At 42.0% G+C, this 62,871-nt stretch overlaps 4 protein-coding genes across 4 annotated transcripts; 3 read left to right on the forward strand and 1 right to left on the reverse strand.

Annotated features, from left to right (window-relative positions):
* Nucleotides 1-668: 668 nt before the first annotated feature.
* ccdc50a (coiled-coil domain containing 50a) lies at nt 669-18,390 on the reverse strand. Its single transcript, XM_070960887.1, has 11 exons — nt 18,091-18,390; nt 14,568-14,630; nt 11,824-11,953; nt 9,889-9,979; nt 9,041-9,143; nt 4,121-4,272; nt 3,239-3,283; nt 2,719-2,880; nt 2,488-2,570; nt 2,265-2,374; nt 669-1,385 (listed from the first exon to the last, which is right to left on the reverse strand). Exons 1-11 carry the CDS (start codon nt 18,143-18,145, stop codon nt 1,366-1,368), a joined length of 1,014 nt encoding a protein of 337 aa, XP_070816988.1. The 5' UTR covers nt 18,146-18,390; the 3' UTR covers nt 669-1,365.
* A 2,214-nt stretch (nt 18,391-20,604) lies between these two features.
* Nucleotides 20,605-22,285, forward strand: uts2d (urotensin 2 domain containing). The gene is made up of 5 exons (XM_070960029.1): nt 20,605-20,919; nt 21,123-21,227; nt 21,316-21,353; nt 21,605-21,695; nt 21,828-22,285. The coding sequence occupies exons 1-5, from the start codon at nt 20,820-20,822 to the stop codon at nt 21,851-21,853; spliced, it is 360 nt and encodes a 119-aa protein (XP_070816130.1). The 5' UTR covers nt 20,605-20,819; the 3' UTR covers nt 21,854-22,285.
* Nucleotides 22,286-25,606: 3,321 nt separating this feature from the next.
* On the forward strand, nt 25,607-41,608 carry LOC139330084 (slit homolog 2 protein). The gene is made up of 3 exons (XM_070960814.1): nt 25,607-25,680; nt 25,983-27,966; nt 38,984-41,608. Exons 1-3 carry the CDS (start codon nt 25,662-25,664, stop codon nt 41,367-41,369), a joined length of 4,389 nt encoding a protein of 1,462 aa, XP_070816915.1. The 5' UTR covers nt 25,607-25,661; the 3' UTR covers nt 41,370-41,608.
* lrrc15 (leucine rich repeat containing 15) lies at nt 32,240-37,641 on the forward strand. The gene is made up of 2 exons (XM_070961166.1): nt 32,240-32,486; nt 35,285-37,641. The coding sequence occupies exons 1-2, from the start codon at nt 32,467-32,469 to the stop codon at nt 37,002-37,004; spliced, it is 1,740 nt and encodes a 579-aa protein (XP_070817267.1). The 5' UTR covers nt 32,240-32,466; the 3' UTR covers nt 37,005-37,641.
* Nucleotides 41,609-62,871: the final 21,263 nt, after the last annotated feature.

The following is a 62,871-nucleotide window of genomic DNA, read 5'->3' on the forward strand; positions in this document are numbered from 1 at the left end:
TATAATATAAGGCTCCCTTTCTGAACAAGGATAACTGGTGGGACATGAGATAAAGGGACTGAAGAGAAAATCCTGTATTTTCCACGATGGGGAACATGATTTGGTAGCACAAGTGGGGAAAAAAATAAGTGGATATTTACATTTAAATAAAACAAAGAACAAATATTCAACGTCCGCGCTGTAAGCACAAGCATGAACACAGACAAGCAATGTACATGCATTTCCTTTTGGTACTGGATCTTTTATGGGCCAGTTTTGGTTTGAAGATGACAAGCCGATATGAAAGAGTGGTGAAAAAGTGATAATATTGTATAGTAGTACATGAGCTAACACCTATTTTGTTCATTCACAAAGAGATTATTGGCTTTTTGTGGCTTTAGCCCTTTCTGACGATAAAGAGGGAGACGTAATTTGATATAGAGCTGAAATGCATGTACACAGTTGTACACTTTCAGTAAGCATGCACATAGAAACAGTGAGTCTTACACAGAATAGCACCCATCCACTTTAAGGGTGATGGGGATAAAAAAGTGCCCCTCACAAGCAGAAAAAGACACAGTCTACAGCCGATTAAAAGTCCATGGATCATCACAAAGCTTCACCTCCTCTGCACTGGAACACGGTGGTAAACACGTCAGAGCCAAAACTACCAGCATCTTGATAAAGGCTTATTTTTTTTAGTTTGAATACAGCAACAGAAAGGTATGCCCCCGGAGTCACACGCTGCGCGGCACATGGGTCGGGCCTGCGCAGCCTCGTTGCACAGCATGACAGGAGAACAGAACTGCAGCATGGGCGTACAAAGCAGCTGCCATGTTGGTAATATCTAAGACACTGTAGCAGCCATGTTGGAGCAGACAGGCACATCCCATGAAGAGTTATGAGGAAATCTGAGATTGCATGGTCGTATCCAGCGGAGGCCTTGAGCCCTTGTGACGGCACGGTCCACGGATGGGACGAACATCAGCACATGATGACCACAGCAGGTGAGGAGGCGCTTCCTCCATTTCAACAGCTAAGAATCGGGGGAGTTTATGTCGCAAGGCTGATATTTTGGCTTGTCTTGATGTCGTGTCAGTTAAAAGAAATAATCATTTTCAATCACAATTTACAAATTAAAAAAAAAAAAAAGGGAAAAGATGAGTGTGGCTCCAGCACTCACAGATCCACTTCCTTTTACTCCGGGCCCAACTTAGGAGGGTATTTTAAAAAAGGAATCCCATTGCCAACTCAATCGATTGTCCCAAGGCTTTTGGTCAACAGAGTGCGAATGGTTGAAAACAAAAAGATAAATTAAAAAAGAAAAAAAAAAAAAGCGGACGAAGGAGGACTGTCAGCATGTCTGCACATGGTGGAGATCCTGAGTCATCGCTTGTAATAGGCACCTGGAGAAGACGGAAGAGACACAGATCCATCAGCAGCTTCATACTTCACACTGCAATTTAACTCGTATCGTACTCGGGGTGTTTGTGCACTGCTCGTTTCAGACATCAGCTGTTCCTCTTCGAGATCAGGAACATATTTCTGTTGATTGTGAGAACTAATCTGTGTGTGACACATGCGCTGCTTATGCTTCAGTGAAATACATCACGTCTCAGAGTGCGGCTCCCTTTGGGGTCAAGGTTAGGACTATAAACCCAGAAACTCCTGTGACTTTTCTTGAGGAAAATCTACTCAATAAAAACAGAAAATGTAAAAGTGTTCATTAACTGAATATGGACTGATCCCAGAGGTGTTTGTTTAAGCAGTGTTGGGGTTATTTACAGCAGAGTGGAAACAATTAATCTGCAACTATTTTGATAGTAGATTCGTAGTAAAAGTGTTTCGGTCACTTTCCAAAGAAAAAGGTGAAACATTTTCATTCTCAAATGTGAGGACTTGCTCGCTTTCTTTGTCATATATGATCGTTAAAGAAATAGCTTTGACTTTTGGGCTGATGGTCAGAATCCCTCTGAAATCAAGCAGCTGGATTCACAAGATCACGTGAGGTGAGAATCCATGTTTACAGGCTTCAAGTTCTGTACTTGCGGTTGAAACACAGCAATTTGGGCTAATCAGCACCCTATAAGGAGCTACTGGCAGCTACGCGTGTGGTTCAGGTTTAGTCCAAAATAATAAACATCAGATAAACTAAAGAAATAGTGATGATGTTGATATGCAATTCATTGTAGAAAAAACAAAAACACCAGTGTGGTCCTTAAACACAGGCTCCATACTTACTAGGATTAAGTAAATACAACCACTCTGTCACATGGATTTCATACCTTTGTAAGCAGCCTCAGGTCTGGTGGGAGCACGGGGGGGGACAGGGTGGTCCGAGTAGCCGTAGCCAGAGTTCACATTCTCATAGTCGTGTGCACGAGGCTGAGGGGGCCTGACGGAGACAGGGAAAGAAAAACTGAAAAATTGATGGGATTCCTGAGGTTTCCATGTCTTGACTGACGGTTAATATTTGGCCTAAAGAAGCGATCTTGCAGAATCTTGTACCTGGCAGGCCTGCTGTGGTTCTTCTGCCTCTGGTATTCTTGCTCATCTCGTGTTCTGGGCCGGACGACTTCCTCCGAATTTAACTGGAAACCAACAAAAATTACGGTTCCTAAAATTATGGTTGCTCTACCGCAGTGGAAATACACTTTCATATAAAATAAAGTCACAAGCTGCAAAAATATTTCACCTCAAAGCACATATTTTAAAATGAGCATGGTTATGGAAAATTACCCTGTAGTCTTTCTCCTGCCGCCTCCGTTCCATCGCCATCCTCTCCATGGCCAACCTCTCCCTCTCTCGCTCCTTCTCTTTCTCCCGTTCTCTCTCATTGTCCCGCTCCCGAATCTTCTTGTACTCCTTCTTCTCTTGTTCCATCATCAGCCGGGCGATTTCCTGCCACAGCGACACATCAGACACATTCACATCAACGCCTCCAAAATCCTCCATATCCTTTGATCTGTGGGCGATACGTCTATCATGTTTCATGTCAGTACATGTATAGCATCTGAAAACACCCTGTTCACAGCCATATGTGTGTCTAAAAGTGCATTAAATAACAATGATGTCACTTGCACAGTAGTAGATTACATCTTCTTACATAATCTTGGGCCAGAAAGTGTGGTTTAGACATGGCTTCATACACTCAGGGTTATATGGCAATAAAGCCCATTCAATTGACTGAGCTCAGGAAATGAAAGGATATAAAGAGCACAGACAGCAGAAGAAGTTTCCAGACTTCATGCCCACTCACCTCATCCTGCGCCACTTGGGCTGCACGCACATGCATCTTGCTTGCCTGAAACCAGAAAACAAAAAGTCACATTTTCCCCAGAGTGGAACACATTGTTCCACATTATATAACATAGGAAACGACTGAGATTGAGGCCTTTCGCTATGTTTTTTATGACACTTTGAGTCATTTACAGCAGAGACTTTAGAGTATACTGCTTGAACACATCGTGCTACTCAGTGCCTCTTTGTTCAGAACTCCCTCCAGATATTGAAGCTGTTATCATACCAACACTAAATTAGACTCCAAACATATCGTTGCTTAATCCAAGACATGCATGTTTTTTCTTTGATAAAATAAAACCTCCCGCGACCCCAAAAGGGATAAGCGGCATAGAAAATGGATGGATGGATGGAAAATAAAGCCTCTCATGTGACTACTCCCAAAAACCTTTATTCTACAGAAAGCTGAATAACTCATTCCAGTGGTGTATGTAGTTGTTATGCTGAGCCCATTATTTTGAAATCAGTTTTATAAGCTCCATATCTGACTTTGTTTATCTGGGTTTAACTGGGTGTTAGCGCTCAGCTCTTGCTCTTTGTAGCCTTCAGCATTACCACGTTTAAGTGCTTGAGGTTGGTCTTGAGCTGTCAGTATTTATGACCAGGTATTAATGTTGGCATTTTTAACATGCCTAGTTGGACATTTTGGGATTTCTTAGCAGAACTTAGCAACAAAGGACGAGTTGTTAAGTGTATAAAACTGATGTACCATAAAGTGTCTTCAATGTAAATATCCTGTTCCTTCTTGTTCGGTTGCTTGGTTTTAATCACGCTCATAAAACTGTTAAAGCTGTAAAAAAACAGTAAATAAAATCGAATTTTCTCTGTTGTCCTTTCTCACTTTGATCTCCTCATCTTGCAGCTTCCTGGCCACTTCCATGTCCTTCAGCTCCTGATCGCGGAGATCAAGCTTCGTCAAGCCCCTGGTGGCCTCGCTCAGTCCGTACTCGGTTTCTGCTACGACTGCTCCGCTCCCTCGGTGCACAATACGACCTGCGGATGTCGGCACATTATAGTAACGACAGATTAGGATTAACAGCCATTTTCATGATTGAATTACCTGTTTATTTTTTTTAATCAGGTGTTTAATCTTACATGAGAAAATTATGAAAAAGAAATCACAGTTTCACAGCAATTTTGGCATTTTTCTTGATAAATGACAAAATTACTGATTAAAATAATCAAATCTTTTTCTGACTGATCGACTAATCGTAGTCTTAAGGCACCTAAAAGGGCTGCAGTGCATCTCCACTGGTGTTAATCACTGTTTTGTTGATCACCTTTGAGATAAAACAACCAGCTTAACCGCCTTGAAGCCCTTTGTGAATGCCAAAAATTTGACTTATCAAAAATCCACGGAGCTATTCTACTACACAATCACAGCACACGTTTCAGTCTGAGCAGTGTTATCATTTGCTCAATGCGACAACTCAGCGGAACATGCAAGAATGAGTGATTCCCACAGCACAGCAGCGACAAATTCAACCATGTCAAACCCTCAAAATCACATCGGTCACCAGGAACTGTCAGATCACTGCCGTCCTCGTAAGAGAGATTAGTTCATTAGTGATTGCAATATTAGATCAACCCACCACCAGAGACTTCCAGGGCAAATAAAAAAGAGAAAGCTTCAGCACACCACACAAACAACCCTGCAGAGCCCAGAGGGGGGGCTCAGGGTGGTACCTGTCTCTTCGTTGGGGTGACCCTCCCCATGTTGGGTGTCCCTGAACTCTCTGGTGCACCCTCTCTCTTCGACGCTCCTGAGCTCGTCAAACACCTCTTCGGGGCCGGAGTGGACGCGCTGCCGGCCCCTCGCCCTCCTGTCCCTCTCACCACCATCCCCTTCCTCCTCCCAGGAACCCCTGCCCTCCCTCAGCCACTCCCTGCTGTACCCTGGCTCCTCTTCAAGTCCCCTGTCCCTGCTCCTGGTTCTGGCTCGTTGTCTGTCTATGTGTCGCTGCAAGTCTCTCTCTCTGTATCTGTCCCAGCTCTGTCCCCTGTCTCTGGATCGTTCCCTGTCTCTTCCTTCTGTTCTTCCCCTCCTGAGGTCCTGCTCCCTGTCTCTCCTCTGGTCTTTGCCCATACGCCTCTCCCATTCCAGGTCTCTGCCCCTGTCTCGGTCACGTTGTCGGTCCCTGGGCTTGTCTCTCTCTATGTATCTCTGTGGTGGAGGTGGTCTGGCTGGTCTCTCCTTCCTCCTCACTACTCTCTCTGTGTCTTCCCCCCCTGGGCCCCTGGCTCTCCCTGTCTCTGTGGGCTCATAATCTGGGTACCTGTCCCCATGCTTGCCTCTGGAGGGCAGCAGGTGCTCTGGGTACGGGTCTGCGTGTCTGCTTCGCCCTCCTTCTGCCACTAGGTAGTGCTCAGGGTATCTGGAGCGGCTGTGGGGTGCTGCTGGGTCCTGTCTTGGGTACCTGCTCCTTTTGGGCTCTGTTGAGCTATAGTCTGGGGAGTAATCACGATGTGAGCTCACAGGAGCATGTGCATTGTATCTGCCTGGGGAAGCTGACTTGTGCCGGGTGTGTCTGTCCAAGTCAAGGGGTCTTCTTGCAGCTGAACAGCACAGAGATGGAGTGAGGGTGGTAGGAGCCCAGTATGGAGAGAATGATGAAGATGATGGTTGATGAGAACATGAAAAATAATAGACAGGAGTTATATAAGCTAAGATGGTTAGTAAGCACTGAGCACCTGTGAGGAGAAAGTTGGGGCAAAAGACAAACATGCAGCAGGTGTACAGAATGGAGGTATTAGCTGTACCCAAAATGTCCAGAGATGTGGTTAGTACCATGGGAAAATGAACATAAAGCTGGAACAGTAGCAACAAGTGTTTGGAGTCTTCATAAAGGTGGTAGCATTGTCGCAGAATAGTCTTTAAAAATGGAAAAGCTCCAAACACTTCAGACTACTGATTGAGACATAAACAAATAATATGTGCTGTAACACCCTTAAACACTGTGTTGTTTGACAGACATACATCGTGTCAGCAGAGCAAACGCTGCATCATAACCACAGCACGACTGACTTAAAGGGAAAAAACTGAACCTGAGACTGAGAACGACTTGTTCTTCCTTAAGAGAGCCGTCCTGCTGGGAGTTGGCCTGAGACTGACAACAGTTTGAATGAAAACAAATGAGTTGAAAAGCATGTTGAGGAAGCACACAGCGGAGGCCAGAGATCTGTGCCCTGAGAGTCAGCTCAGTGGAATTCACTTATCTAACCGGCTGCTTTGTTGACTTTCAAGAAAAAAAAAAGAGGCAGGTGAAAAGGCTGGTACCTGCTCAGAGTGACTGGGCTTAGCTTACACTTTCACCCCATCTCACTTTTAAATACGCTTTCTCTCTTCCTCACAGTTATTTCCACAGTCATGCATCCATCAAGCAGAGACAGGCTCTGCCCCCATCGCTGCTTTGTGTGCACCTGTAGCAGCCAGCAGCAGCTCATTTCCTGTGAGAGCGGCTGATTACATCACCTGATAAAATATCCAAGATGGATATCCACATACAAGCACAGGATGGTCTCACACCTAAACACGCGTGTGGACGGCTACAATCTGTAACCTGCATGAATGTGCCGTGACGTCAGTCCCTCGCAGAGCAAACAAAGGTGTTGAATCTTTGTTCAGAACATTCAATCTGCCGCAGTTTTGTACACACACACACACACACACACACACACACACACACACACACACACACACACACACACACACACACACACACAGAGCAGGGACATTATCAGTGACTATATAACTAACTTGCAAGGTAATACTGCAATCGCGTTGAGGCTGGGAGTGGCAGAAATATTGGAGCACAGGTTGTCAAACATATTGATCAAAGATCTGCATGGATTGTTATTCAAGGTCAGCGGTCTGGAATGATTGGTGATAACAAAATAACATCAATGAATTAACATCACATCTCTAGTGACTGGTCCAGCACAAAACAGAGGCAGACAAGGCGCAGACAGTTTCATTTATTTCTGACTATTATTGCTTAATAATTTCATTGTCTCACAAAATGAATGTTCTGTTTAGAAGTGAGCCTGGTAACTGAGCATAACTGACCAATGAGTCCTTATCTCAACTAAAAACTCCTCTTCTGGGACTCAATACAACAGTTGGCCAATGAAAATAAACCAAGTGATGCCTCTTGCATCTAACAGACAAGCTTTGTGATTCTCTGTGACTATCCGTAAAGCAGGTGAACTGCGAGTCACAAACTTTTTGGGTTGGCAAGCTGATCGACCATCACGCTCACAACAGACTGGACCTTTTCCACTGGGCAGTAATGTTACAAGCACACATTTTCTGAATTCATTAATATTCTACGGGCTGGATGTGATCTGCGAGCCGCCACTTGACAACAGGAGCTGGGTCTTGACTGACTTGCCTTTTGGTCTGGATGCGGACCAAGGTCCAGACTTTGAGAAGCCCTGTTCTAGTATCAAGACGGCAGTTATCAAGGATGTACTCTAGTGTCATTCCAAGTCATGTGCGACATCTTTAGAAAGAGGTAATACACCAGGACAGCTGGTGATCCAGGCAGGGTAGACGGACAGCTGGAGACACTTGCTCAGACGTGTTTATGTCAACAAACCAGACAGTGCAGCGTCTAAACCCTGCCTCTACAGCAGCTACTCATCCATGTTTCACTTAAACAGACATCCAGAGAGCCTCAAGTATTGGAATACCTTATTTTACTCCATCTAAGGATGATGTGAGTGCAGCAGCATATGCTAAATGTCCACCTCTGGAAGAGGACAAAATCCAAACCTAACATGGCCAAGGGTTCCGGCAGGAGAACTGGGAGTCCATCTGCCAGATTAGACTCAGCAGGCTGAGAAGGCCGCAGAGACAAGAGCTGAGCTTTTATCAGTCAGGAGGGACTCGCCTATGGCTCAAGAACTAGAACTGCTCTCAGACCTCGCCACACTGCTGTCTGATAGCTGATACATTTAAGCGGCAGAGACAATCTGGTGGCCTTTTATTACAAAAGCCCTGTGTTTAAACCTACATTTCTCAACGTGGAGATGACTCAGGAAGACGGATCAGGCCTCATCTTGAGGTGAACGGCCTACACAGGTAACTTGACAAGGGGCAAGACTTTACAAACAAGTCGAAGAGGATGATTCAAATGAGCCTCTGTTTCTGCTTCAGTCGAAAATGAACAGACCTCCTGTGGGATGAATCATGCAGTGGGGTGGTGTGCATGAAAAGACTTGAAACAGACTCCAATACGTCACACTGAGATGCTCACCAGTATTTTATAGAAGCATAACAAATACAGATTTGTGGACAAAGGTGTTCTAGGTGGGTATGTGGCATCGGTTCGTAAATCTGCATTTTTTTAGCCAAAAACTCCAGATTTATTTAATATCTGAGGGAGAATCTGATATCAAAGCATATTTCAGCTGCGTCTTAAAGCTGGAGCACTGTTAAACCCATTTACGGCCGTGTTTGCGCTTGAATTGGAGCGAAATTACAATTACGCCCCTGTATGAACATGTAAGCCTCCCTTCAAGGTTAATTATGAGCTCATGAATGCATTCCAAAATCTCTGCCTCGTGTCAGCAGCATCAAAAGCACACCCTCACACATCCAGCTGGAAAGAAAACCCAAGTCCACGGAAGAAGGAGCATATCTTCACATGTCCTCACACACACACACAAGCTCACACAAGCAACAAACACATACGAGGAAAGAGGTACACACACACCCAAACAGCCACGCATTGACATGAATCAGCGGAGCTCTCCCCACCTCCGTGATCCTCAAAGTACTCCTCCTCAAAGTTTGCTTCCAGCTGCTTCTGTCTCCTCCTTTCCTCTTTCATCTCCTTCTCCTGCAGCTTACGAGCAATGGCCTGCAAACAAACAAGCACGCAAACGGTAAACACGCCGCCCCGCATGAGTATGAAAAAGTCTGCGTTTGGGCCGCTCTGTAACAAATATGTCACTGTCTTTTGAGATGCAGTGTTTTTCTTCTGTCAGTCAGTGCGCTTTCAAATGGATCAGATTGCAGTGGTGAGATGCATCATTCCCTGATGTTTCAAACAAGTAAGCACGTGCTGTGGAGCCCCAACATAAACATTCATTGAACTAGGGAGCAATGAGACCCATCAACCCCTCGGTCGAAAGAGAAAAATATTCAGTGGTATATGAGACACTCCTGAAAGATTTACTGACAAGTCACCCTTTAGGGCAATACATGCAATACCGGATTATGAAGGATGGACATAAACTGAACCATAGCCCTCGTTGTAGGGAGAAACAGATACTAATCTCTGAAATTATTACCAACAATATCAAGGGGAAACATCTGCAAAAATATCCTGATAATGTGGCCTGAGAACGTCCTTAAATTCTGCTCTTTATGTGGAGCATAAACATTGTGATTGAGAAAGATTCATCATGGCTGTCATTCCATCATTACAATGGGGAGGCGCAAGCAAGGTGATAATTCAAGTGGAATGACCCACCCTGTACATTTTATCGATACTAGAAGCCAAGCCATTGATGGGTGGATGTAACCAGCATTGTGCTTGAATGGGCAGAAGTGTGTGTGTGTGTGTGTGTGTGTGTGTGTGTGTGTGTGTGTGTGTTTCTCACCGCATCCTTCTCTTCCTGCTGTCGCTGTTGTTCTGCCTGTCGGACCAGTTGATCCTGTATTTCCTGGGCGATCTCATTATCTTGGCGCTCACTGAGATGCCCATAGATGTGTTCATGTTGACAAGGGGAGAGGATTTGGAGAACATTAAAACATTAATAGCAGATACACAACTGTCTAGACTAGATTAATACAGCAGATTGAGACTTTCATGGCGGACAGACTTTCACAAAAACACTCCAACACCACCAAGCTTCCCAGTTATTATCATGAAAATATACATTCACAGTGTATTATCTATGAAGAAATGACCCAACGGCTGCACAACAGTTGAAATAATCATGCTACACCAGGGAAACGTGATCAGCGGTGAAGCTGTCATCTAACATGTGAGAGGAGTGTGTACGCTTCAGGCAGGAGCAGGAACGTCTTTGCCTGGTGTGATGTTGATCTCAACAGCTCGCTTTGGCTGACTCTTAGCAACATGATTTTGACAACAACACCATCTGCCTGGAGGGCTGCTATGCACAGACCTTTTCTCTGTTCTGTGTGTGGACTTACATGAGTGTATAACGCTTTACTTAAAAGGCACAGTAACAGCTTAACCACACTGAGCTGCACCTGTGTTTGGCCTGTGAAGCCAACAGCTCTGGAGGACTTAAGCTGGCAAAGATAAACAGACATAGAAGAAACAAGTGATGCAATGTCTGAGGCTGGCATTGGCCAGTGCAGGGTGGATGGCAGTGTGGGCTCCCAGCACGACAAGCAGCATTGGCCTGCCTGCATAGATGGTGGAGCATCTGGTCTCTCCCTGGGGGTGCAATCCCACTACTGGAGCTTTTAATGTCTGTGTGGGTTTGAAAACGTGATCTAAGCTGTGAGTCAGCAACTTTATTTCAATAATTGCAAAGCAGAGATGGGGGGGGGGGGTTCTGTTGCAGCTCCTCGTCAGAACCGAAGCGGAGGCAACAGAACACTGAGCTATGTTTAGGAGCCATCAATGTGGGGAAGCTGCATAGCTGTGGATGTGCAGCTGGAGCTGACCCAAACCCCTCAGAAATATAATGATATATCAAGGCTATGGAGACACCACACAGAGACCACAAGAACTGTGATGGGTCTGTTTGTGTCTTCTCCTACATATTTGCGATGCTAGTTGTTGTGAAGACGACATCTATCAAGCTGGAGACAGGCTTCATCATCTTCTCTTTTTGAGTCAAGCTAGACAGATTTATATTTTGCGATCCAGCAAAGCCTTTGCTGGTGCTAATCTTCCCCCCACAGGAACAGTTGCTCTTTATCACGAGCTACATGTAGGAATGTAAGTCAGTGAGATCTTCTGCCTACTGAAAGTAGTCACCTTGTCCTCTTCAGTAATCAGAAAAAAAGAGGCTTTAGTGAGTAACTGGCAAAGCCAAACCTTGTCATCACTGCTCTCTATGACAAACTCAATGAAAGAGAATTTTAAGCTTATTTATGGTAATAAATCCAAGACATGACCTATTTACGACATTACAGGGTTAAACCTACACGGGACGATGAATTCATTTGGAGTCATCTGTGTCGGGAGTGCTGGATCACCTTGCCGGTGAATCTGTCTCAGGTACAGGGTTTGGGAGTAATTAGACTAATCTAAAACAGATGCAGATCAACACGTACACAGACTATTGCTGCAACGTATTCTGAGGACTTCCTGAGGCGTTTGAGGGGCAACAAGCAATTAACTTCAGAAAACAGACGAAATAAAAGCGGAACACATTCAGAATTCTGCACAAATTCAAATATAAAATTACAACCACGTAACTGTTCGTGTGTATGATTTCATTGTCCATTTCTCTCAGTGGAATAGTGTGTGTGTGTGTGTGTGTGTGTGTGTGTGTGTGTGTGTGTGTGTGTGTGTGTGTGTGTGCGTGTGTGTGTGTGCGTGATACACCTACAGCTCAGTGTGCTGTTTCTTGCTCTGGACCTTGGCCCTCAGATCCTCCTCCTCCTGCAGCTTCTTGGCCACCTGCAGGTCCTTCTGCACCAGACGGCTCTTATTGACGTTGGACGCCAAGTGGCTCTCAACTGTAGACACAAACATACAAGCACTGCTTTTAAAGCTGCATACAAACACACCGCAGCGCGCCAGTTGGCCGGACCGCACCTGTGATGAGGAACTGGGTGAATGATGAGCAGCAGAGCACTGGGAATTTATTGACAGATCCACACTTTCTTGATGTTCTTCCTCTCTGAGGAGCTGTAGTTTTGTTTAGATGGTCTGCAGAGAACAAGATTAACGCTGGGGGACGCAGACGCGTCAGTCTCTGGTAATAAACAGAGAGCGCTCTTAGTCACTGAGAAATGAATGTTCACAGCTGAGGTGCCGTTCCAAGGTTGTGTGATGGCACGCTGTGGGCCATAACAGATGATAAATCCTGCTTGCTGACGTACTCCTGCCACTTGGTAAGCATGGAGAGCATCACTCACTCCCTCAGCTCTGTTTCACCTGGCTATCGATCTGTTGCCAGCTTTCGTGTGAAAAGGACCAAATTACGTTTGGCAATTTACCCGCGACAAGCTCCATAAAATTTCTGCTTTCTGATTGGTGGGATTGAAATAGGAAACAGTGAGTCACAGCTGTGGCAACTTGATAAAAAGTCAAGGGGTCGACATTGATTTTTTTGGGATGACGCTGATCAAAGATGTTTGAAGGCAAAACTGATGTCACAGCCCAAAATACGGCCGTCATTTATCCACTGCCATTTTTCATTGATTCATCTTTCAAGGGAGAAAAAAAAAACAAGCAAAAACAAAGCCACGAGTGGACGTTCATTCATTCAAAAAACTCAACTCAAGTCAACTCAGAAAAAGGGGAGTTAGGGTGACAAAGCTGGACCTCAGACACATCAGCGCAGAGCCGTGCTGAAACAGAGGAACACGATCCAGGAACACAGACGCCAAGTGCTGACACAACCACAAAGAAATGTTTTCCATGCAACATTTGGATGCTTCAGTGTTCTGCACGCTCAACATTTTGAATGGAAATAAAAGCCAGCTGTAACTTCCCATTAAAACTGAAGGCGAACGTGCTAAAAGGCCCCTTTTGCGATGGCCATCTGTTGTTGTGACCGAGAGAAAAAAAAAAAAAAACTGTCAGGATACGTCAGCCAGCGTTCTCCTCAGTGACCTCCAGGGTCAAGGGTCAAACAAACATTTTGCCTGCTCAAACCAGATCTGTTAAGCGTGGCAACAAAGGGAGACGAGCTGTGGTTATGGATCACTGAGGCTTTTAAAGGTTTACTGACAACACAAGGACAGACCAGCCAAAAACAAATGAACGACAGCTAAGACGGAGCCTAATCTGTACTGACAGCATGGCTGGGTGACATCTGGCCTTCGCTCTCACAGAGCTCGTTGCATACTTCACCCTTTTATGGTGATATAGTGACATATTTAAGGAAATGGGAAAACAAACTGTTGTCCAAAGAAGTCAAAGTGGTTGTCTATCTAAATTTGTACATTTACCCATCCCTTCAAAACAAAAGCTCACCAGACAAATCTGAACAGTAACCAGCTGATTTCCTGCCTTCCTCTCGAAGCCGTCTCCTCTTTCTGTTCCTGTCATGTCTTTATGAATGAGAGCAGGTGAAGGATAAGAGGAGCTGTGGTGGCTATAAGCCATTAGTCATTTTTGCCTGATGAAAGGAACGCCTTGTTATGTCTGGATCTGTGTTTGTCAGTGCTTCTTGGCAGAACATGTCCTTTCAACCCAACTCAGCAGGAGATGGCTTAGCCTCCAGTGAGGGGCCAGAAGTTCCTGACAGTGTGTCTATTGGAAACACTCCAGCAAAAGAGAAAGCTGGGAGATTTAAATCATTCATCTAAAAAGATGCCGGCTAATTACCTACATGTGCTCACATGAAAGCACCAGCTAATCTAATGAGGAGAGCAGGGACAAACACAGCTAACGAAAAACGCACTACACACACAAAACGATCCTTTGTGACCCATGTGCACAAACAGACAATCGCAGCTCACAGTGTGTTCCATATAAAAGCCCTTGTTGAGCTGACTGTGCCGTCTAACTTCAGATCCAGATTCAGATCCGGGCCTCTCTGCGCTACAGCTGCAGCGCACACAAATTAATGTGATCCGGTCCAATCACATGCGCCAGGCCACTGTCATCTGCCACAGCCCTACCCTGATACAGTATCACTGTGGCATCCTGCACCATTCACACTGTTAACTGTGTGGCTGAAGCAAGGTTTTATGTGGGCTTAATCAGGCTGCAGCCACTGACGCTGCAGTTTGCCCTGCTGGACTTGACAAATTTTCCAGAAGGGAAAAGACGAGCGTGGCGGACTGCTACGCTCTGAAAACATCTTTCATAGTTTGTTCTTTTGCAAAGCAAGCATTAAGTGACCTATTATAGGAATGCAGCAGGGCAGCTTGACGAAGTGAAGTAACGGGTCGGATGCAGAAAACATTACAACGACGAATGACGGAAGTGTTTAAGCAGACCTACAGTATCTGTATAAACAGGAGCTATAAAAGGCGGCTGAGCTTTTCTCTGGGCCACATCATTTACATGAAAATTAGAAAAGCAGAAGACGTCCTCTGTCAGGCAGAGATGTCTTATCTCTTATGGTGCAATCATGGGGGAACAAATGAAGAACATGGCTAATTTGTTATTTCTTACTTTCTTGTTCCTGGAGGTTGTAGGCCAGGCAGTGGTCCTCCAGCACAGCAAAGTCTCGGCACACTGGAAAGAAAAAAAAAAGACTGAAATTGAAAACAAGCACTGATGCAGCCTTCTGTGAAAAAACCCAACTTGGTTTCAACCACTACATGCATACTTGAGGAAATTGAGATGTTCGATCTGAATCTGCCAGTCACTGTTTCATATGTTTAACATCCGGCCCATCTGCCTGCACTCACGCTTAAAAAGAAAAATGATTTCAAAAGTGACCCACAATGGAGGGCAGCAGGCCAGGCTGAATGGGTTAGCTAGAACACACAAGTAGAGGACCCAAAACATGTCAATGCGGAGATTTAATTTGGGACTTAAGTTCATGGTCAGTGGTTGTTTACAGCAGACGATGCACTGACAGCTATGTTTAAAAGAACAGTTTTCAGGGTGATCTATGGATTTGCTTTGTGAGCCAGATGACTACTGGAAGATATTGAGGCAAAAATCAAAAGATCTGTTTAACGCTTCAAGACAAGGTCATTAACATGATATGAGACTTTTAAAAACTGCACATCTATATTAGTCACAGATGAGAAACTGGGCTAAACAAGTGTTTCTCAGTCTGATAAAGAGTTTGGCCATCTGGCATGTGGTTTGGTTATTTTCTGTCTGTAAAGACACGAAGTGAAACTGAGAATGAGGAACCATCACACGTCCTCACTCTGTAAAAGCCTAAATAGAGAAGCCCTAAATAAAGAATGATTTCTGGAGGAGCTTTTGAGCTTTTTCTTAAGTAATTTAACGGTTTAAGACGGGAGAAGCAGGTTTATTGCTGTCAAACTGCTGCTTTAAATCCCTGAACCGGCTGACAAAATGTGACGAGCAGACAAGTAAAGCACATCTGTGTCCATCAGAAAGGCAGGGACAGATAAATGTATTCACATTCATTTTAATCTGGTGATATATCCTAAATGCTGGTGTTTTTATTCAGACAAAGAATGAGTTATCTTCAAATTCTAAGCTAAAATATTACAGACAGTATGAGACCATTACGATGAAAATTTGTAGCCTGCAAGACTTTCCTGGAAAAATTTATATTCTACTATTGGTTTTCCATCGTCTGTGTACGTCTTAACAACAAATCTAAACGACAGCGGACTTTCCATTTATGGTTTCAATATTACAGATACTGTCAAAATGAGTGAACATTCATCCTGGAAACAATTCTGCAAACTGATGTGGGAGGGGCGCTGTCCTCATTAAAACCCGATATCATCACCACACATGCGTCTGATCTGCTGTAAAATGAGTCAAATAGCTTTTCTTCTTCTGAATATTTGGGATCCACCGCTCTTCAAACGCTGACAGTTTCCTGTGCAGGAAACAGTAGAAGCTAAGGAGACATTTAAGACCGTTCTCACAGCCTCAGCCAATTATGGGTGTGGAGCGCATAGCATTGGATGTACTGTATGTACCTTATAGCGCCTACTTCCACGGTTCAGTCAACATGGATTGAACTGTTTTGCATGTATCGTGAAGTAGTAAACCACAGTCGGAAACTTTTCCTCAGCTGCAAAACTTCTGTAAACATCGCTGCATCAAATATAGAAGAATAAAATAAAGCCATGATTTCATCCTGGTGTGCACCACTCTGCTCAGTGGCTAAGTTCAGCCACGACCAAATTAAGCAATGACCTAACTCTTTAACCTACCCTTGTTTTCATAGAAGGGTCAGACATATCAATCACATTCAATGATATCAATCCTTTCTTTGACTCTAATCTTGTATTTAAAGCTTCCCGCCTCACAGCTTTCATTACAGAGCCCGGTCACACTCGATAACCTCACTGCCAGGCTCCCAGCCCTTCACCCGCTGTCACAAAGATTACTTCATCCAACATGAAGTATTAATAAGCAGCAACTGTCTACAGCTATGTGTTACTAGAGATAGCTCTGAGAAAACAAATTTGGGACTCGAACAAAACAGTGAGGAGAGGTCCCAATTGTCTGGGTGTATTAGATGGGACGTGACTGGATGAAGGGTTGGGTTTAAAGTTGAACAGATGTTGTGAAGAGGAGGGCAAGACCTCCACAACATCCCACCCATGGCCTCAGAGCAGTGTGGGATTTGATTAACAAAGACCATTTTTCAACCATATGTTAAATCCTCTTAGCCAAGAAACATGAGATTAATTCTGTCTTGAAAAGCTGTATACTCTGAGCATTTTAGACTAACGATTTTTTTCCCTTAAAAAGCTCGTAACAGCTCAGATTCTGCAAAAAACAGAGTCTAACTGGGTCTAGTTTTCAAAACAACACCAAGCAACAAGTGACAGAAGGATTACAGCCGCAAGCTACGATTTAATCCACCGCTTGATCGCTTTGAGCTCGGCGCCAGAATGCACAAAGACCACAAGAGTCAAGTGTTTGTGCTTCATGTGCAGTGCAGAACACAAGCTCGGTTCATCTGTTAGAGCACAGCGCAACCAGACAGCTCAATATTTACTACTGTCCTAACACACACGGGATGAAATTGAAACTTTTCCAGCAGCTCTCTCAGTCTTTCCCTCTGCAGACGAGCCAAGCAGTGGGAATGAATGAGCACTCCTTCTCTCTCTGACCAGAATAACAAGCATCCTGCTGAGCAGCTGCTTCACACTAACAGGATGGCTCCTTCCCACCAGCACAGCATCCCATCCGGAACGTGCTTCAGTGTAAAAGCCTCACTCTGCACCAGCCCTCCACCTTCACATGAGTAACAGCAGTAGACAAAGTTTGGGGTTTAAGAGTTATGTGGGAGGGGGCTGGTGTTGCCTCGTTTTTGTTTCTTTTTGGGGGGGGGGGGGGGGTGACAAAGTCTTAGTCTATAATGTTTCAAAGCAGTGACAAACTTTACAGCCAAAAGCAAAAAGTTACCGGATATGTCAGATATGAAATTCAAACAGAAGAGGCGAGAGGACACTCAGTCCACTGTCCATGCTTTCATCACAAAAACAAATCCATCAAGTCCTCAGAGCTCTGCCTGAACTCCAGACCTTAAAATAGGTAAATGTGATCGACTATAAATCGACAAGTTCCTTGACTCTTACACTTTATTTGCCCACACCGGTGTCGTGCCGGATGTAGCACATCCATTACAGTGAATATCCCTTTGCCCACGAAGCATTCACCATAATCCACAGTGAGAAACATGAGGGAGACACCTCTTCTCCTCCCGCTAAAATAATGTTTCTCCTTCTAATCTTGAATGGAAACATATCTGGACCGGGACAAAAAATCTGACACGACAACTCCACCCACGCTAAGAAGTCTAATCAGCGCTGGCTACCTGTCTCCAGCCTTAAGTCTACAGTGCTAGCATCAATAGCAAGCTGTGCTAACAAACATAACAACCATAGTGTATGAGACTCATAACAAACACCTGTGTTCACTCAGTTAACATTAGCCTCGCTAGTGTCACCTAGCTGGATACGTGTGATGCTAACAGCTAGCTTGCTTCAAATTTAGCCGGCAAATATGTTGTGGACGTTACCCTCTTTCACTCCAGGTAGTTTATTCTTGTCGATGCTAACGTTACATTCAGCCATGTTGTCACCGATAATAAGTAAAAAAAAAAAAAAAAAAAAAAAACGTTGACGTTGAATTTACACTTCCGCGTTTCTTCCGAAGGTTAACTTAACCGCAGGCTGATTGATCGCCTTTACTCATAAACCCGATTGATGGTTCAGGTGCTGGACGGCCCTTTTGATTAGTTTCGGTTGCCACCCTCCCTCGATAATGTTACGTCGCTTCTGTAATTGCTTGGCAGATGAAGCTAGCGTGTCACGGTTTCTACGAGTGAAGCGTCCCTCCCTCACTGAGCCTTCCCACGAACAGCCCGACAAGTCACATCACGGTAACACACAATATCCGCTTACACGTTTCAAAATTGGAGTCGCGGAATAGTTCTCGCTTATTTGGTCACGAATACTTAATGTTACAAAGTAATTAACATAAAAAAACAAAGAAAAACATATGATCTATTATTGTATTACTTATTAAGATTAACGATGTGGGTATTATGAGATAAAATGTTGCTAAATTCTAATCTGTGCACAGATCACAAATCACAAGAATACAGCCAAGCAAGTTTTTCTGACAAATGACAAGACATAGTGTAATAAGTGAGTTATTGACTCTTATCAATTTGCATTTATCTGAGCGTTGATGACACAAAAATGCACATAATGCTGTGGATTAAAGAAATCAGGATTTGTGTGTGTGTGTGTGTGTGTGTGTGTGTGTGTGTGTGTGTGTGTGTGTGTGTGTGTGTGTGTGTGTGTGTGTTTAGTATTCAGAGCATCCAAAATAACCTAAATGTACAATGGTAGCTCCCAACTCTTACAACAGCTGCAGTGACACTTAGTACACTACCATAAAATCCAAGGATGCTCAAAACATTATAGAGGACCATCAGTAGCCATGCCGACTTTCTCTCTAATTTTGAAGAGTGAATTATCCACTTCCGGTATAATTCTAGTCAAATGTGATTGACTTGACGCAGCTCCCTCTACAACGATCAGTGACTGTAGACATCTGCAGCTGCAGATGCAAGGAGTAACACGAAGCCAAAGGGAATACATCTCCCTGGGCCAAGTCTATGTCCATGTGAATACTGATGCCTCCAGACACTGCACGCGGACGATATGCAGGTTAAAATCTCAACAAAGACAAAGTGGACTGACTATACATTTGTTTGTTTCAATGAAGGTGACACATTTAGAAGTGGCCATGTGATACAAGCTTTGCTCGGGCTCTCTCTTTCTCATTTACACAAACAAATACACACACGTGTCACGTGATCTGACAGTTGCTAGTATTCACATTATGTTAATGTATTGCTCCCTCTAGTGTTCAGAATTTTAACTTGCATGTGACTGCCACACCTGCGGCCCGTTTCCGCGTAATTATACTTACTGAATGCATCCATCAGTTATAATGACCTTGTCCATTTACTGGCCAGTCAGTGACAACATTGATAGACATCTATGGCCTGTGTCCACACTCATGACTGAATTAGTCTTATTGCTTATTCTCCAGTGACCTGACCTCGTGCATTAGTGATGCAGTGGGCTGGTTGGCAGCAGAAACAGGATTGACGACTGCATGGCTTTGGCTAACACATCACAAACATGTCTTACACTTATATAAATGGAGAGCAGGTTCAATTGTTTGCAATCTTTGAACTGCGTTGCTGTATCACTAAGAGAAAAAGTAAGACCTTGCTGCATTGTTGATATAAAGAATAATAATATTTGTGACAGAATTGTTTCAGGTGCCTCATCAACACATTTAGTTTTGTTTCATAGGACTAAAACTAGAAATTGGTGATTCAATCCCTTCAACAGGCTCTCTCCGAACTCTTTCAGGTTAGTAGTTTGGTAGCTGTATTCTTCATCAAGTCCTTAAGCTGCTGTGCATTCAAAAAGCTGAATGACTAAAGTGATGAAAGTCATGAAAGGTTCCTGGCCGCGAGACAGTAGACGTCAACAGGCTCCTAAGTCAAGTCTGACGGGATGCAATGTGGCCCTTTTACAAGACCCTCAGCAGCCAAATTCAATAGGTGCCAGCAGTTCATTTCCCTAAAACTGCACAAATGCTATGGCTGCTCGTCTGGCAGAGGTACAGTATGAGATGTGATTTCCTTGATGCACAAAATAGACCACAGTGACTTAAGAGGTGTTGGGTAGTTGACTTGGCCGCTTTGATGGATGTTCCTTCAGCTCTAAATCAGTCCCGAAGCCAAGATTGAGGAGCTCATCTCCGGCTATGATGCACTTAGAGACTGAATCAATTTACTTCCCCAGACCAACACACTCCCATGCACCTATTTAAAGAAGCAATTAATGTAAAAGAAAAAGACCTGCAAGTGCCAAGAACATCTGATTCTGGTCTGTCATAAGCAACAGGCTGATTGATAACTTCCTCTCTCTGTTTGATTTGCCCATGTCAGAGTGATGTAGGGTTACTGGCCTCGCCTACAATGTCAGATCACCGTATATCACTCAGACGCTCCGCGGTCCACGTGAAAAGGTGGCCTATTGACGAAACCCACAATGACTAGCTATTGATTTAGTACGCAGGGGGCTGACTGGCCCCTCCTCCCAGCTCCTGAAAGGATAAATATATTGATGGGATGGACTCAAGCCAGTGGATTGCTTGCCTTGCTTCAGGAAGGGCTCAAATTGTGCAGCATTAGTTTGGGACCATACAATAAGTACTATGGATCGTGTCACAGTTGTGAACTACTGCTTAGGACTCCTGGGTTTGTTACTGCTGCAGGGAGTGCTAAATGTGGAGGGCAGGAGCATATTTAACCCGGGTAAGTGTGCAAAAAAATTTATTGTTTTAGGTCTTTATATGATGAAAATGCTGCTGAGGATGCTGTATGTAACCACTGGATCCTTTAAGCTGGTGCTGTTGCTGTTTTAATGGCCAAAATGCAACAGGTTAAGAGGTGACGCCTAACTATGAATTGGGGTGCATGTGACTTAAAGTTGCTTTTCATTTGCTTTGTGTATGCAGGAAACCATGTGTTTAATCCAAAAGAAGACATAGACCCCCAGAGCAAGATTCTAGCACTGTTACTACACAAGAGCTTAGTTCCTATTGAAAAGGACGATCCTCTAGGTGAGAGATAAGAATAAAATAGTGAAACTAATATAAATAACACAAAACGTATTCTTGCTGTGATAATGACTGGTTTTTCTATCTACAGGTGTTGAGCTGGCCAACAAATTAGCTGAATTAGAGGAGGTAAGGACAGATTCACCTTGAAGCAGCTTTGGTGAAAATGTGGTTTAGGCAGAAAAGATGATTTAGAACAGTGTTGTAAATCAAATGTAGGCATCTTGTTTCGATTTCTCAAAAAATGTGGATCAATTCTCCATAGGCAGGAGGCTCTGAATGAGTAGCCGTTCCACTAACTCCTGAATAGATGGTGTATCAATACTGAGATGACAGCTACATGTCTTGTTGTGTTTAATCACTCTGATCTCTGCTTGTAGCTGCGGGCGCTCAGGGAGGACCTGGAGCTGGAGAGGGAGATCGCAGCCAATTTGGCAGAAGGCAAACCCATGACTAGGAAGCGGGGTGAACGTGAGTTAATTCAGTATCTTGATTAATACGCATCATAGAAACTGGTTAATGTTTTTAGTTAATTATATCATTTTCAGTATCAGTATTCTACCTGTAAGGTCTCATTCAATTCTTTTCTCCTTTCCTCTGCAGCTTGCTTCTGGAAGTATTGTGTCTGACACGGATGCAAGAGGAGGAGAACCACTGTGAAAACTTGCTGCAAAGCCCAACATAGCCTTAAGACTCAAAACACCAGTAATATAATCATATTGTATTAATCCTAGCAATAGAGAGTTGTACCATAATCCAAGTCGTCAATAAACATTTTATTTCCACTGCACCGAGGTGCTCTCATGAGAAATCTAAACACTGTGGCTGCTCATCTTTGATCTGTAAATAATCAGCTGCTCACTGGAAATACTTGAGGGTCAGATATGACAAAATGTACTTGACTGCGAAGACACGCTCTTATTTTGCAGGGATTTTATTTAACATACTGCTTGTTTATGTCGCTCTCTTGTGGCAGCATTTGGCACAACAACTTTTTTTGTAGACAAGCGTCACATCTGTCACTGCTGTTCATTTTACGAAATAAAATTATGTTAATCTGTATTTTTTGTTTTACTTGATACCTGAATGGACTTTTTTTTAGAGGAGTGAAAAAAAAAGAATTGCTTTTACATCAAGAAAAGAGACAAAATATCACTGACCAACATATCAATCCTCTTAACCCTCACACCTACTTTTATTCTGTATCTACTTCAGATATGAAACATTTTAAACAGTGGATATTAGTTTCTCAGTGAAGGCATGTGGCACATGCTGCACATCTGTGGTGATGGGTGAATGACTGTACAGTGAACTTCTTTTGACTGGATCTTTTGCAGGAGGGTGACAAAGCTGAGTCACAGGCTTAGTCTAAATAATGGGAAAGTTGTTGTGAAAAGATCTGAATCACACAGAGCACGACGAACGCGGGAGGATTTGGGGAAACCAGACTGAATGTGACGCTGACCTGCACTGACAGCAGCATCACAGAAAGTGTTGACTTGTGCTTTGAGCCAGTGAGTCGTGATGTTTTCAGAGATTAGCAATGCACTCGCATGCAAAAGTAACCACATGCACGTGACAGGTACACATACACAAACACGGGCATTATGGTATAACCCCTTACATAAATATTCATACTATATTACATTTATAAGATGTTCTTCTGTGAAAGGAGGCACAGCAATTTGATCAGTGAGTGCTTCAAGAGTTAACAAATTTTCCTTTTATGAATTTCAATTACTGAAAATAAAGACACAAAAAACCAATTCCATAGTACAATTGACTGCTCTCAGTAATTCATTACATGTATGCATATATCAATAATTTTCTTTTCTGTCATTGTCTTGCTTTTCTGTGTTTTGGCACTTTATCTGCTATGATGTTACAAGATACTGCAATAGCCAGAAAGATGTACATGAAAAAATACTGATTCAAACTGATTTGCTTGTAAAATTCCATTTCATGTACTTATTACTGGGTTTTATTTAAGAACAAGTCACTGTTTTGAATACAGGTTATGCTTTTATATCCCAGTTGTAGTACATCAGTTCAGTCACTCTTTGTGTGGCTCTGCATCAACTCTTGGAGGACTTTGAAGAGAGAGACAAGAAAAATGTTACGAGAAAACCTTAATTTGCAATTTACTATCCTGAAAAATCAAGGCCACACCAAAATTAAAGGTTCCATATTGTTGTTGATTAAGAGAGTAAGAGAATCGTACTTTTTATTATCACATCACACATCATGTTGCACACTACATGCTTCACGCCATGCTTCCTGTGAAATTAATTCCTCCGCATTTGACCCATCCTGGTTGTCCTTCCTCCGCGGCAAACCAGGAAGAGTGGGCTGCCAGCCGACAGCGGTGCCCGGGGACCCACCTCTCTTCATCACCATTGCCCAGGTGGTGTTCTTCTTGCGTTTTTAGTGGGGGTATTTTTATGGAGGATACCCCAGGTGAGCATGGGGAGAACATGCAAACTCCACACAGAAAGGCCCCTTTCCTCGAGCAGCAGGCACTGAAGGCATGGTGGAGGACACGCCACCAGCGCCCACAGCGGGATTCCAACCTTCTAGCTGTGAGGCGACAGTGTTACCACTTGTCTTACATATTGTACCTTTACCCAAGGTAAAGGTACAATATGTAAGATTTGGCCAACTGTTAAAGGTCACTCCAAACATATATTACCACATTAACCAAATTGCTGTAGCTATTTTGGCTTTAGCTACTAGCTATCATTAGCTAGTTAGCTCAGTTAGCCATGTAGCTTGTGACCCTATTAGCTAACTGGACTCTGCCCTGACCGAGAGCTCAGTACACCAGGGGATTGATGGTGTTTTCATTGCGGGCAACAAAACTGGGCTCAGCAGCCTCCCAGTGAACACCGTTGGATCAGGACTAAACCCAGTTTCTCACACTGAAGAAGGCCAGTCTGACGACAGGGTTTACAGTACTGAGGTGATTTACAACAGCTCGCAGCAGGACTCTGAATGGATGATGAAGACATGGCGGGCCGGCAGAGGAGAGCCGTAAACTGGGAGAGCAGCGAGAGGACGGTCAGTCATCATCAGTATGGAAAAGCAGATGGACCTTCAAGGCTTTGCACATTGCTGACATGATTATTTTGACTCATTCATCATACAGTCACAACTTTTGCGGAAACATGTTTCAGCTAACACGGATTCTTTTGTGAACTTGTAGGAATGTAGGAGTAACTGAGCAGCACACCATCACTGCCTGGTACTCAGTTTAACTGGCTGTCAGTGAGAGGTCAAGAATCATCCATCCATCCATCCATTATCTATACCGCCTATCCCTTTCGGGGTTGCGGGGGGCTGGAGCCTATCCCAGCTACAATGGGCGAGAGGCGGGGTACACCCTGAACCGGTCGCCAGCCGATTGCAGGGCCACATGCAAAGACAGACAAACATTCACACTCACACCTACGGACAATTTTTTAGAGTCATCAATTAACCTAATGAGCATGTTTTTGGTCTGTGGGAGGAAGCCGGAGTACCCGGAGAGAAGAACATGCAAACTTCACACAGAAAGGCCCCGCCTGACCCGGGGATCGAACCGGCAACCTTCTTGCTGTGAGGCACGCGCACTACCTGCTGCGCCACCGTGCAGCCCAGGTCAAGAATCATAAACACTGTTAATACACTTTATTTTTCTATCTGTCTTACACACACACCACATGGTCCAGAAGTGACACACTGAAGAAGCTGTCAAATCAATCATTTTGTTTCATAACTATATGTCATTTTCAGCTGCCAAGTTAACACTATGTATAATTATCCTACTGCTGAGCCACACTACAGGCATCAGACACGAAACACCCTAACTGACTGATACAGAAGTGGGTGTTATCTGTTTCAGTTCAGTCCACAAACCGGTTCACAAGCACAGGGAGGTCAAACCATCCTGTCAAGATAAACCCACAGGAAATGAACAAGCATCCTCTGTGTCAATCATATGATAGTAGTAAAACACACAGCATCATGTCAACATGAGTTTTTATAAGTCAAAGGCTTTACAATCTTCAAAACAGCCCAAGACGAGGAATACTCTCCAAAAACGTATAAGAAAGCCAAATTAAAGATTCAAAGATGGTGGAACATTTAGTAAAAACACAAAAAATATAAACTGGGATTACGATTACAATAGTTCCAATGTTAATGTAGAATTTCCAACATTAAGTTGTCCCATAAAATAAGGCCAAACAACAGATCTAATGAACGAAGCCTAACATAAGTCATCACATTACTCCAATATTTTCATTTCTGATGATTTAGGGAGTGGCGCCTCATGGTTGGATAGCATGAAGCATGAATTTTGGGTAGAGTTGAGGGCAGGGTCACTTGACAGACAGTCTGATTTTAAGAGAGGAGCAGCACAGAGCTCAGCAACACAATCATAACGTCAAACAGACAAAGATGGATTCTCACTTCAGAGGTCGGTAGAATACTTAACTTGTTTTGGTTCTTGCCTCAAGCTAGGTTTAGTCTTTCTACTGTTATTGAAAAATCTTACATGTTTTTGCTTTATTTAATTCACAAATGGTGTTGGAGAAGTATAGTGTGTCAAGAACTAAATTCTAGATTTGCATTAAAACTTAATGTGATGAAATTCGAGTAGAAAAATGGCCTTTTGGATAAACAGTGAAAGATAATTACAGTACCATGCTTTATAGGGTAATACTATATAACTTCAGATATGATCTCGTGTTGAAATATCTCTTTATTTTCACTGTGCAGGCACCTTGTGGATAATACTCATCCTCTTTACACTGCCACACCTCACCTGCAACATGGTCTGCCCCAGCAGCTGTCTGTGTAATTTTAAAGGTGCTGTGAAGTGCGATGGCTTCGCTATCACAGATATACCGCGGCAGCTGCCTGCTCACACGTACACGCTGCTGCTTAATGGCACAAATATGAACGTCATAAATGAGCAGAGCTTGGCAGACCAGGACCTTCTGTTGCGTTTCAGTCTGACTCACAGCCATCTACACACTATCCATCCCAGGGCCTTCCACGTTGCTCCACAGCTCAAGTCTGTCAAGCTGTCTTCCAATGATCTCGTAACCCTCCCTGCTCGGGTTTTCAGTCCACTGATCACTCTGGAACAGCTGCATTTAGATGAGAACCAGTTGGAGACCTTAGCTCCAGATATGTTTGAAGGACTTGTTGGGTTGCTGGAACTGGACCTGAGCCGGAACAAACTGGGTAATCCTTCTCCAGATGTTTTCGATGGACTGACCAGCCTCAGGTTTCTGAACCTTGGCAGGAACTCCATGAAGAAGCTTCCACCTACCATCTTTCACTCACTGACTAGACTTAAACATCTCCTAATCTATAACAATGAGCTAGAGGAGCTAGAAGCTGGGATCTTTGATGAACTTGTCAGCCTCGAAGAGTTGAAACTACACCATAACCAGATTAAAAGCCTTCCACCTCAGGTGTTTTGGTCTTTGGGGAACTTGAAGATCCTCACCTTGTCCGCCAACCGACTTGAGGCAATCCCAGAAAAGAGCTTCTATAACATGCCCAGGCTGAGAAAGCTTACCATTTTCAACAACCCGCTACTATCTCTACCAGACCAGCTAATGGGTCACATGCCTGACATGAGAGAATTGTATCTGTATGCCACTAACCTCACCACCGTTCCTGGAAATTTGTTTGCTAACATGTCTGGACTCGTGACCCTTAACTTCCATTATAATGAGTGGCTCTCCGAGTTGCCCTCAGACCTCTTCTGCTGCCTTCCCAACCTTCACAAGCTCTCGTTGAAATCCAACAAACTTGTTCATCTACATCCTCAGCTGTTCTCCAAACTAACCACACTAAACATATTGCTTCTTAATAACAATACCCTGCAGAGCATGCCAGAAAACATTTTTCAAGGCCTTGGACAGGTTTCAACACTTGATTTGATGAATAACCACCTCAAGACTCTCCCAGGAGATATTTTCAAGTCAAATACAATGTTGAGGTCTCTTACTTTGAGTGGTAACCCCTGGGACTGTAGCTGTAGTATCAGAGCTATTGCAAAATGGATAAGGCATAATGAGCGTGTGATTCTTGACAGAGATAATGTGCTATGTCATAGTCCACTGCATCAATTGCTTCGCACCATTGGCTCTCTGCCTGATGAGGAGTTCAGTTTTTGCAGTGCCAGAGTCACAAGTTATTTTCCTACACAGAATGATTTGCATGAGCCAACGAAACCATTCCACACCATTTCAGCCAGTGGACAAACAGCAGTTGTTGCCACAACAACCACACCACCCACAGTAACATCAACTGAAACTCAAGGAGCCACCCAACATGCCCCAACAACTACTCCAACTACAGAACCATCTGTCTTACACACCACAATCCTGTCAACACCTCTCCAAACTCCCATCATCAGACTGCCTGACAAGGACTTTATTCTCACTACTAAGAACCCATCGACTTATTACACGTTACCTTTGTTCTATGACAAATTGGTGGTTGAGCAGGGTCCAGACTATGTTCACCACAACACTCACAAGGGCTGGGTGTACGTGTGGTTTCTTCCCTCGGACAGGGTCTGGATGGGGTTCCTCATGTTCTGTCATATCCTTCTTGTGGCCACAGGTTTATTCCTCATTCTTGCTGTCATGTATGCCACTTATCGCCTCAACAAGACCATGGATGAGCTAAAGGCTGAGCGTGCATGTTATCAGGCCTTGTGCACAGAAGACCAAGATAAACTGTAATTTTCCGGAGGTTTCTTATAAAAGATTGTCTTCAAGTGTTACATTAGGACAATCAGGCTTAGAACATGGGATTAAAATATTTTCAAAAAGCGAAAACTGAAGATATTTCGAGATACCAAAAACAGGGTAATATAATAAAAAATGTTTTATTATTTATATATTTATATTTATATTATTATATATAATAATAGAGTACAGTACATAATATTGTGTAAGCTTCAAAAACTGAGCTATTCTGATGTAAGCCAATTTTCACCAACTGTTTGTTCACAATTTTGTACAGTTTCCATAGAGCTGCAACTATTATCTCAATGATTAATTAGTAATTTCAGTCATTTCTTGCAATAATGCCAAACATTTACATCCAGCTTCCCATATTTTATTTCCCATGATTTAAGTTTTGAGGTAAATATGTAAAATAAATTTTCATCCGTTGCCATCTCCTTGTCTTAGTTTGCACACTAAATGTTATACATACACTTTCTGTTAAACATGATTAAGTGTTCCACAACGCATTTATCTGCTTTTCTCTAAAGCAAAGTCAAGCCAATGTTGTCAATAGCAATCACAAGTGATTTGTCTTCCTCTGGTGGTGAAATCTTCAAACTGCATGCAGAGACATAAAAACATTGTTGATTGTAAGTTTTGAGTAATTGGTCAATACATTTGTGAATAAATCATGTGATGTACAAATGTCTTTCTTTCTTTCACTATGTTGGCTAATACGAAACGCTTGTTTGTTTGCAGAAGATTTAATTTCCTGCAGCTGAGGTATGCAAAAATGTCATCAAGCTTTGTCATGATGATCTTATTCGAGCCTCTCCCAGCAATAATTATGAGGTTATTTTCCTACATCTGTTCTTGCTTGCATCTGATCAAGGCCACACGTTACATTGTAGTAAGCAGAACCTGCAGTATAACTATCACATTAAAGATGGTTTATGGGTCATACAGTCATACATGCACATTTGCACTAGAAACCTTGCTCCCATGTGGCACTGCAGTGTGTTTTTTATATGCACTGTGAACCGTTGTCTACACAAGTGTGTTGTTTCAAACTTGGTGCGAGGGCAGTAATCGTATATGACAAGATTGCTTCTGTAAACATCCCTCATGTAAAGCTCTTATCTGGATCATGTCACATCCTCCTTAAATGGGAAAAAGGGAGAAAATGTGAATTCCCAAAGTGAATCACAGCTTGGATACTGGGAAGTCACAGCATCATCTTTGTGCCAGTCTTCAAAACAGGAAGCTCTGGTTCAGTCATTGCTCAGATTTCGTAAGGTCAAGGAGCAAAATGGTGTTTGAGATGACTCCTTTTGCAAAACAGCGCCTCTGTAATTTCACAAGCTTTCATTATGAAACCAAACCACAGCAATGTGCACAGTCTAGTTTACATGTTAAACCAGCTGTTTGCTAATTACACATTGGACCAATAATATTGTTTTAACATTATTCTTTGAAGGCAAAACAACAGAGAATGTTCGACCGCTGGTCAAAAAAAGCTCTCAAAGCTTTTAAACCTTCGCAAAATGACAGTGGATGCCACAAATTCCACGAGAAGTGATTGGACTTTAAAACAAACACCAAACAAAGGGGATGAATTGGTGAACAGCACCCAAGTTCATTGCTATGACAACGGGTGATTAGGCCTTTCCAGTACGCTGAGCTCACACAACAGCGGGCATACGCACTCCCACACACGCACACACACTGACACACAGTGCGAGAGGGTGAGTGTGGGGAGAGGAAATCATACTGCAGAGGTCATTAGGAAGATTGGACCACAGTGGAAAACAAGCGGAAAGATTAGCAAAACATTTTTTTTAAACATCAAACCTTATATTTGATGAAGATGAACTTATCTGAACCTGGTGTTCAGAGGGATTTTCCACAGCACATTTATAACTACTCTTAGCTGAGTCTTGGCTGTAGGGTAGAGCAATAATCCTCTTACCGTAAGTCTAATAATTAACTGTTAGATAACATTTTGACATTAAGAAAATATAGTTTTAGTCAAACATTTTGCCCAAGAGAGCCACAACAACATCACTGTCATGTGTTTCTCTTTTGTCTCTAACTGGTTGGCATCTAAATGGAGCTGGTTTGTCATGTTTAGCCTTATGTAAATGGAAATCAATTACTGCCATCAATCTGTGACTCTTTCCTGTCTAATTGCAGCACTACTTGAGCAAATTCAGTTTCTTTTAGCCATTATAAAGCTTGTAAAATGTAGAGGGATGTGTAAGTATATGGGATGTATGGGAGCTCAGATACTAAGCTCTATTTTTTTTATGTGCCCAAGCTCATCTACACGTGAAAAGAGAAGAATGGTATCCGGGAATTGTCATTGTTTGGGTCTTTTTTCTCAGACTGGGACAAATAAAAATGAAGCACACTGCCATAATACAACTTCTTCATTTCTGTCTGCTCGCCTCTGACCTTTTGGGTCCCTTTGATGAGGACAAGAACAAAGAACAATTTCTTCTAACTCTCAAACCACAGAAAGGTTTTCTCACATAAATCCTGTGTCACTGGTAGACAAGACAACATCTTTTACTCCTGAAGTGACCAACTGTAGCGTTTCTTAACAGAAAGACCCTCTTGTAACACTCTCCTTAACTTTTAACACAGTATGCCCAGTTTGTCAGTAATCTTATGGCCCCATGTGAATAAATACCTGTGGAGATATCACAGGTAAAGTTTGGAAACTATGAAATAGACATTATGGGATAGAGAGGGGAAATGTTCACTGTGTAATACAATGAATAACATGTGCTCCAGCTTAATGATGAAGGCACTTCATGATGATTTTGTTCACAGAAGAGGGGCTGAGGCTGTTGTGAGTTAAGTGAATTATAAAACACTGGTATGACCTGTGGGCTGCACGGTGGTGCAGCAGGTAGTGCGCGTGCCTCACAGCAAGAAGGTCGCCGGTTCGATTCCTGGATCGGGCCTTTCTGTGTGAAGTTTGCATGTTCTTCCCGTTCTCCCCGGGCACTCCGGCTTCCTCCCACATGCTCATTAGATTGATTGGTGACTCTAAATGGCCCCTAGGTGTGAGTGTGAGTGTGAATGGTTGTGTGTTTGTGCCCTGCAATCGGCTGGCGATCGGTCCAGGGTGTACCCCGCCTCCCGCCCGTTGACAGCCGAGATAGTCCCCCCCCCCCGCGGCCCCGAAAGGGATAAGCGGCATAGAAAATGGATGGTATGACCTGCAGCACTTATTACTCTCTCTGCTATTTATTTCACAGTAATATTTAGAAAACATGAAGTTTTTAGCATGAATGTTATGCACTGCAGCAACTGACTGTGTATACATCAACTCCACCCTCACTATCTCCTTCTGTGGTGGGGAGGGAGTATGTCGTGCCGTAAAACAGATGGATTTATTTACAGCAACACAGGAATGTTAAAAGCTGCAGGACGCTCCCTGCTCAACCTTTTTTGACCTGATTTATTGAAGAACGAACCACATTTTAACAGCAAAGCTTAATCCCACTGAATGGACGGGAACAGACTGAGAAACACAGGATCATTTTCAGAGGCTGTGGAATGTTTTCTGCCTTGTATACTTGAATTATTTGGGATACTATCTGGATATTTGGGATTCTCATTCATTCACTGAGTCTCATTCACCAACATACTGTATATGGACACAAGAAAGAAAAAGGAGCTATCTCCAGGATGGAAAGCCTAATCATATTTTCATCTAGAATTAGACAATACTGAAAACTGGTTATTCTTTCCCCTGAACATTCTGAACAGAGTGGGACAGAAGAGAAGTTTGCAGGTTGTTTGGTAGTTTTTGGACCACCTTGCAATCTATAATCCCCTAACAGTGGATAACAGTGTGAACATCCAAGACTGCCAAGTTCCCAAACCATCAGTTTACAAGCATACCACAGACGTCATACCAAAGATTTGTTCAGCTGCTATTTAAGTTTGCACACCCAAAGAAGAGGACTCATACACACGATGTCACAAACAAAAACAAAAAACCGACTTCATTGTCTTTAACCACACCAAATTCTCACCATCCTTGTAACCCTATCCAGCACAAATCTATCTCTCTTTCCTGGAAGGAGACGAGAAAAACATGTAGATTTAAAAACATATGGATCCTGTAACATGAAGCACAGCTCACACATCCCCTTACATACATTCAAACAAGCACAGACACTCATATAGGCACAAATCACCAGAGGGTGGGGTTTCCCCCACCATGAGTTTGTGAGAGGAACAGAGGGGGCAGGGGGACAGCTTAACAGTGCCACCGCAGCATCAGAAAAAGGACCTACAGATTTCATGAGCTCAGGGCAAAAAGAAAGAGAAAAAAAGAAGAGAATCGAGTGATGACGAAGAGCAGGAAAATGTGATGTGTGAGAGTTCAGACAGTGCTGGAAACTTTCATCAGAGGATTGGTAAAGCTGAGGAGGAGGAAGGGAGGACGTACATAAAAAGATAACCACACCAACTAACTGCCTGTTCACGCAATGGTCAGCCACGGCGGGAGGTAAGTTCTGAAAAACAGCATGCTGTCCTGGTTAAGAGTGCTGATTGCTGTAACATACTAGGATAATGTGGCAGGAAGATTTCATTGTGAAATGAATCAGAGTTAACCTAAGAGCTAAGTTAGAATAAGTTTGTGTAATTTACAGAAGTTTTATGCATAAGTACCCCCCTCTGTGCATAATTCCAGCCTAAATTAAACAATGTGTGTATGCATGTGTGAACTACAGCACTGCCTGCGGGATTCTTAATTTGTGTTGAATTTAGTGAATAGGTGAACTTTTTTGTTGGAAAATGTGGTTTACTCTGGATAGCCTGAGTCCTCACACTGTGTCAGATGGAGCGGTAACCAAAACCATTTTAACGTGAATTAACTTCTGTGACTTGACTACTGGTCTCTGTACTGTACTCTTTCCTACTTTTCTAGTTCAGGCTTTTCATGAGAGACAAAGTGCTGATCTTTCAGCTATGGCAAGAGGGGAAAAATCAAAGCAATTAATGGTGAAGTGGAAATGCCTTAGCCATTACACTGTATGCAGACCATTCCAGGTTCAGTCCAGAGCAGACAGTGGTTTTGGTTGGACTGGGATGTTACAACATATACCAGAGAGGAAATGTGGTTTAGCTGTCAGGTTTTGTTCAAATAGGAATATTATTAAATTCATACTTGTGAGGAGTTGCAACAGACACATATGCTGCACAGTTTGCAGTATTGCAGTGAGGCTTGAATGCGTCTGAAAGCTACTAATGCTGCTTAAATCAGTAACACATACAAATTACACATTACTCAGTGGATGTCTGGCTTTTAGTTTTCTGTTTTTAGTTTGCTGTATAAGCACAAACATATTCCTGACTTCAATGACTGTTCACATTCACAGCAGTAAAAAAGGAAGTGGTAATAATAATGTAACCAGCAAATGTTGCCCCACAAAACCACATTCTAACAAATAAGGAAAGTTATAACGAACATTAGTACTGGTACTGGTAGAGTACTGGTAGTGTGAGGAACAAAGGTTAACGTGTTTTAAAATAGCCCTGTAATAATGTTTTACTAACAATGAAAACTTCACCGTCTCACAGCAAGAGCCCAGCAGGCCACCACATGAATGAAAGCAGGCATGAGTACAAAATGTTTGGAAAATGGGAACAGCTGTGATGCACCAGGATGTATTTTATGACCCTTTATCTTTGATGTGAAAAAGACAGAAGAAAGAAAGAAAGAAAGAAAGAAAGAAAGAAAGAAAGAAAGAAAGAAAGAAAGAAAGAAAGAAAGAAAGAAAGAAAAGTTCATCTTGAGGGACGTACTGGTCTCTTTAGAGAGTTACTTCCTCAGAAAGACACTCTCTGCACCCTAATACACCTCAGCCACTGAAAACCAGCTCACGCTTGCCAACCTTAAGTTGCAGAACTTTAAATGGATTTGTATGGAGAAGCAGGTCATTATGTTGGCACAGCTGTCTTTGGAGCCTCCTGTGCCATTACAAACAGTGAGCACAGCCTCTGCCACAGCCCCAAACATGTGCAGCCAGTCGTCTTAATATGTGCTTTACACTGAAATCATTTTGATTGTGCCAGTAAATCAAACACTATGTCCATATTCAGTGAGCGTATGCTCTGCAGTGTCAGGATTTACTTTCTGCAGCAAACTTTTTGAGCACATGACCTCCAAAACTGCTGTTGGACACAAATCCTGAATAAACGGTTTTAATGCCAAAAGGCTGCTAAGCATAGTGATTCACCAGCCAATCTTGTTGACGATGCTGACGGGCAAGGCTCCTAGCCACAGGCAACAAAGCACAACACTGGATCAATTTATGCAAATGTCTCCTTTTTGGTTAAAACTCGAATGCTGAGGCTGCAACATGCAGGGACTGTTACTAATTAGAGTTGCCTTCTGTATAACTGCCTTATTATGGTGGTGATTTAAAGTGCAGAGAATCCCAGTTGCGGCTGTTCTCTCAATGAGGGGGTGAAAAACGCACCACTCTCTCTTCTTTTACTGTCCTGGAAATTAACAACTATTGCACATTAAATCTGAGAGAGTAGTGCATTGATGTAAAAGCACAGCAAATGCAAAAATATTCCTCAGGCCTTTAATTCATTTTCCTTCATGTGCAAGAGTAGACATAGCCAACAATAACTTCTAAATTATATTGCTTCATAGCTTCAAACATTTATGTTTTGTTATACATTTCAGTGTTTGACTTCTATTGTTCCTGCCACTTCGGTGGTATTTTTGGTGCCACAGTCAGTCCGCATTCACACAGAGGTACTGGCATCAGCCTCTGCAAAACTCAGCACTAACATAAAGGGGTACTCCAGCAATTTAGTATTGTACTTTCATTAATTTGGCGTTTTACAACTGGACTTGCTACATTTGCCGTAAAGCAAGTAGATAGCATTGTTTGCTGGACCCTCCCTACCTGGTAACTATATGTCTTTAAAACACCACACTGTGATTTGTAACAGTGGCTTTATCTTTAAAATGTGTAAGCCCAAGCCCAAATTGCTAAAGTAATGAAATTTGAGTTTTTGAGTCTTGAACTTGACTCCAGTCATCCAGAGTCACATATGACATAAGAAAACTATCCCAGGGTGAGAGGAAGTGCTTAGTTAAGTTGAAAGTGCTTAGCTAAGTTACTCTGGCATGTAAAATTGGAGCATCCCTTTCAGGACAAAAACAGAGTATAATGTATGTAATGATCATCACATGTTCACAAAGCCCTTAGCCTTCTACATAAATCTGATGCAAGATTCATAATTAAAACGTGACTGTTAACGTAGCCATTTCTTCTGTTCTAGGGAAATAATGGATCTGCCCTTGACCCTTCATGTGCTCCTACTTCTCTGTTCCCTCAATGCTGTTGTTTGGGCGTGTCCAGGTGGATGCAAATGTCAAGGAACCAAAATCCTCTGCAGTGGACTCTCAGACTTCCCCACAGCTGTGCCTTCATCAACCACTGCCCTGTACTTCTCCAATTGCAGCATCTACTTCCTAAAACCAGAGGATCTGACTGATTTCTCAAATGCCCTTGGCATCTTTGTGATTAAAGACACGGCTCTGAGGGAAGTGCACCTTGGCACATTCGATTCCACTACAAACATAGGTGCTTTAGGGTTTACTGCCACTGAACTGCAAGATCTCCCTGAGAACTTGTTCCGAAATCTTCACAAGCTTGAGTCTCTGAATCTGAAGAGCAACAAGCTCTTGGTACTCCGCCCCAGTTGGTTTTCCCTGTTGACAGATCTGAAAGTTCTTGACCTCAGCAAGAACCTTTTCACTTCTGTACTTGTGGAAACTTTTCACCCTCTTGTTGAGCTGCAGTATCTTATGCTTTCTGGAAACAATATCAGTCAGCTATCTCGGGAGACATTCAAGGGTCTCTCTAAACTGAAAACCTTACGGCTGAACAAAAACTCACTACAGGAACTCCCCGTTGGGAGTTTTGATGACCTTGGAAACCTGGAGGAGCTATCCCTACATGACAATCGAATCACTCATCTCTCCCATGACCTATTCTCCAAGACTTTGAAACTCCAGAAGCTGTTCATCTCGCACAACAGGCTCACATCTCTTCCAGAAGGGATCTTCTTACACCTGCCCCTCCTTTCCCAGATCTCCCTTTACGAAAACCAGCTGGAGAGTCTGGGGCCAGGGGTGTTTGGGCCCATGGCCCTGCAGGACCTGTGGCTGTATGACAACAAGCTGAGTCGTGTGGAGGATGACACATTCAGGAACCTGACTCAGCTGCGTCTCTTGGTACTCAGCCGTAACCAGATTAGCTACGTATCCACCAGGGCATTCAGAGGGTTGGAGCAGCTGGGAGAGGTATCACTTCATACCAATCAGCTCACAACCCTGCAAGCTGGAACTTTCCAAGGTCTACCCAGTCTGGTCAACATTTCCTTGGAGCACAACTTCATCAGATCCCTCCCTTTGGGTTTTCTCCAGGGCGTGAACCACCTGGGACAGATAGACCTGCGAAATAACTCCCTTCCTAACCTACCACAGGAGAGTCTGGATGCCCTCAATGCAACAACAGAAATACTCCTGCAGCAGAACCCCTGGAGATGTGACAAGGATATTCTGCCACTTAGAGACTGGCTGAGACAGAACCCATCCAAGGTTAACCAAACTCTTGTGGTCTGTGAAGTACCTTTCAGTCTGAGCGGTGAGGTAATTTCTCTGCTGACAGATGAGAACTTAATGCTTCTCACTTCAACCGAGGAGCCTGTGTTCACCTCAACGGAGAAGAGGAGGAAACCTAATACCCCTCCAACCAGACGAAGCACTTCCTCACCTGCTGCCAAGACCACCCCGACCTCAGAACACGAGGAGGTCACCAGCGGTGGACAAGGGGAGAAGGAGACAGTTTCTAATAACACCCCGATCATCCTCATCATCCTCACAGTTGTGTCCACTGTCATCATCAGCACCGTCATTATCAGCTGTGTGTGCTGGAGGAGGAACAAGAGAGGCAGAGGAAACATAGGCCACAGAAATAAGAACTCTGTGCTGTAGACTAGACCACCTAACATCCCAGCAACCCGAGAACTTTTAAAGCCAGGCGCAACTGCTCACTGATTACTGTGGCTTACTTGGAAAATGTGGAGTCTAGAGTTGATTTTAGAGCCTCAAAGGTAACAGAAATAATCACTTCAGCTCCATTTAGATGTACCAGCTATGACAGACAAGTAAACTTTTGAATTCATTAGTTTCCAGTTTTTAATTATGATATTTACCAGCCAGTTTTCCTGTCATGGGTGCTGTAAAAAGAAAACAGACATTGTGTGTACTAACTGTAAAAACACCCACCTCGTCATCTTGCAGGCATCCTGGACATTTTGGTGAATGCAACCTCAGATACACTGAAACAGTGTTTCACAATTCTTTTAGTAAAATTAAGCCTGCATTCAGTAACTATTTTATTTTTTATTTTTTCAGTACTAATGGCAGTTTGACAAGGGCTTTTTATGCTAACAACAATACATTTAGGCGACAGTTTTGCTTTTTTTTTTTTTTTTTTGCAAAATGGATATCCATAAAAAAAATCCAAAAATCATTTTGACTCTACTGTAACACAGTTCATCCTGTGGTTTGCACTCTTACAATGCAAAATGCTACCATATGTTAAATAAAAGTGCTACTTTCAGTTGGAGCAATCTTACAATGTGTTACTGGATTTACTTAAGTGGTATTGCAACTGCTTGTCTTTGAATCTCTTTGCAAGTTATCTTTTATCTACACATTATTCATGAGTGTAGAGGAGGAAAAAAACTCCACTAAATGCTTGTGAAAATGAGTTTACCCTAAATAGACAAAAATACATCAACACATCTAGAAATTTTGTTGCTGATGATCTTACTGTGATCGCTAAATAGTCAATAGACAGGATTTTTAAATGCCAGTAAGTTTCTGATTATGTTGATTGTGTGAATTCAGTTTCTGGGATGTCCAGAAGAACAACAGCAGTCCAGACTGAGTGGATTTAAAAGTGGTCATAGTGAGGGGAAGGATGCACAGCATGATATTGTGAGCAATGATGCATGTTTAGCACTTGATGACATCAATTATATAAAGTGTTAAAGGCTGCCATCTAATGGAAGGAAGTCAGAATAATGTTTGAAACCTTTGGCTGAAATTCAAAAACTCCACCTTCTGCTTTGGGTGTAATTACAGACACCAGACAAAAGAAAGTTTAGTCACAAATGTTGTAATTAACACTAAATTTGTTTGTCTCTCATGATGGCAGAAGACACAGTTTAAAACTACTTTGATATTGAGTATTCAGAATATTGAAAACAAAGAGTCAAACAATGAAATTCAAAAACTCCACCTTCTGCTTTGGGTGTAATTACAGACACCAGACAAAAGAAAGTTTAGTCACAAATGTTGTAATTAACACTAAATTTGTTTGTCTCTCATGATGGCAGAAGACACAGTTTAAAACTTCTTTGATATTGAGTATTCAGAATATTGAAAACAAAGAGTCTGTGAATCCTGTCAAAATGTCAGCAATTATTAAAAATAAGAAAAATACATCAGTTTTGTAATCTTGGAGCCATGCTACAGAGCAGTGCAGTAACTGCCTAAAATATTAAAAACCCTCCATCTGTGCTGTTATCTCAAGCTGCAGAAGTTTGTTAAACCACGCCTCAAACGGGATGTGAAACATTTAAGGCCTGCTGGCCAACATTGATACATAAGATAACTAATGAGCTTGTTTATGTCACCTCGCGGCTGTAACAACCCGTCTCATCCTGGGGCAGAAATAATAAGGTACGCAAATGGTTTTTTTTTGGCATATGACTGTAACGGCAAATGGATTTAATGATAACTTGACAAAGCAAAGCTTTTTATTATGTCACTGATTCTTGGTCATTCATATTTTTTCACAAGAAAGGAAAATGTACATTAGTCTACCTCCTAAATTGTTTACAAATGAATCCAGTCAATTTTATAAGTTATAAATCATTGAATTTTTTCCTTTTATAGTGAAAAATGTCAAGAAGATCATCAATCATAATTTTTTATCTGCCTTTGCTGTTTGAGTCTTCATTGACTCAAGTCAAACAATGTGAAAAGGAAACGGACTGCGCCAAAGATATTTTCAGTTCATCCGTAACAGAAATCCCACGCTTCCTGAGACCAGGTGTGACAGAGGTCTTCTTTCTGGACAGCAAGATTAAAACAATCCCCAAGGCAGCCTTTGTTGAAAACCCCCAGCTTGAAAAGGTGGAGTTCATGAACACTAACACCACATCTATTGAGCCAGGAGCCTTTGAAGGTTTGGTAAACCTTAAGCATTTTGAGCTCTCCAGCACTCCATTATCATCAGTTCCAATGAATGTCTTTCAAGACCTCAGCAACCTGGAGAAGATTATACTAAAGTCTAACAAGCTCCACATTCTGGAGAAAGGCTTGTTTGACGGCCTTAAAAAGATACGAGAACTCCAGTTACAGGGAAATGAGATCAACTCAATTGAAGATGGGACCTTTGATGATCTTGAAAACCTTGTAACTCTCCATTTAGCAAGAAACAATCTCTCCGCTGTGTCTTCCAGCTGGTTCTCGAACCTAAAAAAACTGCAGGCACTTCGCCTTTATGAGAATCAGCTAACCACCGTTCCTGAAGATATTTTTCACAATTTGCCAAACTTGAAGGAAATTGGCTTGCAAGGAAACAAAATAACAGAATTATCACCAAATCTTTTTCCACATAAAGACAAATTAAGTAAGCTGTTTTTGGAAGGTAATCTTCTGACAGGTTTACCTCAAGAATTTCTGGTTGGCTTCCCTCAGCTTAAAATACTGACCCTACAGAAGAATAAACTAACTAGTCTACCACCAGTGCTTTTTGGAGATATGCCTAAATTGACTGAGTTAAGCCTCAGTCAAAACAATCTCAGCACTCTTCCTAAAGGAATTGTCAGCCCTCTGAAGAAACTCAAGAAGTTAGATTTATCTAAAAATCACTTTGTCACCTTGTATGCTGAGTATTTCGAAGGCCTTGAGAAGCTCACAGAGCTAAATCTGCTGAACAACAAGATTAACTTGCTGAGTGCAGATGTGTTTGAAAAGCTACAATCACTGATCACACTCAAGCTAGCTCACAATGACCTCCAGACACTCCCTGAGGACATTTTTCAGCCTTTAACTAATCTCAGAAGACTTTACCTCAATGACAACCCTTGGCATTGTGACTGTAATCTGATACATCTTAACATCTGGATGAAGGCAAACTCTGACAAGATTGTGTCTCCTGTTGTCTGTGAGTATCCAGAAGATCTAAAAGGGCAAGATATCACATTATTAACAGAGGACCAATTAATTTGCCTCACTCCTCCCACCACAACCATCTTAAGCACCACAACTACCACAGCTACGACGACACTCCCAACTACAGAACCAACCACCATCATCCTTACAACCACAGAACCAACCACCATCATCCTTACAACCACAGAACCAACCACCATCATCCTTACAACCACAGAACCAACCACCACTACACTTCCAACCACAGAACCAACCACCATCATCCTTACAACCACAGAACCAACCACCACTACACTTCCAGCCACAGAACCAACCACCATCATCCTTACAACCACAGAACCAACCACCACTACACTTCCAACCACAGAACCAACCACCATCATCCTTACAACCACAGAACCAACCACCACTACACTTCCAACCACAGAACCAACCACCATCATCCTTACAACCACAGAACCAACCACCATCATTCTTACAACCACAATACTAACAACCACTTTGCCAACCACTGTCTTCACCACACAACCAGCCACAACCACCACAATCCCAACAACAACTGCTCTGCCAGAAACCACATCCATTATAAGCACAGCTATAGCCACCACACCTACACCTTCAATAACAACAACTGCACCTATGACGACAATAGCAACAACTTTACCTACAACCATTGTAACAACTGCACCCACTACCACTATAATAACAACTGCACCCATCACCACCACAAGCATACTCACAACCACAACTATACCTACAACAACTATGCCCACAACCACCACCCTCAGGACTACACAACCAGCTACCACCCAAACAGCAATGCATCTTCTTCAAACCACTCCAGTGATCTTCAGTTGTCCCTTGGAGCAAGCCGCTCAGGAGCCATCACCATCCATCATGTGTCAGTACAGAAACAAAGCTCAGCGGTGCAAATCTCATCTGATGATCTACACTGCACTGTTGGTGGTGCAGATCACCTGCACACTGGCCCTGGCTAAATTCACTTTGTCTCTTTACCGTTTGCTGCAGCGGAGGGAGAGGATGTACCACAAGGTCAAACTCACCCACTTCTCCTACAGGAGGGAGGTTATCCTGAGGCCCCTATGAAAGACGGAGACTCAGAGACTTTAGGCAGCAACTGCACTTCAGAGAACGTTCACATGTTTGATGCCAATGAAGGTAAATGAGCAGATAAGCAGCCATACAGTATGACCTGTCAAAGCATCCTTTGAAGAGTAATTTTAGTGTTTTTAAACCTGAGCCCTATTGTGACATACTTTGGTATCCAAACAACTAATAGGTACAAAAAGTTTTGGAATTGGTCCAGTAGATAGCTTGGGGGGCAAATGCACTCGTGAAAGTTTACTAATAGTGCTTGTTTTTGCCACTTGCAGGGTCATATTGTTATTCTAACCCTTCTGACATACAGACATAGACCTTTCTGTAAAGAGTAAGATCCTTTTTGTTTAACCACAAACAGCTGTTATATCACTCTGTTCAGTCCCCAGATTCCTATGACAGAAACAGTCATTTTACCTCACAGAATATGGGAATTACTGTTCTGCCACTGCCTTAATTGGTTAGTTTATTTATGTTAGTGTGTGACTGTAACATAAAAGTCACACAATAACACAAAAAAGTAGTTATTGTGTGACCATAACACCACAGCAAACTAAACTGAATAATATATGCAATACATGCATCCAATATGATATCAGGTCAAGTATGAAAGCATACAAAATATACAGTGCTATTTTCAGTACTGTTTTCCCATAATTTATATATTTGGCCTCACACTGACATACATGGAAAGTGATAGTGTTCCTTGTTGGCCTGTTTGGGCTGGGCATCTATTGATGCAAGATGTTATAATGATATCAGTATATAATGGCTAACACACTTTTTGGTTGCTGAGCTTTTTGAAAACTCCTTCCAGAGTGAAGTTATTTAGAAACTCTATTTGCACTGTTGACATGTTGACAGAGAAAACTAAGTTCTTGGCTTGTGACAACAGAGTGTGTGCCTATCCTATGTCTGTTGTCAGTGTGTGTGGCATTATCTCTTTTGCTTACTATGGCGAAGGCGGATCATAGTAGGATTGGACCTCTAGTTGCTGGGAGCCTACTGGTTATAGGGTTCTTATAGGCTTTTTTCAGGCTGCTGACTGCCCAGCATGGCTTTGGGGTTAGGCTTATATTGCTGCCCAAATGTAACTCAAATATTTACTCTTCTTTTAGCTCTGTTTTTGGCCTCTACCACCTCTTGAAGGAAATACCAGGCTTTTAGCTGTTAAATGCTCCATTATGTTCACCAGCTAGTTGCTGACTTGTTTTGTCACCTCTTTGGCTGAGCAGGTACAATAAAGTGGGTTTGTAGAGCTTTTCACCAAAAACAAAGAACAGAGAGAGTGAACTAATACAGTATGGCTGAGGGTCGTAAAACCAAAACAATGGCCTTAAGGACATTTAATTTACCATCGAGCTGAGCGGAACTGCACAGTTGGGTGGTAATTCCCTGTGGGTTTGTCACTATGAAACACCCTTTTCACGTAGAAGTTGTCGTGTGATTACAGCAGATTTAATGAAAATTCTAACAAAATAATTAGACAATGTTAGAAATTACTAACATTATTGCTGATGAAATATGTTTTAGCAGGTTGTAAATATGCTGTAGAAATCTCTGACCTGGAACTTTTTTTTGCTGTAAAGGATTTTGGAAAATATGTATGTTTGTAAGCATATGTGTTATACACATAATGCATTGTACAATGATTAAAAACCGTTTTTCTAGACATACTGTATGTTTGTCCTGTTATGACTGTAATCCAGCACTTGGCCACAATACATGTACTCTTGCAGCAGGGGGAGCTAGAGAGCCAAGAGACTTAATTTTCTGTCTCATTCATCGAAAACAAGAGGAGCTTCAAAAACTCTACATGACGCAATTAGAATTGGAAAACACATGTCTGTAATTTAGATGACATCCTACTGCACTGAATAAAATGCATAAATGTTTTTTTCTTCTGCACAAGTTTAGTATTGGCTGGATATCTGATGATGTTACTTCCTACAAAAAAGAAATAATTGCACTTTTCCCACAAGGTCAAAATATATCTTTACAGCAAAACAAATGACTCTCTCAGGTCATAAATTCATGAAGTGGAAAACATTGAGCAGGGGTCTGGGACTAAGATTTATGTTCAGTTTGGTTGTGTGCCTGATAACTAAAGGTTAAACACATTAATTAGGCCTTTTATTGGAGAGTAGCACAGGAACAGAACAGTAGGTCAGATTCATTAACCCAGTCTGTGTGAACACGTGTGTGAGTTTGTGCATGTGTGTGAGAGAGATAATAACAGAATTAAAAACTAAAATTCACTTCAGTATGAACTGTTTAGCCGCTGTCTGCTCTTAAAATACAGTACAGCAGAATAATAACTGAACATGACACTGAACAGTAAGGTTACATTTAAGCTCCAACTTTATTTTAAGGGTTTTTACATATACCTTATGTATGCTATATGTCTACACTGACCACACCCAAGACTGCTTTGAAACTACAAGATAGGACTTCAACCTCCTAGTTACTGAACAGAGACAAAACAATGAAAAAGTGTCACTGTTCTCGCTGTGACGGAGCGTACAGTGTAACACACTTCATGTCTTTATCATATTCTCGCTCTTATTGTGACAAACAAGGGTTCCCTCTCTGACAGCCAGAATTTTAATTATTTTATCACCATTTTATTCACCTCTAAGACCAAAGCATCTGCACAGATAGATTATGTTTCTGAAAGACTGGCAGCAAACCCCCAGACAAGAACCCTCACAGGCTAACCATCTAATATTGAGTGAAATAACAACAGATGAAATGTAGGAACAGTGGGAACACAACAGAACAAAATGTCAAAGACAATAATGCCAGTAATGCTGGAGAAATGTGCAGAAACAGATACTGTGCATGCTGGGAGGCTTCCCGCCACACCTTCCCTCCCGCACATGACAACACTGATTAAAACATTAGTGCTACAGAAAGTATATGAAGAGACAAATTAACTTACTAGCCTGTACAACAGACTGCATGATTCTGAAGTGATAATTATTACGACATCTCTGTCAAGTTGAGAGCATCAGCCTCTGCGCTCTGAGGGCATTATATGTCTCAGACCATTTTAAAAGGTATTAGTGATATTATGTCTATCCATCCATCGTCTATACCTGACTATCCCTTTTCGGGGTTGCAGGGGGGCTGGAGCCTATCCCAGCTGTCAACAGGCGAGAGGCGGGGTACACCCTGAACTGGAGCCTGAACCTGAGCCGATCGGAGGGCAATATTATGTCTAATGGACCATTAATAAACTACCATGTTGTAACTTTCTGTGGACATTAAGTTTCTGCTTCTCATCTTTCCTAATTCTTGTCTTCTGGTTTGTTATAAGTACATTTTCTTGTTTCTTGCAGTGCAAAGAAGAAACTCAGCGATGTGGAGATGTGGAGATATGAATATCTTACACTGCAGGGCACTTCTGTTTTTAATAAAACAGCACAACAGCTACACAAAAAAGTTCATTTAACCATTCCCCCTCTTAAAAACAAACTGCTATATTGAATTACAAAGTAGGTTCCTGTTGAAATCAAGTGGCACAGATGAGAGAATCCAGTTTTGAGTAAAATATGTGTTCATATTTAATCAGATGGGATTCAAACCGAGTCTACTCCAGACACGGCACCTTACATAAATCCCTTTGGTGGAGTCTTCTGTGAAGGAGAAAATGTTATGAAGTTGTGCCAGCAGGAATAGTGAATGGAGAGACTGAATGAGGGTAACATAACTTTGCTTTATCAGATTTACCTCGAGGCTATATGGAGAAACACACACACACACACACACACACACACACACACACACACACACACACACACACACACACACAGAGCGAGAGAGAGAGATGACTCGATTACATCAGACATGGGTCTTCTGATGCTGTAAGAGGGAAATGATAAATAAGCAACTATATCAGAACGGACAGAGTATGAAACAAAGCTAAATGCATTTGTTAATATTGGTGTCTTAATCATATAACAAGTCTTGACCAATCACTGCAAGTACAGAATCAAACCTGCCACGAATGGTTATCTGGTGCTGATGAACGCTAACAGGAACCCAAAGAGTTGTGTTGCTAAATATTTCATCCCACTCTGAGCTGCAGCTAAGTGTAATGTACGGCTGGCTTTTGTTAAGTCTCCTCCTGTGATGGTGCATCACGAAGCTTTTCTTGTCTCCACATGAAGTGAGCTGTATGATGTCGTTATTATTTATCTAAATTTGAGTGACTGGCCTATTTTGGGCCATTCTATACTCCCCCATGTCTCTGTGATTACAAATAACATAGGAAATTTGTGATTGTCTGAAAGGGCAGACAAAGCTGAAATCATCCAGTCCATCACGCTGCAAGGAATAACATGTTGAAAGTTCACTGATTTATCTATTTGTTTGTCCTCATCAGGTGTAGGTGTTAAATTGCAAACTCAAAATAAATAAATAAATAAATAAATATTTGGAGAAACGTAATTAATGTAAAATTGATGTTTGCTGGCAGTTTTCTGTATTGTTTGTTCAAAGTTAATCTTTTAAGCCGTGCATCCATCCACATGAATTTAACAGAAGACATCAGCAATATCTAAAAAGTCTGTCTATTCAGGTAGTAAACATCATAATAAAGCAGACTGTGACCTTTGATATGATTCATCACACGGCGCGGTGACTGAGGGGCCCTTCACAGGTGGATAATTTGATTACTATGACATCTGTAACAGCAGTGACATTGGATGAGACTGCCTCGTGGTGTTGCAGATATATGCAGAAAATAAGTACAAACTGTGAACAAAATATGATTGTTTTGCAGTTTTTCTAACAAACTTAAATGATTCATTTTTATATGATATGAAATAAGTACTTCTCATTGGAATTTTTACAGCCAGGAGAAATATCCCTCACAAAAATCCATTGGGAAAAACTGATTCAGAGGTTTTGGTTTAGATGAGTGAAAAAGCCATCACATATATCATGACACTTTGAGAAAAGCTCCATTAGGAAGTTCTTTTCTTTCACTTTCTGCCTTCATTCCTTACAATGATTTTAATGTCTGATATTTTCTCCTCTTCTGAACCCCTCCATCACTTCCACTTTCCCACAATGTCAAAGTCTCAACATTCACAGTTACACCCACCAGTGATCGTTCACTCCCTGGAAGCTGTTCTTTTTCATATCAATGCAACTCAGTCATTCACACCTGAATAAATATCATTATACACTTCCAGTCAATCTCTCCTTAAGAGCTGGCTTTAGTGTGCTGGCAGCTTCAGTTCTGCATACAAAACTATGTGCAAGCATCGAAAGGTTCTGCTTCACTTCTAAGAACTACAGAAACAACCATTCACATCCTCGAATCAAGCAGCAAGCCAACCCTCCAGGACAAAGCTCCACACATGAACCGCCTGACCACTTCAGACTCTCTGCTCTTTGGAAACATTCCATCTTCAAGGAAAGCCATGAGACTAACGGCAATTTAATGTTTTGATTTTAAATTTACCCTTTCGCTCGCTTTGAATTAAAACATCTCCGGCAGCATTTTGAGAAAATCTCAAAATGACAGAGGACGCAGCTTATTATTTTTTCTTGAACCTCACAGTGCAGATGTGCATAATGTGCCTGTGATTCAGAAGCCAAAACAACACCATTTACTCGTAAAAGGGCCAACTACCATCAAAATGTCAGCTATATGTAACTAAGTAACAGATGACCTTGCCACGAGGCAATGTAACTGTAAAGACTGGCCAGAGCAATTTGCTGACTATGGAGGTTTTAGGCTCTGCTCTGAAGGTTATCAACATTTAAATGTTTCCACAGGAACGCAATTGAGCCGCTGCTACACGTGCTTACATTTGACAGCAAGCAGCTGACCCTCTTTTACCAACAGAACAATAAAGTGAGGTCGAGAGCAGAGGATGAGGTACTTGTACCTTGGAAAGCTGCATGGTCACTTGAAACCTCTAAAAGAGGAGATCCTTAGTGCGACTACAATACAGAGTTAGGAGCCAGAGTAAGAAAGCCTAAGCTGATTCAATAACTTCAAACACACATTTATCTTCCCTCTGTGATACAATCTACTGCCACACAGGTTGACCATAAGAAAACATGTGCTCAATTCAGCTCACTTTACCTTCCCATTTTCCATTCCAGTTGTATAGTTTCAGATGAGCTAAACGATGCTCTTCCAGAAGCACCAGAACTTGTTATATCCCTTGAAGCATCTGATTTTAGGGAAGGATAAGCCTGCAAGTCCTGCTAATGAGCCTGAAATGGAGTTGAAGAGGTAATTGTGTGTGAAAAGGGCAATGTGCTGAAGAACATAAGAGGCCATAAAATGAGGAGGAGCCCATTACAGCCAAAATAAGACATTTCAACTGGAAAATAGTTTGCAGTAAGCGGGCGGATTTTCAGCCAGGCTGGTACAGCTGATTACCTGGGGTTAATGACCAACAGAGGCCTATTATAGAGAATATGTGGAACATACGATAGAGATGTGGCAGAATGATTTTGGAGCATTAAATCTCCCATTCTTCACAGTATGTTCTTGCTTTATGAAGTCGTAAGAAAAGCTAAGGGAAAGCTCTTGGGGAAGATTCAGGTCTTGGTCAACTGTGGCTACAAAATAGAAACCTTCCAGGTAAAAGTGAAGAAACACTCACAGTGTTGATGCCGATGTGTATTTTTTCCTTCATTTCTTGACCCACTGCTGCAGCACTCGATAGTTACCAAGGAAAAATGCTTTCTGACTGAAAGCAATGAATTCACATCCCCTTTTGTAACTGCTGTCAAAAGACATTCAGAGAAAAAATAGAAGTGGATGAGGCAGGCTGAGGAAAATTGCTAATGACAACAACATAACAACATAACAAAATGCTCCAAGCAACCGACCTTCGCAATTTGATGACAAACTGTATAATGTGGGAATTTTTACTATAAAGCCAATGTCACAATACTTTCAAAGGTCCTACTTTCTCCTTCAGTTTTTTAGTGTGAGCAGTGACATGAACCTTTTGGTCATTTCACTTATGATATTTTCTCTTTGGTGTTTTTGTACTTGCTACTCTCACAAGATTGAAGTGGGCAGGGCTTAGTTGGAAGATATCACACAGTTGTTCATTGATGCACCAATAGGAGTTTAGCAACATTTGCATCAAAATCTGATGCTAAGTAATAACTCAAAATAGTTTTTCCTCAACTTTCGCTCTTGATGGGGCATGAAAGGTTAAAAGCTTGATTTTCATTGGAGGGAGTCTTTAAGATTTGAAATCACATTTTCAGGGGTATTAATGGTACCATAGAATCAAATTAGCGCCTGTAATGTGAGAGGATTGCAGTGCTGCTGATCCCACTGAGAAACAACACTTAACTGCAGCCACAAGCTGCTTTCAGACCACGGCAGTTATTTTGCACTGGTTTTTACATTTTTATTTTCAGTTACTACATATTTTTGCAGATGAATTATGCTATTGCTCCTGCCTCCAGCTTTCAGCGGCTCCTCAGCTCATCAGGTCTGGCACGCAGACTGACCGACATCTTCTCTTGGCTCAGTGGACTTCCAGCTCTAACACTGCCCTCCAGCCTCAAGAAACCTCCTGATGGTGGATCTGCAACCTGCTGTTGTGAATGTGAACGCGCACATACAAATGTCAACAGATGCACAGAAAAAAACTGCTTTGTAAATGTCCTAAGAGCACAGATGAGATAAGATAAAGAATAACAAAACTCAGGACAATTATTGGAGACACAAATGATTAATGTGCCCTCAACAACTGCTTTAAGTAGCAGGTAAAAGCCCCCTGGGACTTGTTGTGTTCCTGCACAGCGGGAGCAAAGAGAGTCTGGAACAAACTTTCAAATCGTGAGGTCCATCAGATATTTTAGATTACTACTCCCCTGATATTGCCAGCATTAAAATTTGATCTGTAAGGGCTTCATTTACATACAAACACCAAGTTTACTGTGCTGTATTTCTTAAAGACACAGAACACCTGCCACCCCTGACATCACCTTCTGGTGTCTCACTTCAACTTTGAATCCTCTATTTTTACAACAATCCATCATCAGGATGCTGTGTATGAAACCGAATGAAAATAAATTAGTTTTCATTGATTTTTCAAATAGAAAATATTTTTCAGTTTAGGCAAATAGTCTGCCAGTAATAAAATGGGAACAAAACAATTTAATCACATTTCACACAAGTTAATATAATGAAACATTTATGCTCTTTTACTGTTTCTGTTTCTTAACTGTGACCTTGAGCACCAACATTCAACCACGGCCTGAAATCTAGTCCTAGATTTTACCCAAACCCCTTTAAATGAGTAAGGATCAGCACTGTGTTACCTCTTGCAGAGCACCTTCCTCATGCTTTTACTGTATTGTTTTGAGGCAACGGTCTGCATAAGTATAGCGAAACAACAGCGCATATGCACAAGCACACAGGCAGACAGTGCTGAGGGGCTGTCCTGGCCTCTGGCATTGGAAAACACAACCGCCTTGGCTCTGGTGTCTCACGCATTCGCTCCCTCCCACCCGAAGAGTCTCCAGCATTGCCAGCTGAGTCCAATCTCTCCCTGCCAGCTGCACCCCCCAGGCAGGCTGCAGCAACATGGAGCTGGGGTCATCATGGCACCTTCTCTCTCACTGATAAAAATGGAAACTGTCAGGTACTGAAACTTGTCATGCTACATGGTGGCACAGTGGGCTGAGAGCACACTAAATATTAAATACTTATTTCCATTAAACAATTTGCTCAAGAAAATCTACACCCAGGTTTAGTCCCTCAGGCAAGCTGTGGCATTTTTCCAGCAGCATCTTTACCCTCTAACCAGGGCATGAAAGCTGTTACGTTTACAGATTTAACAGTCTACAAACCATGCTAGCAGCTCTGTGAGGATGTATTTAGGCACAGTGGCGCTTTGAGCTAAATGCTAACATGTGCATGCTAACATGCTCACAATGACAGTGCTGGAATGTATAATAATGAAAATGTTTGCTCAGGGACATTTCCTGCACAGGGCCATGTGTGAATGGATCAATATTCAGGGAAATCAAGACGCAGTAACATTTCAGGGAAACTAATGCATGATGGAAATGTTCCTGAATGCAGCTGCATATATGAATAGTTACTATATGCCTCGGTTGTCCAAGGAATTTACCAGGAAATATGTATGAAAGGGGTTCTAGTCTTAGTCTAATTTGCAGTAAACATGGCAGGTGGGGATGTAAATTTGAACTGTGGACTGTGGACTCCACAGTTTGGTTGTGCAGTGTGAAAATACCACATAAACGACAAACATATCAGCTCAGGCCTCACTGAGAAACAGGAATTCTGACAGAAATCTTCAGCTAAATTGAAATCAATCAGAAATAATTCTGTTAATTATGCCAACAGACTGCGTTTCACAAATGCACCACTACAAATCCAGAAGTGAAAATCTAAGCTGAACATTTGAACTTTGAACCTTCAAACTCTGCAGCTGAGATGAAATGTGAAATAAGATGACCCTTTTCTGGCCTGGAGAGGAAATATTTATTATTATTGCATTTGATAAATTCCTGAGAATCCCACAACTGACTCTCCTGATGCTTTCCTGACTCAAAGTCCAATTTCAGATGACAATTGCAAACCAAGTGCCAGCAAAGCTTTTTACTGACATTTTTTGGTCACTAGCAGTTGGCACGGAGGTTATAAAAGTGAACAAAGACTCCTCTTGAGGAAACATTAAAGATAAGAGCACAAAAACAGCCAGCATCATGTACTGTGCTGCCCTGTTTTCAAAAACATTTCAAAGTTACTGAATCTCATTGAAAAGTTATACTTTACTTCAAATTCATAGTTTCAGCCTTTAACTGCAGTGATCTCAGCATTAGTAACTACAGTAGATTAAACAGTCCCTGGAGAAAACCTAGAAAAAAAAGGAAGTGAAAAATGTTGCGCTGATGAGAAGATGAATCTTGGATGATACTTTGAATAACGATGCCAACGACCCAGCTGCCAAAACAAGAAGAAATAATGGCTTCAAATAATGACTTGTCAGGATTTGTATGAGGAAATGAGACAGAAATAGCTCCGCTTGGGAAAAAAAAGGAGAGAGAGAGACGTGCTTATTTTTACCCTGCCCTCTTCTCCTTTGTCTAATTTTAGTTAAGAATTACTCTTGCTGGCTGCCCGGGCGGAGGTCTCATGGAGAGTGATGAAAACCTCTGACGTCCTCATTCAAACACCTGGATTCACATGCACTGAAACGCTTTGTTCTCAAAGTCGAGTCATTTTGTTCATTTCCAGGTCAATTTGAGTCACTACATTAGAGAGAAGTTTGAGATATTTTGGGGGATGTTTTGGACTGTGATGTCATTCTAAAACCCACCAGTGATAATGGTGTCATTGACTTAATGAGGTGTTTCACCTTCGCTATACCCCAAGTCCATGCTGGGGCATTAGCCCAGCGTACAGGACACAAGAGAACACTTTGCCATTCAACTTCCACATTCACTGGCAAAGCGTTTCACTCCTAATTGGCCATTTGCAATTAGGGCAATTCTTCTCCTCTGTTCTCCTTCCCCACAGGACTGCCCTGCAGGTCAAAAACTGAGGAAAGGTTTGGGGTTTAATTAGAAGAAAATTAAGTTTAGTGCAGTTTTCAACATGACCTATAGATACGCAGCCATCCAGCATTTCTATCAAACTGTACTGAGTCCGGCTGACTGGATCTTTCCACGCCGTGCTGCACGCTGCACACTGAGAGTCACTCACTTTTCCAGAACAAGCAGCTCGTTCAATCAAGGGCTTATCAACGATATTTTGAATGAACATACGTGTGAGTTTTGGTGTGTTGGGATTGGTTGGGACAAAAGGACTGTTTCCCTGACTTCAAAGATAAAATGAGAGACTGAAGTGATGCCAGCAGAAACATAAGTCACTTTTAATACGTGCTTAAGGATGACCACTGACCAAGAAAATGAGAAACTGCAGAGTAATAGCACTAAACTCAGACATTAAACTCATTGCAGCTTAATGTATATAACTTCTGTGCTTCTGAGGGAATATTTCCTCTACCGCAATAAATCCATCTAACCCATCTTATAACGACTTACATCAAAACTGTGTTAGGTTTCACTTATTTATGCCTTATTCATGCATTATCCATATTCATATTTTAAGGGGACAAAGATGACGTTCTTCTAAAAACACAAAGAAATCTCAAAATAAGTGGAACCTTCATTTGACATGGTAAATATCAGATTTGTGCTGGATCAAGGCACATGCTGAAACTGAAGTTAGTAATTTTATCATTTTTTCATTATTTTAAAAATGCAGGTGAATATTGGACTTACATTTGTCAGGTGGACGGACACATGACTCATTATGTGTGCAGTGCATCAGTGGCATTCCTTCTCATGTGAGGATCTGGACTGTCCAGTGTAATCTATTACTTTGCTTGTTGCTAATAAAGTGCCTGTTCAAAAGAAGAGAAAACTGCCTCGAAGACGACAATAATAATTTCTCTGTGCAATTATGACACACTTTTGACTCTTATGCACCACTTGTCTGTTTTAGAATAGATTTTAAGTGACTTACACACAGTCTCTGTCTGTCCTTACACTCACTGGCCCTGTTTCATGTTCGCACTGAAAGCTGGATATTTTTAGATAAGAGTATCACCATTCTGTCAAATTAGACTCAAACATTATGAGGCAGCCAATGCAACCTTCCAAACAACAAAGTCTCATCAACTGAACTGCCTTGGATAGGACAGCCAATGCAGTTGATTATATCACACTGCCTCGATAACACACATGCACACACACATGCATAAGTGCACTTAATATCACACATCTTATGGTGCAGCCTCTCGTGACAGAGATCTGGGGAAATTTTAAAGCACGATATCAGTGGAGTTTCTCAAATCTGTTCAAACAAAGCACAGATTGTGTTCTGTGTGCAGGAACAAGAAGGAGGAGGTTGCTACACTTCACAAAGGCTGCAAAGCAACTCAACTCTAAACCTCAAAGTGAATGAAGGACCACAGCAGCACGTGACTGCTGAGACACTCAGATCTGAACATCTGAATATGTGCAATGTAGCAAAGTTCTGCACTGACCGAGTGCAGCTAAGCTAAAGATGGAACATAAAACATAAAAAAGACATTTCTGGGGGGGTTGAAGATAGAATCATCATCATCATCACCACCATATCAGTTTCACACCCGGTGTTGGTTGATCATTTCAGCTCTATGGGACACCCTGCACCAATGGACTTTCTCCACACCTGCATGGGCTCAAGTTCCACAGCTTGTATTAAACCCGCACCGTGAAGTTAGCCACCTGAAAACACTAAATATATTTTCTATAACTTGCTGCTTTATTAAATGCATCTACCTTTAGGCACATAACAATCACCCAGAGCAAGTGTCTTGGTCAAACAAAGGCAAGCAGCTCTACACAGAAGGTGCCTTTAAGGTTAAATAGTTAGAGCCTAGATGACACAGCAGCCTGGATCACAACACTCTGGCTGTGAAAGCACCTGTGTAGATGTCACCTCAGCCAGAAATCAATTGCAATCACCCTTCGCTCTGAGTCTCCCAGGTCTCACACCCAGCAGCACTGAGGATGTCAGCTCCCTGCTGTGTCAGGACACAATGGTACACGGTGAGTGTGTTAGTCTGTAAATAATGAGCAGATGATGAGTGCGTTCGCTACATGTTGATATTGTTAGTGCTTGAACACAGACTGGTATAGAATCTCATTCAAAAGCATAAGAAGTAGTTGTACTGGTGAAGACATCCAGTTTCTTGTGTGTACTTCAGTGTCTCTGTGTCATTGTGAAGTGATGCTGCAGGGTGAGATGGAACAGCAGGTGATTTAGATCCCGGCGAGCAGCCGTCATCAGACAGATTTACACTTTGGACAATAACAGCTAACGCATGATTTGTCTCTGCACTCAAAATTCTCCGTCAAGGTCCCGATAAAATAAGTGCGACTGTCAGATTATCTGAGCTCTGTCTGAGGTTTCATTTCAGACGTCATCTTAAGACATCCAACTGAGGAATGTTTCAATTTAGGCAACATTCAAGTGAAGTCAGTGAACAAAACAGCCAGTTGTAAATTGAGTTCAGACTTGATAACAGTGTAATTTGAGCTGTTTAGATGTAGATATATCACATCTTTCAATTTAGCATTTGGAAGATTCAGCCAGGATTTGTATATTTTTTATTACTGTATGTCATGCAGATGTTACATTTAGTTATTCATTTGTTTGACTTTTTGACCTCATGATATCCACTCTGCACATGCAGACAGCAAACACATGAAGGATGACATTACAGTTTGTCTGTTGAGTCTGCCTTAAGTTCTAATGGTTTTTCTTTTGAGGTACCAGTGTTGAGGGCCGGCTGCTGCTGGAGGGACATCTGGCCAGACCTGAGCAAGAAATGCAGCTACTGGAGCAGAGCTGCTACGTACAGGAAGGGGCCAATTGGGCTGTACCAAGTGCCTGCAGCATCTGGGGGGAGGGTGAATTACAATGTTCAGTTTAGGATTTACTTTATTTCTTTAAAATTTTCCTACTGACAGGCTAGTTGTCCTGTTGTGTTTTATCTGTAGTCTAGTTGGTTCTGAACCCTAACCTTAACCTTAAGTCTTCATCTTAATAATGATTTATGATGACATAATGATTTACATTGTGGGGGCCTGCGCTTTGTTCCCATAAGGAAGGAATACATGGTGTACACACACACACACACACACACACACACACACACACACACACACACACACACACATCCTTCAGATTAGGAAGGCTACGTCCCCCCAGGGAAGTTTAGGTCTCATTTCACATCTAATGCGACACACAGGGAGGGGCACTAAGTTATGGGCTTGCTCGCCTTGGATTCAAGACTCTTAGGTTGGCATGGCAGCGTAACATCTCGAATCCTGTTTAACGTGTCTTTATTTTTGCAAAGTTGAATGAATGATGACAGCATTTCATGAAAGTTGTGTAACATTTTTGAGTCCTGTCATCTGTTTTGTTTCGGTGTGACGCTCTGATGATAAGTCGCACTCATCTGTGACGGTTTCATCCAACATGTTGACCTTTGTTGTTGTAATAGATCTGCTGACACAGACTTGGGGGGCTGTAACTTCTGTGTAGATTCAAAGTATGTTAGCAGAAGTAGATGAGGGGAGGTGATGAACAGCTAATTCAGTAAATGTGTATCTATTGTGAACATGTACATGCATTCTCGTGTTGTACTTTCACTACAGTTTCTTCCATGAAACATTTGTTCAATTCAGAAAGAACGTGGCAAACAGAAAAATGTTTCATTACTCATTGAACTCTGGAGCCAAATGTCAGCTCCTCAGGAAACTGTGAAGAAGTCTGATAATAAGTGTCAGCGCTGACATAATGTCCTTTACACCAAAGCTCTGATAATCTGTTTTCCTAAATTTAAAAACCTGAAGATAAACTGAAACGAGCCTCATTAAGATTCCATTTAGCCTTGATCTCTCTCAAAAATTCAATTAGTAACAGTTGTTATAAATCACATCAATTGGTATCACAGTTAAATATTGTTAAATCCAGTCCTGGCGGTGGGGCGAACCCTTTGATTTTAAGATTTGGATGATGATTTTTGCTTTTGAAATCAGGCATTTTAGAGGTAACAGAAAGCACCACACAGTTTGTTCTGTGTGGGATTTTTGTGTGTGTGTTTGTTTTATCCCACCGAGAGGGAGGACGATATGAATAATTCCCGCCTCACTGCAAAGACGGACATATCAAAATAAAAAATTAAAGCTGTGCTAATTGACCAACTGCTTTTCAGTATGTTGTTTCATGAGCTGTCAACCAATCACTCGTCCCACTGAACTAAACATGCACATATTAAACGCTTTCACATGACATCCATTCTCTCCCTTCTGCTGTCTTTCACGACACACACACACACACACACACACACACACACACACACACACACACACACACACACAGAGTCTCCACTTGACCCTTTCTTCTTACTTCCACCCGGCTGACCCTCGAGGAGTCATCTCAGTGCTCGCATCAGCTGTGTCGACCCAGCGAGTGGCCTGTCTGCTGTGTCAGGGTGCTCCCTGAGTTAACCACACAATGAGCAACTGTGAGCATTAAGTAGCAATATAAATGGAAATTAGTCCCTTCAGTGCAGAGACGATAGAGTGCAAGGAAACAATATATGCTTCCAGATAAGTAGGAATGATAACGGTGCCATCAAAATGACTGTCTGGATTACTTGTTTGTTGTGAGGACATAATCCTCAGAGTGAATGCCTCATCTGAGGATTGGGCAGGTATTTCTTGAGTTATGTGTCGCTTGTGGAGGAGTGCTCTATGCTTTTGTACTGTACTGATAGATAAAGATTTTCTCTTTTTTTACCTCTAAGTTGCTGCAAACTCATCAATCACAGAAAGATTTTAAAATCTTTTTTGGCGCCTCATCATTTTTGCTGACAAGCGTCAAACTTGGTGGCACGGTGGAACAGGGGGTAACACTGTCGCCTCACAGCTCGAAGGTCCCGGTTTGAATCCCGCTGTGGGCGCTGGTGGCGTGTCCTCCACCATGCCTTCAGTGCCTGCTGCTCGAGGAAAGGGGCCTTTCTGTGTGGAGTTTGCATGTGTCCTCCTTAATAATAAAAATAACCCCCTCTAAAAACATGCAAGAAGATCACCACCTGACCTGACCAATGGTGACGATGGTGGTGATAGTCCCCGGGCGCCGCCGTCGGCTGGCAGCCCACCGCTCCTGGTCTGCCACGGAGGAACGGAAGCATGTGCATGATATGTCGTGTTCTTCAAAAGCATGGAATGTGCATGTGTGTGATTAATAAAGTACAGTTCTCCTTTTTCTTCAAACATTCATAAAGACTCCACGATTGTCACTTCATGGTTAGGACGGTGTCTTTTCAGCCTTATGCACACGTTATGCAAGTGTTAATGATGATCAGTAATTTACATTGTTTACAAGCAAGAGAACATTTAAACCTCCTGCCACAAGCCTGCTTCTCTGACCCTACAATACCACATCTTAACTATTAGTCCTTCACACTGTGAGCCAAAAGCAGCTGGGCTGGATAAAGTCAGTGATTTACAATGTGAGCGTTCGATAGTTAGGTTCCATCAGTCAGGACAGAGAGGAAAGAGAGAGAGGAAAAACTTATTAAGGAAGTTTTAAGCATCTTAATCACCACGTCCAATCCATTGTGGGAGGGTGAAGGGGTGAAAGCTGTGTCAGCGGCTGTCTTTTTTGATGCTGCCACTGGGGGCGCCACAGTTACACACAGTGGTTTTGATACAGTTTAAACCAGAATCATCATCAGTCATTTTGCATGTACCTAATGGACTTACAGACGACATCAGTGCAGACAGCACTGGCAAACACCTGTGTGAGTTCACAAGAGCGACAGCCACCCTCTGTGTCCTTGCTGCAACCACTTCCTGTGTGCAGGTACCTTCAGACACAGACGCTCACGTTGGGATTTTACCACCACTAACCATGTAACAGCTATGGTGTTAGCATATATGACGCAGCCTGCAGTTATTTAGTCCAGGTCAATTTATTATGTCTTTCCATTTTTGTCTTTTTTTTTCAGATTTAATTATTAACCCTAAAACAGGCAGGAGTGGAAAAAAAGTTGCAAAAAATAATTTAATGTTATCACTCATCTCTTTAGGCCCTAAGAAAAATATTTCCACATTCAATATATATATATATATTCAATATTTTGGATTTTATGAGTTGTATCTCCCAGGATACGTTGCCCTATTAAGGGTACAAATGATAAACATATTGATGTTCAATTTGATGAGGATAAATTATAAATTGTTGTATTCCTTGTTAATTTACATTACACATAGCACTTTTAAAGTTGATTTTGTTCATTTTTACCAATCCATCTTAATCTCATAACAAAGCAATCTCATAAAAAAGTGACACAAAAACTGAACATGAGGAACATATGAACTTTTTGCGCACTGAAGATTACATAAAAAACAACAAACAGCAATTTCATTTTCTCAATGAACACTGGAGAAACTTTTTTTTTTATGCTGTCTATATTTCTGCAGTATTTTATATATTTTTCACCAGAGATCCCTCCCACCCCAGCCACATCCTTTTCGAACTTCTGCCCTTAGGGAGGAGATACAAGCCACTGACTACTACATACATACATTTGTATGGATTGCACATATAAGTGTACCTGGATAAAACTACTGTCACCTGAATCCCTTTGCTCATTTGGACTTTGTACTGCGATCCATCTCTTCATCCTTCTCATCAGAACTTTCATCCTCCTCATCAGAACTGCCTTCATTCACTGCCTGTATCTCATGCTGGCTGAAAATTACTTCTTCATCTTCATCACTGTTTGACTCAGAGTCAGAGGAACTTGCAGGGATCTCCTCTATCACTCTCATCCCTGTGCTTTCCTTTCTTTTTGCATAAAAGGACCTAGCCGAGATGCCCTGCTTGAAAATAAATAGATATTTTTTTTAGTAAAATAAAGTTATAATGTTGTAATAGGCACAGCTATGCACGATAATATCTGGTACTGCAGTAATTATTAACATGCCTTCCAGTTTGAAGCAAAATTTTGTAATGCACATTGACACAAATTTCTACCCCTAATCTGGCAACGTATCTCAGGGGATAGGTACATTTCAAAAGCTGCTAGGTAAAACCACAAACACAGTTGGAACATTTTTTCTTCATCAGAATGTTTAGACAAATGTCCCAATTAATTTTAAGAATTTCTATTGTTGTTTTATTGAAAATAAATATGAACAATATATGATTATTTACCCCCAACGAAACAGGTTCTCTGCCACTGGCGGCCATGATGTTTTCTGATCAGGTTGACGAAACGATGCAAAATAGTCTGAACCAAATTATGTGATCTAGATGCTAATACCAGACAAGACTTTTGATAAATGCTAACTTGATTAGTGAAAACCTCCCAGCACACCCCCTACAGGATGTTTAAGATTGTGTATCTCCTGGTGCACGTTGCCTGTTTAAGGGTTAATGTGGATTGCATAAAAATTACAATAAACAACTCAAAACATCCCAATAAAAGACAACAATTTCAGTGGTGTTGTCTTATTGTGAGATGCGTTCACGTAAACTCACGTGAACTTGCATTCACGACCCTTATTGCTTGAACCAATCATTTGTCCCGAATACTTCTGGTTACTCACTAAGACGCTCTGATCAGCTCCTCTTTATGGTCCCTCTTTTCTCTGAGGAAACAGGAGAAAAGCTTTTATGTTTAGGGCTCCTTCCAAATGTCTTACCTTACCTGAAAATAATCTGTCTTCATTTGGCTTATTTAAAAACGTTTGATTCACTTTTCTTGACACAAGCTGTATGTTTTCATTAATGCCATCATAACTGACTGACTGTCTTGTGGCAGCGTCTATCCTGATGTTATACTCTAAGTACCTTTCTTGCTTTTTCTTTTCTATCATTGTGTTATGTGATTTATATTTTGTGTTGCTTTGCCTTCTGTTTGTTCCTCTGAGTGTATCCTTTTGGACAGCAAGATAGCAGATACAGTAGCATAGCATGATAGTATACATTTCAAGGGGTTTGAGCCATTTCATCGTCTGCTCACCGCACTGCTACAGTATGACTGGAGCCTTCAAGGTCCAAAAAGATGATACATATTTCTTCATCTTGCGTACACAAGAAAATAATTATTGTGCGCAACCAGATAAAAAATCATTTTGTCAGGATTTCAGGGTCTTGCCTATTAGTTTGGCTGAGTGAGGAATTTCCAACTTAATCATTTTAATAAATACATGATAACACCATAAACACAACACCCCTGAGAGGCTATGAGGAGCCTGTAATCCATAACAATGTTTCATCATGTGTTTTATGTGTACAATCAAAGTAACTACAGCAGTTAAATAAATGTAGTGAAGAAAAAAGTACAACGCTTCTCTCTGAAATGTAGTAAAATAGAAATATAAAGTATATGATTAATGATAATAAGTTACCTTGAATGGCTCCCTGGTGTGAATGTGTCTTGTGATGGACTGCCGAGCTGTCCATGCTTGAAGCTTGGCTCTCACACAGTGACCCTGCACAGGTATGGATGGATGGATGGATGGATGGATGGATGGATGGATGGATGGATGGATGGATGGATGGATGGATGGATGTTTGCTGTTGTTTGTGTGGAGTGGGAGCATGACTCAGCGGTCAACCGCTGGGACTGGGACTGGCAGGTTAGAGGAGAACAGACTGTTTTATCAGAGCTCTCAAACGTCACATAACAATCGCTCATCTCAGCTCGCCTGAACCTGCCACATTTCATTTGATGTTTGTTTATCAGACCGAGGTCATGCACCTCCTCCTCCTCAATCAAAACAACAAGACTTGCATTTTCCAAGACAAGGCACTTTGAGTTTCAACCAATGTTTGCAGTTCAACGAAAGGAATCATGCAAATGCTGCTTGCAGAATTATGCAAATCATTCATCACAGTGAGACCCGGGAACAAAGCACAAGGAAAAAAAAGATGCATATAAATAAAACAAAAGTGCTGATAGACTGGGAGAGGTTTAGATATGAATAAAGAAAAATGCCTCTGAGTGTTTATACAATACCCAACAATTCCATCAGCAAAAGTAGAGATGTGTGGAATATAAAAATAGCAGGAAGTGTCAAAGAAGTATGGATTATATTGAGTGCATTAAATGTACAAAATGTAAAAATAAACATGTTAAAATATAACTTGCTGTATATAAAATGTGCAGATTTAGATACACGTGTGTCCCAATGCTGTAGCTGATTTAAGAATAGTGCCACACTGATGGATAAATCCTGCAGTGATCCATTAGAAGCATTTAAATGTATGACTCTTCCTCTGCTCTGCTCTCCCCTGCGCTCAGTCTCACGTTGACAGAGCAGTTATTGTTAGTTGTTGATGTTCTTGAAGTACATCTCGACATCTCTTGTCTCTCAGGCAGTGACAGATTTCAATGCTGCCTTGCTCCGTTCAGCTCTGCACCTGTGGGTAAACATCTCCACCAGACAATGCTCGTGACATCAGAAAAAAAACCCAGTAGTGCAGAGACGAGCAAAATGTGTGGTTACTACATTAATAAATGTAGCAGCAGTAAGCGAGATGCTGTGCGGTGCTGTTTTCGTTTTTATTCGAGCTCTGCTGTCCTCCAACGCACCTGTCACACATTCAGGTGTGCACAGAGTTTTTCAAGTACAAACAAATAAGAAACTAAAAGCGATGAGACGGAAATCTTCTTGCACATTTACACATTCAGCCTCAAGATCTGCATTCTTTTCTCTTTGGTTTTCATTAATTTGAGCAAAAAGAATCATTTATGAGGCTGTTTTTAGGTTGCAGCCACATGCCAGCTCTTAACCCTTCATCCTCTACACTTATTTCCCACACATTTCTTTTAGATTTCCATCTTAACAATTCCCCTGTGAGACTAATTACCTGAGATGATTAGTAAGCTCGCTGACTGGGGAGTTGCACAGAGTTGGCAGGGGAGTGACAGTAATGTGACAGAAAAGTCTTACTGGATGAGGAGTGTTTAAAAGCTGATGCACTATGATGCAGAAAAGCGAAGCCCAAACAGCCTGATTGTATTAAAATTCAGTTTGAACATTAAAGTCTGTCATCAAGCACTGTGGTCCACGCACACATTAGACATGATTACCCTGCTTCAAATTCATACCCAATACCAACTGTGTGTCTGATTAGACACTTTGCATCGCAACCTGCAGCTTCATAGGTGGTGCAGGTTTCTCCATCACCGTGTCCGTTCATGTCCAGCACAAAGAAAACCACATCAAGTGAAGCAACATCTTGAGACCTTTCAGGCAAGTGGCTGCAAGGCCCCATCTGCAGGTGCTAAGTGCATACTTGAATTAGAATGAGCGAACACATTTCTGATGTGAGGTCAGAGGGTTTTTCACTGTCTGTGTGCCACAGGGATAGCCTTTTGTGTGCCTGAAGTGGCACCTTGTGCAGCCACCCATCAAAACCAGTTAGGCTGAGCAGCTCGCTACCGTAGCACAAGGCTGTTTTTTCTCCTTGTGATGTCCTTGTGTTGTCATTTTGTCCATCCACGTAGGCACACATGAGCTACCTGGTGCTGGCTGCAAAACCTTCACAGATCACATAAATGAATCCAATGGCAGAAAGAAGGCCTAACTTCACCCTGAGAAACCAGTTTTATCTGCATAGAATAGCTGTGTGTGCGTATATGTGGATGTTTGTTGTTTCTCACACACAGGAGACTCGTTCAAAATGAAGAAGAGAAGAACTGTGAACTCCTTAGGAGGCCATATAGCGGACTTGCCAGTGTTACATAAGGCAGTGATTGCTCCTTTTAAAGACACTGGCACCTCTGAGCATCTTTCTATATTGGCAAAGATTGGAGCTATTACATGTCAGTAGTTTGGCTCTGATTTGAAATACTGTAAAACAATGGAGTGAATGGGCCAAATT

The sequence above is a fragment of the Chaetodon trifascialis genome, chromosome 4, assembly GCF_039877785.1.
Source record: "Chaetodon trifascialis isolate fChaTrf1 chromosome 4, fChaTrf1.hap1, whole genome shotgun sequence".
NCBI lineage: Eukaryota > Metazoa > Chordata > Actinopteri > Chaetodontiformes > Chaetodontidae > Chaetodon > Chaetodon trifascialis.

Excerpts from the sequence above, each read along its gene's own strand:
- ccdc50a (XM_070960887.1), bottom strand. The coding sequence starts at position 18,145 with ATGGCTGAATGTAACGTTAGCATCGACAAGAATAAACTACCTGGAGTG. Across the intron at positions 11,954-14,567 it reads CAACCTCCAGGAACAAGAAA|TTGAGAGCCACTTGGCGTCC; the intron begins GTAAGAAATAAC and ends TTGTGTCTACAG. Across the intron at positions 2,881-3,238 it reads CCCAAGTGGCGCAGGATGAG|GAAATCGCCCGGCTGATGAT; the intron begins GTGAGTGGGCAT and ends TCGCTGTGGCAG.
- uts2d (XM_070960029.1), top strand. The coding sequence starts at position 20,820 with ATGGATCGTGTCACAGTTGTGAACTACTGCTTAGGACTCCTGGGTTTG. Across the intron at positions 20,920-21,122 it reads CAGGAGCATATTTAACCCGG|GAAACCATGTGTTTAATCCA; the intron begins GTAAGTGTGCAA and ends TTGTGTATGCAG. Across the intron at positions 21,696-21,827 it reads GACTAGGAAGCGGGGTGAAC|CTTGCTTCTGGAAGTATTGT; the intron begins GTGAGTTAATTC and ends TTTCCTCTGCAG.
- LOC139330084 (XM_070960814.1), top strand. Across the intron at positions 27,967-38,983 it reads ACAGAAGACCAAGATAAACT|AATGTCAAGAAGATCATCAA; the intron begins GTAATTTTCCGG and ends TTTATAGTGAAA.
- lrrc15 (XM_070961166.1), top strand. The coding sequence starts at position 32,467 with ATGGTCAGCCACGGCGGGAG. Across the intron at positions 32,487-35,284 it reads ATGGTCAGCCACGGCGGGAG|GGAAATAATGGATCTGCCCT; the intron begins GTAAGTTCTGAA and ends CTTCTGTTCTAG.